Source organism: Glycine soja, chromosome 8 (genome assembly GCF_004193775.1).
Source record: "Glycine soja cultivar W05 chromosome 8, ASM419377v2, whole genome shotgun sequence".
In the NCBI taxonomy this organism is placed as follows: domain Eukaryota; kingdom Viridiplantae; phylum Streptophyta; class Magnoliopsida; order Fabales; family Fabaceae; genus Glycine; species Glycine soja.
Window position 1 is genome coordinate 46,335,378 of NC_041009.1, and position 52,450 is coordinate 46,387,827.

The 52,450-nt window shown below is 30.2% G+C and overlaps 5 protein-coding genes across 6 annotated transcripts; 3 read left to right on the plus strand and 2 right to left on the minus strand.

Annotated features, from left to right (window-relative positions):
* The first annotated feature begins 11,402 nt into the window (after positions 1-11,402).
* Positions 11,403-17,321, plus strand: LOC114423689 (enoyl-[acyl-carrier-protein] reductase [NADH] 2, chloroplastic-like). Its single transcript, XM_028390534.1, has 13 exons — positions 11,403-11,610; positions 12,876-13,191; positions 13,682-13,791; positions 13,915-13,970; positions 14,056-14,140; positions 14,232-14,279; positions 15,460-15,534; positions 15,605-15,716; positions 15,799-15,850; positions 15,940-15,991; positions 16,127-16,184; positions 16,740-16,838; positions 16,931-17,321. The coding sequence occupies exons 2-13, from the start codon at positions 12,912-12,914 to the stop codon at positions 17,083-17,085; spliced, it is 1,182 nt and encodes a 393-aa protein (XP_028246335.1). The 5' UTR covers positions 11,403-11,610; positions 12,876-12,911; the 3' UTR covers positions 17,086-17,321.
* An 836-nt stretch (positions 17,322-18,157) lies between these two features.
* Positions 18,158-21,556, plus strand: LOC114423690 (signal recognition particle 9 kDa protein-like). 2 transcript variants are annotated; one of them, XM_028390535.1, is made up of 5 exons: positions 18,158-18,310; positions 19,054-19,231; positions 19,410-19,478; positions 20,973-21,066; positions 21,296-21,556. In XM_028390535.1, the coding sequence occupies exons 2-5, from the start codon at positions 19,160-19,162 to the stop codon at positions 21,370-21,372; spliced, it is 312 nt and encodes a 103-aa protein (XP_028246336.1). In that variant the 5' UTR covers positions 18,158-18,310; positions 19,054-19,159; the 3' UTR covers positions 21,373-21,556. The 2 variants fall into 2 exon arrangements, with proteins under 2 accessions (XP_028246336.1, XP_028246338.1); XM_028390537.1 differs by lacking the exon at positions 18,158-18,310 and adding an exon at positions 18,332-18,565.
* Positions 21,557-28,789: 7,233 nt separating this feature from the next.
* LOC114424243 lies at positions 28,790-29,629 on the minus strand. The gene has a single exon (XM_028391088.1). The coding sequence runs from the start codon at positions 29,627-29,629 to the stop codon at positions 28,790-28,792; it is 840 nt and encodes a 279-aa protein (XP_028246889.1).
* Positions 29,630-32,769: 3,140 nt separating this feature from the next.
* Positions 32,770-37,760, minus strand: LOC114423691 (probable mitochondrial-processing peptidase subunit beta, mitochondrial). The gene is made up of 9 exons (XM_028390538.1): positions 36,939-37,760; positions 36,424-36,588; positions 36,185-36,322; positions 35,947-36,098; positions 35,745-35,853; positions 35,270-35,368; positions 34,048-34,113; positions 33,294-33,401; positions 32,770-33,172 (listed from the first exon to the last, which is right to left on the minus strand). The coding sequence occupies exons 1-9, from the start codon at positions 37,599-37,601 to the stop codon at positions 33,086-33,088; spliced, it is 1,587 nt and encodes a 528-aa protein (XP_028246339.1). The 5' UTR covers positions 37,602-37,760; the 3' UTR covers positions 32,770-33,085.
* Positions 37,761-48,200: 10,440 nt separating this feature from the next.
* LOC114423692 (transcription factor bHLH62-like) lies at positions 48,201-51,383 on the plus strand. Its single transcript, XM_028390539.1, has 8 exons — positions 48,201-49,474; positions 49,565-49,798; positions 49,913-49,978; positions 50,080-50,148; positions 50,246-50,317; positions 50,434-50,655; positions 50,777-50,879; positions 50,981-51,383. The coding sequence occupies exons 1-8, from the start codon at positions 48,503-48,505 to the stop codon at positions 51,001-51,003; spliced, it is 1,761 nt and encodes a 586-aa protein (XP_028246340.1). The 5' UTR covers positions 48,201-48,502; the 3' UTR covers positions 51,004-51,383.
* The last annotated feature ends 1,067 nt before the right edge of the window (positions 51,384-52,450 follow it).

The following is a 52,450-nucleotide window of genomic DNA, read 5'->3' on the forward strand; positions in this document are numbered from 1 at the left end:
AAATGATCATGTGTCTTATAGATTAAAATAATTAAAAAAATGTGTAATTTGGTCTCTTAGAAACTGCAATTGTACTATTTGGTCATCAAGATCAGTGTTTCTTTATGCAAATTGACTCTGGATTATTATTTTACAAGGAAATTCTTCTTTCGAAGTTATCAACTAACTCATCTCTTTGAAAAGTTAGTTTATATAAACAAACAATTTTAGGGATTAAAACGACACAAATTATATTTTTACTCAATAAAAAGGAAGAAATATTGCAAATTAGTTATAGGTTGGAATCTTTAATTTAATTACAAGGTGTTTTATTTTTTACTTAAAGATTACAGAGTGAAAGAGTTTAATCAGTTGTTGTAATCTATAATTCATTCTTATTATATGTTTAATTAATTATATGTTTAAAAGAAGTAGTTTTTTTTCCAAAAGACTTAGCATTTTCGTTCTTACAATTGACAGAGACAATGTCAATAACGCATTTTACTTTTAATACTCTCTATGTTATCATAATTAATTAAGCATTACTATTAGCCTAATTAAGAGGAAGTGGACCCAAATTATTTAAGGAGACTCACATAAAATAGTACTTATTAATGAATAAAAATTAATTTTAAGTTCCATCTAAATAATTTTTTTATACTTTTATAAATTTAAATATAAATTATATTTAAACTGAAAATAGTTATACAATAAAACTATTTAATTGACCATTATTCTTAAGTTATTTTGGAAAAAGCTAATTTAATAATGTCATCAAGTTTGACTTCATATAAAAATTTAATGTCATATTAGTTTTATAACTGGCGATCTGTCAAAATAACAAATGAAGTGTAATTAATAGTTTGGACTTTTTTGTATCTAAATATTTGAGTTGCGATATTACATTTTCATGGTATGTTAAAAAAAATTTAAACTTGCGTAAAAAAAAATTAAAACTAGAATTATGGAAAAATTTAATTTGAATAAATACAAAATTATTGATCTATTTGATACTATGGATTAAGATACTCTTATACGTAAGTTAAGTTTTTAATTCTTTTATTAACTTTTGATTTTATAATAAATATTTAAATTTTATTATATACTACTAATTGACTGATAATCACTCCCTCCGCTGAAAATAATTATCCTAATAAGTTATTTTACATAGATAAAGAAAAAATAATAAATAGATAAAATAAAATGATAATTTTATAAAATTAACCTTATATTATTATTAATTTATTTATAGATTATCCACCATTAATAGGACAATTATATACCAAGATAATTAATATTACATTAAAAAACTAAAATGACAACTATTTTAGAATAATTCTTTTTTCTTACAAAAAATTATAAGGAAAAAAATTAATTAACAAAGAATGAATTTCTATGCAATTTACATAAATTCCATCCGAGAGACGGATTCAATTATATAAGAATGGGGCAATTGCCGCCACAAAGTTTTAAAAATTACTAATATAATATATATGTAGTTATAAATTGCTCCATAATATAAAATAAATTATAAAAAATTGCTTTAAGATAAGTTTGCTCCCACAAATTTATTTATAGAAATTTTGTCACCACATAATTTTTTTTGGATCATCACTTATTTCATATCATTAAATTATTTTATTGACTATTTTAATGTTCATTTATATAATTATGATTATATGGTAATATAAAAAGAAATGTTGATTTTAGAATGGAACGCGTATTGTTCAATTAATGTACTGTGGCAGAAGTTTCAATTTCAAATAAAACTGAAAAACACCAATAACATTTATTACATAATTTTTAGTCAACCAATTGATAACGATCGAATAACTAAGCGATTGATTTGTAGTACAAATATTTCATTTTCTTTCTCTATTTACCTCACATTTTAGTTAGTAAGTATATTGTTAAATGGCTCTATAAAATTAAAAAATATAACCCATTATTGGTTCTGAAAAAAAAACCCACTATTGGATAAAGAAATAGAGCTTATATCATTATAAATGGAAAGCTTTTCTTGCTTAAAGGAATATAATATCTTTTTAAAGGAATGTGATTTCTTTACTACATTGTGCAAATATATATATATATATATATATATATATATATATATATATATATATATATATATATATATATATATATATATATTATCCTCAATGGTTGGAAAAATAGCTTTACTCTTACAGTGACTATAAGCTAATGGTGTCGGTAACATATATAACGTCTTGTCGAAACATTGGAAATGTTATTCAACTACTATATTGTCGTTAATGAAAGTTCATTCAGCAAGCATGGCTGTCAAAGAAAAATGTATACCCTGCATATGAATAAACTGAAATGTTCACCAACAAAGGTGGAATAGAAACATTAGGTATAACTTAGTTTTAACAATTAATGAAAGTTCATTCAGCACGCGTGCTTGTCGAATAAAATCTAAAACCCTGCTTATGAAGATACAGAAATGTTCACCTGCAAAACTTGAATAGAACATTGAATTCAAACCATTTTTTTTTTCTGTTATAGAACAAGAGTATTTTTTTGCTGGAGACAACTTTATTTGATTATGATAGAAATGCTGAGTAATAGAATTTTCCCAAAAATTAAACTGTAACTACATAATATAAACTAAATTTTCCATAAATTTATATTAAAACATATAAAAAAAACATCCCGTGTTAAAAACAAACAAGAAGACATTTGAGTTAAACCATGTTTTCACTGGAAAAATAACTAATTTTCCTTTGAACAAATAAAACAGAACAAAATATAAAAACTGGTAACACTGTATATTAGAAAAATAAAATTTAAAGGTATATCATTGAGTGAGATTGCTGACAAGAAGGAAGTGGGTACTGGCCAGCATGACAGGTAAGTGATAGTTCATCCATCTGCATACAAAAACTCATATTTTTTAAAAAATAAAAAATAGTAATAATACTTGGAACATTAGATAAATTAGTATATGATTAATGAGATGGGAAGTGTGTAGTGTAGCGAGACTGAGGGAATAGGTGGGTCCCCATGGCCCATCCTGCACGCAATCACGGACTTCACGGCCCTTACAGCTGGCACGCCGCGTTGGTAAAACTTGTTTTGTACTCGTCTTCGCCACGGGGCGCGATCTGCTGCACCCGGTACTACGCTAATATACTGTACCCTCTTTCTTACAGTCGTACGCCTCTCGCTCCGAAGGGTTTTGTTCCGCTACGCTCGGCTACCGTGCTCGAATGCTGCACCCGCATTTACACGTGGTGGAGTTATCGATGTTGTACACGTAGGTTGCAGGATGAGGACACGTGGCGAATTCGTGTCATTCTCCGACAAGAATTCTGGGAAACGGAGACGTATGGGTTCCATCAATAATTTTAATGTGTGAGCAGTAATGTGAGAACCGGGTCGACCGGCCCATGCATTAAGTGCAGCGAACCGGGTCGAACTGAACCGAATCGGTTCGGCTTTGTGTGCTATTACCTTGCATGGCCCGGGACTGTGAATGCAAATTTTGGATGAGAATATGATTTACTCTTATTTTTGTTCATGTTTTTAAAAATCATTTTATTACCTTTAAGGTTTTAACTTTAAGTAGCCATTTTGTTCAGGAGATCTTCAATTTTATATGTGTTACATTACAAATGTGTGAACATTTACCCGGATGCAAAATATGTACGAATATTTAACCGAGAAAAACCTTGCATGTTTAATTGTTTCTATTAAAATTTATACCTCTGAAATATTTGCAAAATAGCAAGTATTTGTGTATTGCACAAGTTTTTTTTTAAAAAAAGAAATAAAAATTAAAATGTGAACTAGAAATATTTAATAATTCTTTTTAACATTATAAGCAACTAATTCAATAAGGTTTTTAAAATATGAATTAAATAACTTTGTTTAAATTGAAATAATTGATTAATTAAAGAATACATCCTAAAGTATAAATAAATTTTTTTAAATATGCATTTTTTATTATATGCATAATTTGTTGAGTATTTAATTAATTATTTTGTATATCAATTAATGGAATTATTAGTTTAATCAGATAGCATTTTATTGTCCGTTGAAAAAAAGAATACTCTCATTTAATGTGATTATAAAATTTGTTTCACATTCAATATTTTTTTTTCATAAGTGAATAAAAAATGAATATTTGTCATAAAGAGGATAAGCATTCTCACTATATCATTCCCTAGTAAAGGTTTAATACGAAATGAATATTTTTATAGTATCAACTATATAATTTTATTTTTCAATATTTTCAATTCATGATAAATTGTGCCATAATGAATATTTGCATGATTAAATTGACCTCGATAAATTATAAAATTTATAAATATCCTTCATATTTTAATTAAGAATTATATTAAGATATTGATGAATGCAAATTAACTTGAATGTATATTTAATTAATTCACCTAATCAACTTATTTTTAAATATTTATTTTTTATTGTTTAGTAAATAAAATTATTAAAAATATAATCTCAACTAAACACACTTACGTGTATAAAGATGAGTTGACACCTGATGCAATTGTTTGAAAGATGTGCGCGTGGCCTCATTTGCACATGCCCCTGGATTATTGGATCTTTGCCTTTCATCCCCTTTGCTTGAGCCTGACGGTGATAATTCATATATTTTTATTGCATAAAATTGAAATTTTACACACACATATATTCATAACGATTTAATAAATAGGCTTATTACTTAGTAATCTCTTGCGTGTCATAAAAAAATAGTAATATATTGCGTCAAACGGATAATTAATTTAGTACAAATAAAACAAATGACATGCTTTTTAAGAAGTTGTTTTTTAAACATTATTAGATACATATATGTTTTGTATATTTATATTTATTTTATTACCTATAATTTAGTATTAAATATATTAAAAAATGTTCAATTAACAATATAAGGATATTTAGGAAATTATGGTCTTATATGTTATATCTGTTGATACTCTTTTTTTTACAGAAACATATGTGTTGATATGGTTGAAAAATACTACATGTGTGTGGATTTTGATGATGGCAATAATAATAATAATAAAACAAAATTTCATGATTAGAGTTCTCAATTGTATATAGCCTATATGATCATTCCATCCAAACTCTTTTGTTGTGCCCGTAAGAATACGACTCGACAATAATTATGAAATGCACTTGTATCATTGCCAAGAGAATGAACTTCATCAAAGGATAACACCTCAAAATTTGTTTTCGTTGGAGTCATATGCAACACCAATAATGTCATATATTCTTTTTTTTTATCATGCAATGTCATGTATTTATGGTAACATGTGCTGTTGAGTTCAAAAGTTGAAAGAAAATAAAGAGAAGAAAAAAAAATGTATTGACATGGAACAAGGGTTGAAGTACATTTAAGGGCACTTTACTTGAATGGGTGATGGTTAATATATGAAGTTCTTCTAGTGGTGTACCAAACTCGAAAGACCAGTCGATCGATTTGAGTTATTTTGATATCCTAAGAACTGAAGAAGAAAATATGCTTATTAGGACCTTCAAGAGTGGGGCACAAATAATATTGAAAGCTATGTCTCACACGTCCACTGCCCTTAAAACGAAGTTGGATAAGTTTTGACAAAAAGAATTCAATGGATTCATGAAATTTGAGTTGAAGCCCCCTTGCCCTTTGTTTTGGAACGCAAAAGGATCCAGAAATAAAGTCAATTCTACTGTTTAAATGATGTCAGTATTTCCACCCACCAAAATTACTTTACCCTTGTTTATTTTGTGTTAATATTATTCTATTCAGAAAAGAAAAAAAATACCTTTATGTTTGTTTCTATCATATCAAATCTATGAAAGACGTTCTAACAAATCGTGCCCTTTTACTTTGTCGGCAAGGTCGGGTGGTGTTAAACAGTCTATTATCTATAAGTGTCCAAAACATCATGATTTGTTCTTAAAAATTAGACTAGTTTACTTAAAACATGCAGAAACGCACTTGCTAACCTTGCACAAAAATAAATTTGATTTGAAATGTTTATAACCCTGAAATCAACTCCTTTATTGAGCGTAAAATCAAACACGAAAAATGAGACTTTCATAAGTCACACGGTGGATTTGTTAAACATACAAAAAAATAAGAATTATAAATGTATTTTTAATCCGTTAAATTTGAATAATTTTTTTAATTCTTTAAATTTAAAGTTATTTTTTATTTTCTGAAATTCGTAAAATATTGTTTTTAATTTTTTTGCACATTGTGAGTCAAATAAAGAATAAAAAATTTATAATTTATGACAATTTTTAATTAGAATTTAATTTTCTATTTATATTTGAAGGTTTAATTTTCTTATGATTTAAAACTGTCATAATAATCAAGTCAATAAAAAAAATTAAAGCAATGAATGATTTTTTACACTACAAAATAGAGCTAAATTTAGAAACGGAAGAACTGGTTGCTAAAATGACTATATAAGTCGCTGATCATTGTTGTCACAGATTTAGTGACCCCATGTCATCGGTAGCAAAAAATCCGTCACAAATAGAACATTAGTCGGTCGCTAAATAAAAAATTTAGCGATTGATAATAGCAGCTGCAGAAATATTCAATCTGGCAGTGAATCCCCCAGTCACTATTTTTATCGTCTGTCGCTAAGTTAAAAATATAATTAGCGTTGCTAATCCAGTGGCAATTTTGGAAGGCTAATTCAGTGGCAATTTTAGAAAATTAATTCGGTGGCTATTTAGGTTTTGTGTCTGCCACCAAATTATCGGTCACTATTTTTAGCATTTGAAGTTTGATCACTAAATTCAGCAACTAATATAAAATAAAAAAAATTATATATTAAAAAAAATTGATGATAAAAGATTATCACAAAATATAAATCTATTATTCCAAGTTTGACTCACACAGAAAGACTAAAAGGAATATTTTGTGAATTTTAAAAACTAAAAAAGAACCTTTAAATTTAGAGAATTAAAAACATATTTAAGGCAAAAATTAATTTAAACTTAAACTTCTATACATTATTAATTTTACATCCTTTTAAAAAAAAGAAACTTACTGATCTGTTAACAAATTCACAAGGTAATAATAAATTATTTACCTTAAAAAATAACTGATTTGTTAGTGATTCAGTTGAGGTAATAAGCATGGTTTCCATCTACTCTTCAAGAACATACTTAATTTCTAACCTTCTTGTAACTATTTAATTTTTTTATCAGCTTGTAATTATTACATGTGTTATCAGCATTCTATAATTGTGCATCGTTTATCCTTAAATGTTTTATCATAATGTTCATACTTAAATTGTTTTAACAAATCAGATTCATTTACTATCTTTCCAAATTAATGCAATAGGGTTTTATGCATGCATGGATTCACATAACTCAAAGCATTTCAATTCATCTATTGGCTTATCCTCAAAAAACTAGTTAATACATGTTACCATATACACCAGTCAACAGGTAACAAATGATACTGTGATTAGCTTGAGTTTACATTAAAGTTAGTTCACCATCACCTTATAATCCATTAAGCTTTACGTTTTACTCCGGGGATGCTGTTCAGATTAGTTTAGTAAGTTAAAAATATTTTTTAATTTTTATTTTCAAAAATTGAAAGCATTGCTTTTTATGCATGATTTCAGCAATTAAAGATGACTACTGCATCTGTGCTTTCTGGCTAGCATATATTGTCTTTAATGAAGAATACTGAGATGGGCAGATGGCAATCACCATCATGATGCAGAGTTGAATACGTCTTCAGGAAAATAAAAGATCGTCTGAATTTCCTTCCATATATGATATAAGTTGTTTGGGTTTCTTCTAATTTGGCTTTGCCATTTATGTGTCTATTTTAAGAAACTATAGCCCTGCAGACGTGACTAATACTTGATGTAATCTGAGTATGGAGCAGAACACTGAGAAATGAGAATAATTAAAGAATATATGCTTTGGTTCTATGAATTAATTATCCAGTACATCAGGCTTCAGATTGTGAATACTCTTTCATTGATTTGGATTTTGAATTGAGTAGAAAGAGGAAACACAATATGCTAAGTCTAGTTCCACTCATGTCAAAAATCTACTTGGCTCACAACTATGATAGGTCCCTAATATAATAACATAAGGACAATAATCGCTAATGAGTAGATGCTCAATTTGTTGGTGGTTGTTTCTCAATCTATATCTACTCTCATGCTAAATTATCTCATTTCTCATTCTTAAACAAGAGTATTTTTAAAATTTATTCTCAATTTTATTAAATTACATTATTTCTTTTACATTGAATTTTAATTTTCATTTGTAATATTTTATTTTTTAAATGTTATTTCTTAATTTTAATTTAATTAAAAAAAATTAATTTTAAAATATTATATCAAATTAAAGAAACCTTTGTTTTAAAGATCAATTGAATTTTAATTTTTTTGTGATCTTAATTAATCCTTTTTTTAAAATTTAAATTTTGACATAACATAGTTTTGCTATGCAATACAAAGATGTTATACTAGTATGGGGTAAAATGTTTGTTTTATGTAAAGGGGGTAAAAGAAGCAAAGAATATCCAATTATTCATATACCTAACCATCAATTTGGATCCTTGTGAATGTCCTTTCTATCTATCTACTTTCATCCATAAAAAATGCTTAGGCAGCCTTATATGAATAATGATTAAATGTTTTAAAAAAGCCTTATATAAATGACCTTATGTCGCTAAATTGGAGTACATCTCATTCTCCTTGTCCATCCAAGCATAATACATTAGTGTGTACTTTAATTTAATTTATTTTTATTAATTTTATTAAATGATTTTAAAAAATAAATAATTATTTTTTAAAAATTCGGAACAGCTAACCTTACTATGTCAGGTGAGCGGTTTAGGCCCATAGCCCGTGCTTAGCCGAGCCTCATCCAGTAATGTTGACCCAATAGAATTAGGGCTGTTACTTCTTGCACTTTTTATTTCTCACCCTTTTCCACCTTAATAGTTAAAATAAAATTAAACTCCCAAAATACCCTTGATATTTCACACATCCCCCCTTTCTGCACACCCATCCACCAACCATGTTGAAGTCGAAGGTGCAGGTAGCAACAGCCTTAAATGATGGGTTCCTCTGGTGCCCAACGACAAATTGGGGTTGAAATTATGTTTTTATATAAACAAACTTATATGTTTATAATCTAAAAACAACTTATTTTTCTAAAAAGAAACGTAATTTAAGTTTTATGAGAAGTTATTTTATTTTATTTGCAAATTCTCAGTTTAAACAAAATGTCTATTCTCAGAAGTTAACTTAAAGCTAGGGATTGTTTTATAACACACCCAAAAGTAGTTCTTTATCAATTAATAATCCTTAAATAAAAAGCAGCTTAGCAGCACAGGCTAAAATTACTTAACAAGGCATTGATTACAGCTAGAACATCTTGAGAACTACATTGATAGTTTGATACACATGCATAACAGAAGTGTATATGTATTTTTCTCTTATGTGAGTGTATACATGTGCATGTGTGCTTGCGGGTACGTGAGGGAGAGGCTACCCCACAGTCAAATCAACCTCCACTTTCAGCATATGAGATTTCAATGCTGTAGAATGCTTCTTGAAATGTTTAATTTCTTTAGGAAGCACATGCCCTATCTTCCATAGCAAGTTTCGTTTAATTTCTGCGGAGAGACAAGTTACACAAACCTCAGAATGCAGATAAGTTACATAATACAGCAATAACACAAGAACTATGCTTGATGGTAATAAATAGCATTTCTAAGAGATACTTACATATAGACCATAAGGTAACGTTTATTTCGGACTTAAGCAAGATAGTGGATATGGGATCCGCAGTGATCTGCATTTTTTGCTGTTTGGATATCCAAACCTTCTTCCTGTTTACATAGAATAACTCATGCTCAAATGGGATAGGAGACTGCAACTAACAGTGATGTTTTCGGGAAAATAGTAACACATGCGACTTTATCATCTTTTATTTTACTTTGTAATATGGTTTCATCACCATATAAAAGTATGCATTAAAAAAAACTCATGCCCGTATGAGATAGCATACTCCAATGAATAAAGTAACATATTTTTAAAATTCAACCATTGAATTAATAGAAAATATTTTGTATACATCAATTATATTTATAAAATTTTATATTCACATTCCATTTTATATTGCATAGATCGTAGAAGTATTTGGTTCCATATACTACGTTACTACTTACTACATGCCATTTGCAGGCCAATGATGTCCATTGGACCTCTCCTCTCTGGTCTGATACGTTTCATGGTTCATGCTAATCATGTACTCTTGTTCAATAGTTACAAATAGTTTTCCTTTTTAAAAAATTGCAAATAGTTTTTTTTTTTTAAAAAAAGAAAAGTATAACATTTAACACTGATAACAGATTAAGAAATGAATTTAATTGCAGTGTAAAGTTTTTTTTTTTTTCATTCTTAATTGATCAATCCAAAATTCATGAATAGTGTATATATAATTTGTAGCGTAAAATATATTTTTAGTTTATGTAATTTTGTTGAATCTTGTTTTTAAACTTTAGACTTTTATATTGTGTAATTTATTAAATTTTATAAAAAAATATGTTTTTTGTTTGTTTAAATTAAAAAAATGTAAAAATTGGGAAGTAAACCCAAAGACTAAAAGTGCTGTTTCTTTTTATATAAAATTCAGTTACTTTAATTTTGGAGACTATATTACAAAATGTAATAGTTTGGAGACTAAAAACAAAATTCAGTGAATAAACATATTTTATCCTAATTTTAAGATAATTAGGATAAGACTCAATATTTTTAATGATGTGGTATTTTATGATTGATTGACGGTGTAAAAAAATATTTACATTTGGTGTGTATTAATTAAATCCTTTCAGCAATTCATTTTCCATTAAAAGAATTACTTAATGTAGTGCTTATTAAGGTTTTATTAATTAAAGAATCAACAGTAAAATGGTTTTATAGGAGCACGCTCTTGCACCATTATAGTGTAATTTTTTTTAAAAAATTACCATAGGATAAATTTAAAAAAATACAAAAAAAAATAAATCGAAATATAATTTTACTTTAAAGAAAACGTGCTTCAAAATATGATTTTGCATTACAAAATTTTTTTACACTAAAAGTTGAAATCATATATGAACAGCATGTTTTTTTTTTTAAACAACTAACAAAAAAACGTGTTGAAATGGTATTTTATATATGATTTTAACTTTCAGTAATAAAAAAATTGAAATTGTATGTTAAAATATAATTTTAATTCTTATAAAAAAATTAATCAAATAAAAAATAAAATCTTTGATATATGAATTCTTTATTATCATATATGAAAGTATGATTTATTCATTTTCATAATTTAAAAAAAATATTTATTATGGTAATTTATTTTTAAAAATACCCATTTCCGTAATTAAACCCATAGGAGCCTGTTGTTGCAATGTTGCATTGCATTCGATTTCGAGAGTTCCAAAGTGCTCAACTCAACTACTCTAACCTACTTCACATAAAACCACAACAACATTGTTTTCATCGACCCAGTTGTTCCTAGGCTTCCACTTCCACTGCCCCCATTATCTACCCACAAGCTAACACACAAGGCCCAGTCTTGCCTCTTGCATTTGCACTTACAACTCTCTCTCGTTTCTCTCTCCAGGTAACACCCCCACTTTCTCTGGCCACCTTCTTGTTCTTGTTTGTTTGGTCTCTACAAGGCGAGGTAGATGCAATGCAATCATTCAATTTGGTCAAGTAATGTTACTGTGTTTGTATTTGATCAATTTTTTGAGAAGCAAGGCTTTGATCAATCATTCAATTTGTATGAAGAATGTTACTGTGTTTTTGTATTTGATCATGGGGTGTGTGTATGCATGCTTTTGGCACTTTGTTATGGACTTGCCATTGGTTTTCTGCATTTGGTATTCGATCAAGTAACGGCTTTTGTCATAATAGACAGTGACAAATGGAAATTTTAAACATGTGGGTGGGTCAATGGTGGAGATTTGTGGGACGGATCTAGTAATTGGACTGAGGTGGTGTTTTCATGTTTTCTTGTTATTGATGAAAAAAAACGGTTTTGGAGTCTGAGAGTAATGTTGTAAAGGGGTTTAATGTTGAGGGGTTATAGATTCAATATATTTTTTGATGAGTTATATAGATTCAATATAAAGCTTACCTTTATTTATTTCTTTCCTGGTCTTGGTCTCTTTTTGAACCAATTGATCAACGAGGAAATTGGATTTGTTTTAATCACTTGACCATGCTTGACCATTGGTAGAACCATTGGCTTTCTTGTGTTTGATGCTTTTAATTGGTTAGGAATTTTTTTACTTGTTTTCTTATATAAAATATTCTAAGTAACCAAATATATGTATAATTCACAGTTTTAAACATTTAATGAGGAAAATTTAGATTGTATCTTAATTATACCTTAATCTTAATTATAGTAACTAAGAAAGCTAATGATTACAGCAAATCATCGAAACAAATTACTTCTGATATGGTTAGTGGTTCCAAGAAAGGCATGATTAAGATACAACAAGAATTTTCCTCATTAACTGGTGAATCAATTAAAGACAAAGTTAAATGCATTATTAAGCTAAGTGATAACTTCCTAGATTTATTTTGTGATAATTTTATTATGATATGCTTAGTGAAAAGTTGGACCAAAGTCTGTAATCAAATATTGTATGAGATAGGCAGGTAAAATTTCAATTGATGACCATTTGTACTGTATTAACTTCTGAATTTTTTTATCTACCTGTACTCTTTTCTGAATTGTTTTATCAAGTTGTATTTGGAATCCGGAGTTTATTTGTTAACATAAGTTTGTTAAGTACAAGGTTTAGACAAATGGAAAAGACACTAATCATTTCTCAATATACTAGTATATGCTGTTCCTAATGTTAGTTTTGTGTGTAGATCTAGGTTCTCTGCATCATTTTTCATTTGGACAAGATGGCAACAACAGTTTCCAACTTGCCAACTGCTATGTCAAGACCCAAGATTCCTTCATCACAAAGGATTGCAAATGTAGGTCCTGCACTTCTTGGAGCCAGATCTAAGGTTGGTTCATGTTATAAACTGGCAAGTGTTTGTCATGTTGCGTCAGCACAACCTTTCCAGCAGGGGTTGACAATGACATCAGGTGCTGTAAAATATGACAAAATCATAACAAAGGCAATGTCCGAGTCTAGTTCAAACAAGGAAGTTGCAGGATTGCCAATTGATTTGAAAGGTTTCACTTCTATTCTGCTTTTACTTACATATTTGTTTGTAGGATGTCCAAACATCATATACTGTGTTTTTATTTAATCTTTATTGTAATCTATCTTCTTTTTTTTACTTTACGATTTGAAGAATATATGCCCTTAATGAACCTTCCCATGGTTTTCTGAAGTAATGTCAAAAGTGTTGTGTTGTGATAACATAGCCTCTTTTCCCTATTCAAGAGTTTACCCATTCCAAAATCAACTTTGCTGAAAGTTGGTTTACTAGACTAGATAAAGTATAAGAAGCTTTGCTTGTTAGACTGTATCCATAAACTGTTGAAAGGAGTCCTTTGCATCTGCAGCATCTGTATGATAATATAACAACTCAATGATAATGTCTTAAGTATTTACCTTTTTCTCATAAATTTGTTATTGCCAAGTGTAACTTTTTTCTTACTACCTTTTTTATATCTTTGATTCGTTGTGGCATTCCACTGAATGTTATGTGATGTGCAGGTAAAAGGGCTTTCATTGCTGGTGTGGCTGATGACAATGGATATGGCTGGGCAATAGCAAAATCTCTTGCAGCAGCAGGAGCTGAAATTCTTGTCGGCACATGGGTACCTGTAAGTAAATATCACTGATTCTGGTGTAGTGTGTTTGCACATTGTTTACTTTTACCCTGAAATCATGTTATCTCTGTGTAATATACAAGTGGTCAGGTTCTAACTTCGAACATTTTCATGCAGGCTTTAAATATATTTGAGTCCAGTCTACGACGTGGAAAATTTGACGAGTCACGCAAGTATAACTTTTGGTGCTATTGATTTTATTTGTTAGTAAATGTGAAACTCTTTTATTTTGCTAACAAGGAACTCATCATTTTTCAGATTACAAGATGGTTCATTGATGGAGATTGCTAAAGTGTATCCTTTGGATGCAGTATATGACAGTCCTGAAGATGTCCCGGAAGATGTAAGAGAGAAGTACATAATAATTATCAAAATATACAAAGTACATTTACAAAACTTATCATCTTTTATTTTTTTGGTGGAAAATTGTATAGGTGAAAGCTAACAAGCGCTATGCTGGAGCCACAAATTGGACTGTACAGGTATAGATTAATTATTCTGTCATCTGTATTTCTCAACTGTTACAATACCCTTTCAATCCCTTTGTTGTGAAACAAGTGGCAATTTCGTCCCTAAAGAGCTTTTAATAAATTTATCTTAAACATTGAATATATCGTCAGTGTAGTCTACTTGTATGTATGAATTTGATTTCAGCTAATAGCTCAGCTTGTTTGGCGCCATAAATATTGAAATGAATTTTTTCTTGTGTTAAGATGGACTTAGGTAGGAGAGCAGCTTACTGGATATCAGCTTCTTTTCTCATATTTTCTTGAGTTAATGATTGTTAGCTAAATAAGCTATTAAACTAAGTTGATTTAAGTTATTACAAATGTACATCGCTAGTTACCAGAAACCATTATTATAAATGCATATTTCAAAAATCCATATAAGCAGGACTTATAACATGTAATTAATGTTCAATTCGAAGAATATTTCATTTTTTAATACAGTTTGGAATGCATATTAGCTTTACATCAGATGATTCTAAAGAACAATCCTTTGGCTGGTAATGGACATCATTGGGGCCAATTCAATGTTGAAAGACATATATCTAAACCGCTTCACATTTGGGACATATATTTTGAGACAGAAATCATAATTAAGCTTTTTTATTCAAGAAAATTTTAGAACGTCTTCTTTGGTGAAGACTGGAGACAGAGAAAATAGTCCAAGGTCTTACAATCTATTCATATATCTGAAAATCATGTACACCAGAAGCTTGTAAACCAACAAAGAGATACAATCTACTCGTGTATGGCCTGGTCAATGTCTATGCTAAAGTTTATCTGGGCTGTTGACTTGAAGCTTTTCTAATTTATTCAATAAGATGCATGAATAATTTAATCATAAATTCCTTTCACGATGTAATTATTCATGTATCTTATTGAATATATAAATCATATGATTATTTCAAATGATTAGTTAATTAATTGATGACTATTTTCTGACCAAGCCTGATGATTATTTCATATGATTAGTTAATTAATTGATTTTGTTTTATATTTTATTTATTAATTTTTCATAATGGAGATGAATTCTAGACAATTCATGTTTGAAACACAGGATGCATTGTTTAGTTGCATTTACTTTGTGATCTGTGTCTCAGTTTGTGTTTTAAAGACTAGCTGTACTCAGTCTACTGTGATTTGTTTTACCTTATAGGAAGTTGCTGAATCTGTCAAGAAGGATTTTGGCACTATCGACATACTTGTGCACTCGCTTGCTAATGGACCAGAGGTATTACAATAATGAAGTTTCTTGTTGCCTCATGTCTTTTAGCTTTAACTAACGTTCAACTTTGTTTTAGGTCAGCAAACTATTGTCCGAGACATCTCGGAAAGGATATCTTGCTGCCCTGTCTGCATCAAGTTACTCTTATATTTCTTTACTCAAACACTTTCTTCCAATCATGAACCCAGGCATGTTCATTACCTAAGAGGGTTGGCATTTTATTGCTTCATCCTTCAGTGTATTGTTCTCACCTTTCTCTTTTGGTTGTAGATGGATCTGCAATTTCTCTTACATACATTGCTTCAGAAAGGATCATTCCTGGGTGTGTTGGATATGCTTTAAAATCTCATATACATGTTTATTTTTATTACATTCTTTTATTGACAAGGTTTTGAAATGCCTTATATGCAGATATGGTGGTGGTATGAGTTCTGCAAAAGCTGCTTTAGAAAGTGATACAAGAGTGAGTTTTCTTTCTCTTTTTTTCAAACTACTATATTACACGAATAGATATGTTTATTTTTGTCACCTTCATTTTCCTTTCTCCCCTTCCCCTTTGAATATTTGAAATTATATCCCAAGTTTTCTGCCTTTTCAGGTGCTTGCTTTTGAAGCTGGTAGAAAGAAAAGAATCAGAGTCAATACTATATCTGCAGGTATTGATGGCTTCTTATGACTTCATTAGCTAATGATTTTGTCTGCTTTCCTTTTCTCCATGTAACAGCATATAAATCGGTGATCTGGCGCAAGTGATGCCAATTGCATGGAAAAGAAGAAAGTGTCGTAAAATCTTTTTTAAGCCCTGCTTTTGTCATATTATCAACATTGTTGATATGTAATTCCCTCCAAAATAGAATGACCGTAAGGGAGACTGCTTTACTACATTATATTCAAGTACATAATTCACACAATTTACTAAAAGTAGACCCAATTATGGGCTGATACAACATGAGTCTGATCCCACAAGGTGATGTTGGCTACATAGATCAGGCTTGGTTAAAAACCAAATTCATTGAAATATTATTCACCATGAGATTTCTTTTAATAATTTTCTCTAATGTCCGTTTTGATCTCCTTTTACCCTTTTTCACTATGTCACTACTAGTGTTCTAAATGCAAGTTAACTCTTTCCTTCAAGGTAGATTTTTGCATGTCAGTGAATTCAGTACAAATTGATAAACACGTTGACTTGAATTCTTTTCAATGGCTAGGTCCATTGGGAAGCCGTGCAGCAAAAGCAATTGGCTTCATTGACATGATGATTGACTATTCGTTTACCAATGCACCACTGCAGAAAGAACTACATGCTGGTAAATGTTTTTCTTGAGATTCTTCCTTTCTGAAATGACCTTTCTCCACCTTTTTGTTTGCAACTACTTACACTTTGGAGTTGTTACAACAGAGGAGGTTGGCAACACTGCTGCTTTCTTGTCATCACCCTTGGCATCAGCTATCACAGGTGCTGTTATATATGTTGACAATGGTCTAAACGCCATGGGGGTTGGAGTTGACAGTCCAATATTTAAAGAACTTGACATTCCAAAAGAGCATCATTGAAGTGCATAGTATATCTCTACACCAACTAAAGATTTATACGGCCTAGTATGATGAAAAAAAGCTGAGGAAGTTAGTTTTTGCAATTTCATAAATTAGTAAACGGTTGTTTGAACTTTGCTACCATTGATTTTCATTAATTACTATCCACTTTTCATTATCCTCTACAAAGTGTATCTTAACCATTTGAAGAGTTATTTATACCTTGAGGTTAAATTATTTTAGTTCTTAAAAAAAAATTAAATAGTTTTGTTGAATTTTCTAATGTCTCTACACTTCGAATGTTTTTAACAAGGTCCTTTTACTTTCACAACATTTGTTGAACTATAGACCCATTTGATAACTCATAAAAATTATAGTGTGCTTTTGGACTAAAGACCTCTTGAATAAATTTATGTTGTTTAAGTTTTCTATTATGTTCTTATAACAGAGGTTAACAGCTACTAATACCAGCAAGTTAGGATTTGTTAAAAAAACTTCACTTGGAGTTGGTAGAGTAGTTGGATTAAAACTTTAGCTTTAAAACAGTTGTTGATCGAATTTAACTTTGTAAACTTTACTTAAATATTTTAGAGCATTAAATCAAAACTTTGATTTCTCGATCTAATTCAATGATATACAACATTATTGGAAAATTATTAATTTTTAAAATAATGATTTTTTTTTATAATTATTATCTTTTATATCTTACTAAAATAAGAGATAATGTAATATTAGTTTAAAAATGATTTACCTTAAATTAATAATTTAATAATTATTTAATATGTTAAATTTAATATTATTAAACAGAACTTATGAAAATATACTGCTTAGTTTACAAAGATAACTTTAAAGATTTAGACTTTTATTCTATCAAATAATTTTAAAATACATGAATAGGTGTATTAAAAAAATTGAAAAATTACAAGTTAAATGAAATTATATATTTTTTTAAAATATTTTACTATTTTACACACGCATAATTAGATGTATGTTTTTAAATAATTAGATGAGTCAATTAAAAATTTTAATAATCAAAGGATTCAATTTAACTTATAAATATAATTAAGGAATATAATTAAGCCTCTAAAATATCAACAGAAAGAAACTAGTTTTCCATTTTAACAGATCTAAGCCAAGTTTACACTGTTTGAAAAAAGACCCTTTGGATTGAATTGAAGAACACGCAAATTGCTCCTACGGAAGGGTTTTTACTTAGCGCGCTCTTTTGTTTCTCTTGGAGATATAGGTATGCACTGAATCGATTCTCCTTGTTCTGCCCTGGATCAACATTAACTGAAACAGAAAACGTGTTTTTTCCTGTCATGGATCATTTGACTTCGATTGATTTTTAAATGGGTATTGCTATGTCGTTGTTGAATGAATGGGGTTGTTGCTAGAAGCAGTCTTCCATGTGGGTTTTGATTGTCCTGTACTGAAAGACTTCATAACATACTGTGTGTGTGAGGGACTCGGTGCTGCTTTAATTACTGCTCTTGTGAAGGTGAACTTGCATTTTTTCTTTGCATGATAGATCTTGAGAAAGATTTAAATTTGAGGTTAACATATTGACCTTTGCAAATTTTCGATTGGCAAGAATGAGATATCCATTCACTACAAATATAATTTGCTTATTATCGGCAATTTTTTCTGACATTTTTTTGTTTACGATTTATTATGTGTCTGTATTTTGCAGAAAAACATAAATTGGTTCATTTGGTTGATAATATTCGTGTAAAATATCAGATGCGAGACTATGCATATGAATTTGTTGCTTCGTCAGTTTTGTCAATATAATGAAATCAACTGCTTGTTATATTTTTCATCATATGTATCCTATTATTATCCATATTGTTTTGTTTTTTTTTGCTAATTAGTGTCCTAGCGGTCTTGTGCTTGGTATTAAAGTAAGAGGCAGTGGGTTCTAATTCCACATTATGCATTTAGAGACACTGGTGTTTATAATTTTGTTTACTTACTATTGACACGCAGGTGAACTGTGAACTTGGTTGGTCAGAGCTTGCCAACAGGCAGAAAGTTGCTGAAGTCCCTCAATTGTGCTTCCCTGCCTCCTTTCCCAAAGTCTCTGTCTGGTGCAATGGTTTATATAACTGAGTGGGACAAGTTTGTGGAGCAATCCATTGAGCTGTTCCGTGCAGATCCTGATTCTGTAATTCCATACTTCATGTTTTTTTCTTTTGCTATCTTTTCATGTTCATTTTTATGCAATACCAAATTGATTTTTTATAATTCAGTTTCATGATTGTCCAAGTTATCCATCTTGGCCCTGTTCTATTAACAACCTCTTCTTCTGAAAAATGAATTTTGTTCAATTGTATTTGGAGCAGACAAGGTATGTCATGAAGTACAGGCACTGTGATGGCAAGTTGGTACTCAAGGTCACTGATAACCGACAGGTATTGGTTCATTTTTCTAAAACAAAAAAGTTTAAAAATTATATTTATGGTTTTATAGATTTGTTTTGGAACTGCTTGTGCTTGTTTGAGAGTGAAAATATGGATTGACGTGACATCATAATTTGATTCTTCAATACAAATGCTGTTCTCCAGAGGAATATTGTGGTTTCTGTCTCCAAACATAGTGTGACTATTTCAAAATTTGAATTCCCTATACAATGTTATTGATTCATGGTGGACACTATGAGGATATTTCTGTAATCTACAGTTCATGGTTGCCAAATATTTGCCACAACTTGATGGATTATATGGTCCAATATATTTTTTTTGCCTTCATGAGTTGTGTTCCGTGCTGAATAGCTTCCATGGGTGGATTACTTTGGATTGTCTCCCCAAGATGCAGCATTGTCAGAGCAGTGCTTCAAAGGCACACCACTGGCGTAAATTAAACTGGGTCAGGTCGCATCACCTGTTTTGGAAAAAAAAGGCCCTACTTTTCCATGTTTCATGCCCCAATTGCTGCATGACCCTTTCCTAACACTTGATCAACTCTCTCTGTCTCTAGTTGCCCCTCACTTCCCTAACCTACTGGACACTCTCTTCCCTGCTGTGCATGCTTTGCTCTCCTAACCTCTGATGCTTCTCTTTTCTTCTCCAGTTCTGTGTTTTTACTACACAGGAACAGTTATTCCATCTATTTAGATATTGAAAATCAAACTATTGTGACTATAGGCTCTGCAGCAAATCTGTTATTTGTATGCTTTAGTTTTATGTGTTTTCAAAATTTATATTACTTATGAGTTTTATAAGACCATGTGAATCTTCAATTTAAATTTGATTAAATGCTTGTTGTGTTTTAGAGATTATTTTTCTTATGTGTGAGAGATGTTTTTCTTATCTGTGTGTTTTGCATTTTAAATGGAACTTGTGATTCATGTTATGATGTCATGATCCTACACCCGCACTTTGCATTTAAGTTGTAACTTATGATTTATGTTATGATCAATTGATCATACATCCGCTCTCCTTCCAACGTTTAGACTCAATTTTGACAACCTTGCTACAATTTATTTTGTTGATGTGATTTGAAATTGAGGTTCGTAATATAGGGATTTTTAAGTTTGCAAGTTATATATTGTATCCATTGTTACTTTAAGATATTACTATCCCTATATCCCACTTTACTACTTGTTTTGTTTGGATAAGAATCTATGGACTACCCTTCCTATAGGGCTATAAACACCTCATTCTGTTAAGACCTATACTGCTTTGCTTCTTGTTAGAGTTATAAAATAAAGAATAAATTAGTTTTCTTGTTCTTTTCAGTGAGCATCTATATCATGAACAATGCCTCTGATTGTTTTTCCACGTAATTTGGAATGAAAATTTAGTTTAAGGATGATCAATGGCCTAAATGACCACTAAGTTACCTCTTATACATTATTAGTCTCGTAATCTCATTTTCTAATAGTGAATTGTTGTACTTCTGAACAGTGTCTAAAGTATAAGACAGACCAAGCACAAGAGGCTAAGAAGATGGAGAAACTGAATAATATGTTCTTTGCTTTGATGGCTCGTGGTCCTGATGGTATGCCTTTACCCTAAAAGCTGTTACTTAGTGATGCTTTGGCTAAAAGAATTTTCCCTAACATTCATGTTAGCTAAACTGTCAAAGGCACATATTCTTTTGAGAAATGTTTTTAAGGTTGTTATGCACTCTACAATATTGGTCTATGGTTTAATTGATTGTGTTTTGGTTTTTTCCTATTTGGTGATGAAATTTATTTTCATAATCTCGACTACTTGTAATTCTGCAGTTGATCTATCAGAAGTCACGGGAAAAGAGCAAATGGATGCTCAGCCAACCAAGAAAGGAAGAGGAAGGAAGCAATAACTTACTTGGCCTTTTGCTAGACAAGATGGTTTTATGAATCACTGGACTAAGAATTTGAATAGTTATATTTTTTTCCCTACCTAATGATTACTTCAGATTCTTATGATGTGAGAGGTTTATATTTTGAAGTTTTGAAGTCTCAATTTCTGATCTTTACCTATTAACATTTTTCTCAGTTTTCAAATAGCTTTGATTACTTAAAGTACATTTTATTAACTTATATATATTGAAGCCTGAGTTTTGCTAGGTATACTTAAATATTTATTCATTTGAATTTTTAGTATTTTTGTTAATATAAAATAAAAGCCATAATCATGCTAGTGTTTTCTAAACTGAAAAGAGAATGAATTATATCATTATGTTTTCATTTTATGTACAAAATTGCATTCAATATTTATATAAATACAAAATTCTCAAAATTGGTTTATGTGATATACTGTAATAATTAATAATGTTTGTTTATTCGACAATTTATTAAAATATGTTCATTTATTAAAGTATATCACTACTATAGATGTTTTTATTTTATGTAGACAAAGATAAATTGTATTTTAACTTATTTCATTTATTTATTTTTATCAAATTTTAGTTTTATGTATGATATACAATAGAAGTTAATTCAAATTATTTTAATTAACTTTATCCAAGAATTTTAATAAAAATATGCTTAAAAATAGAGTATTTTTTTTATTAAAAAAAGGAAAGTGTAAATAAAATGTTGAGTTACAACAACCTCATCGCAAACTCTTAAATTAAGATTTATGCATGAGGTGTTGGTGTGAACGACGTGCCACAATAAGGAGCTCAAAAATCAAATGCACACTCAAGCATGGGCATTGGCTATAGTGCTATACTATAATAATTGTCAAGGAAAAAAAAAAGTATGCAACTGTTTCGAATGGGTGAGGACGAGCATATACACAGTAAATAGATTTCCAAACGTGTTTATAATGTTATCTATATCTACGTATAAAGAAACTTGCAAGTTTTGATGTACACATTTCTTATCCTATTTTATTCCTATATATAACTATCTTTTTAAATGTTCTTTTATTCTTATAATTACTCTCTTTAATCCACCCACATTCCCATTTACATCCAGCAAATGAAGTACCAACTATTTTTTTTTTAAAATTCTATTATCTTTTTCAATATTTTTATTTTTCAAAAATTAGAGGTATAGAGTGCCTCCTTTTCCCATAATGAACAATGATAGAAATTATTCAAATTTAAAATTTAAAAACGACATGACATGATTATTTGTATATAATTTAAATGTGATAACTTTTGATTTTTTATTTTTGTAAAATAATTTTCAATCCAAACTCAACTATATGTTGATAACTTTTATTTTAAAATTTTGGTAAATTTATTTTCATATAATATCAAAGTTAATAATTATAAGATCCAAATTGAAGATGTGGTTTAATCGATCTTATAAGGTTCAATTTAAAATTTCTTATGCATCAATTATTTTTTCACAAAAAATACACTTAATTAAAGCTAGTTCTAGAATAATGTAGTAGAATAAGAAACATAACTCTCTCATTTTTACAAAAGAAACATAACTCATTAATATTTTTTTTATTTTGTTCACAAAGATAATTTTTTAAAAAAAATAGTATTAATTCAGGACATATTTAATACTCTCAATTAAATTAGCCAATTTTTTAAATCTTAAATTAGTTAGTTTAACCTTATAATAAGAATATGAAGGAGTGGCTAATTAATTACATTTTTTGTCAAAATAATTTTATAATGATATGATAACTAATATTTTTATATATACGGTCTTTTAAATCATTGTCCAATATATAAGAATTAAAAACTGCAAAAAAAATTAGAAAATATAATATTTAATGGTATTAATGCAGTTTAATCATAATTTTTAATATTTTTATGCATTAATGTATTAACCATTGCCCAACAAAACTGTTTATCAGTATGAAAAATATAAATTATGAACAAAAAAACATTTTTTATTTAAACAAAACAAACATTCGTTTTTATTATGCAATTTATTTAGATATTTTGAAGTAAAGTACCATTTTGATCTTGAAAGTGATAGTTATGTCTTATTAGTCCCCAAAATTAAGAAAAATTAAATAAATTCGTGAAATTTTGAGTTGTTTTATCTAAATACTTGAACTTAATAACTTACTATTTTTTTTTCTCTCAAAAAATTAATTACTATTTTTGATTTCTAACTATATGTTAATATTATCAATTAAGTTACATATTTTTTTTTAAATTTTGGGACAATGTCATCGACGGTAGAGGTGTTCCCAAGTTTAAGTTGACGCATGACCTAATCCGATCCAATTATATTAGGTTGTTTACAAAATATTTTAGGTCAAATCCAACCCGACCTAATATGGACCCGATTATATTTGGGTTGAGTAACAAGTTGTGAATTGTCAACCTGTGATCCAAATCCGACCCGATTATATAATAATAAAAAATAATAAAAATATTATTACTATTAATTAGAATATAATAAAAGTTAAATTGTAATTTTGGTTTTTCTAGTTTTCCAAATTCATGATTTTGATTTTCTTGATTTTTAATTGTAACATATCGTCCTTTAATTTTATAAGTCAGTAATTGTGATCCTCTTGATAGATTATTAAAAAATAATTCCGATTAATAAAGTTATTAAATTAATTAAAAATTATTAATTATGCCACAAGATTGGATTGGGTGATGGATTTCCCCAAATCCAACCCCATTCAACCTAAGTACACCCTTAATTGACGGGTTAACTTTTAAAAAATTATTCATAATTTTAAGAACTAATTGAACGGTCTTCTACACTGTCATGGATTACAATAGTGATTTACCCTATATTTTGAAACAACATAATGTTAATAATAATTGTAACTTTTAAACTATCATTATGCCAAAATCGTTTTAGTTTCGCTCTTTCGTATTCAAGGCTAGTAGTCAAAATATCAAACGGAAGAAAGGGTTATGAAATTTGTGTATCCAAGGCACTGGTCCGGGGCCAGCAAAGGTCATAGTTGGCTTTGTCTTTGCCTTTCAAAAAAAGCTGTGCGGGACACAGCAAAATTTGCCACAACCTGTCCAAGTTCAAGTCTCTCCTCAACAGCACAAAAAATCCCATTTATCATAATTTTTGCACAGATTGTTGTTTACTCTTTTATTTACCTTTTTGTATCTCGCAACATTGTTAGCTATTGTGTATATAAGAGTACGTATATAATAAAGTCTAAACTAACTATTCTAAATATTTAAAACGAGATATTTGGCTTCAATTAATGGATTTGAATTTTGAAGACCTTGTTTACAAGTGACAGAAGATAGTGTACAAGTTAAAATGGAAGTGACAAATCAATATTGGTTGAATAGGCCACAAGGGTTGTATTTATGTCTTCTGACTCTTCTTCAGTATTCATCCATCTTGAGCATATGGGAAAACAAATATGACAGGATATTTGAAGATAAAGTATTGTCTAATCATCAATCAATTCGCATGGCTACCGTAACATTATAATCCATCGAATGAAATTTCGCTGCTGACTGATTTTTTCCACCCTTCTTGTACTATATTGTTTGCTTGTGGATGTGCTCTAGTATCCATACAACTAGTGCTCTTACTATCCAATAATGTTGCACTTCTTTTTCCACGTAAACGTGTGATTTTGTATTGTTGGCGTTTGGATATGGGAGGTTCCAAAGTCAAAGGTTCTAGAGTCATGATAAAACTCTAAAATGCATGTGAATTTAAGATGATAAAAAAGAAATTATTCTTATTTATGAAATGTTTCTAGTTAAATATTAGAGGCTCAATTATTTCACTATAGTTGGTATACTATTCTCATCTAGTTAAAGTCATCCTTGGTGAGGAGATCTCGGTCGGACAGTCCATAGTTCACTAAATACTTAACCTTTAGGCACAAGTGTTTAAGTGTATATGTATGGGTCAATCTTGATGGGATAATGTAGTTGGTCGAACAATTCACAACCCCACAAGTACTAAGTCTCTAAGGCGTAAGTGCTTAAATATCATTGTTATAGTCATCTATTTTAGGACATATATATCAATCAGATGATCCACAATCCTAGAAGCATTAAGCCTATAAGGCATAAGTGTTTAAGTGTCATCTAAGATAGAAGTATGAGACTGCCTTGGTAAGACAATGTCAATCAAACATTCATAGTCCACTAAGCACTGAGCCTCTAAGTGTGAGTGTTTGAGCGTATATGTATGAATTAGCTTGGTGGAACAATATCGATTGAATAGTCCACAACCCCACAAGTACTAAGCATTTAAAGTGTAAGTACTTAACCTTATTTCAAGCTTTTAAATTTAAAGTAACTAGTATTTTAGTATTGTATTGCATAAAAAATATTTATTTATATAATTAAAATTTATAATTAATAAACATTTCTCGATATAAAACTTGTTATAATTAAAATTAGTAATAAATATTTTTTTGACATATAAATCATATTTTAGATTTATCATAAATAATTTATGTTGTGATATATTATTATTTTTAATTATTGATATTTTTTAAATAATATTTAAAATCAAGTTTGAACTAAATGTTGAAAATGATCTATTGAAAAATATAAGTTAAATTAAAGTGTTCCGTTAATATTAAATATATAAGATAATATATCAAGTGCATGTTAAAAGCAAATTTGAATTTTGAATATATATATATAATTGGTTTTTAATATTCAATTACAAATTGTTAAATTATTCAATTGATATTAAATTTAAAAGTATAAGAAAATATACTAAATGCATGTTAGTAGAGTGAAAAGAATTGGATCAAACATAACCTTAGTTAAGGGAATATTATTTCTTAAAAGAAATCGCATTAGAACTTCTAGTTGGTAAAATAACAAGTAATAATCTAGGAAAAGAGTTTAAGAGAGCACACGACATTTATTCTAATTTACCTCAATTCACATTGGGTCATGTCCAATTCATAACACAGTTTGGATTTTTCACTATTCAAATGGTATGAAACAAGTACACAAATCTCGCGCCTAAGTAGTTGAACAAGTCTCTCAAGATTTCTCACACACATTGAGTGTTTAATTGACGAATAAACAAAATTTTTAATGTTATCTTAAGATACTTTAACGAATGAGTAAAAACAAAAAAGATACTTTAATGAAAAATATTGTAACCATGTTTGAAAATTTCTCTCGACTATATATACAAGAGAAACAAGAATAAATACACAAAAGGTTAGAGAAATAAATGAAGACATTGAAAGTCTTATGCAAATAAATTTCTCTCTGTTTGAGGATTGAATGTTGTAGCCTAGAATTTTTTAGAAAAATATGTTTCTAACTTCGTCTTACACTCTTACTATAAATGAGTGCACTACTCTAGGCATATTTTGCTTCATATAGTTGGTCTCGTTTTGATTTTACAAAGTATCCTAATACCCTTGATTGTTTTGAGAAAGCTTCTAAAATTTTGTCATTCTCATGAAAGAAATTGAAAGGGTTACTTCTAACGAGTCATCTTTTAAATATCTCATATATTTATCCTCATACTTCATATTAGAGTGTCTCTCTCAAACACTTTATATTAGCTAATTATATACAAATAATTGTCTGACCGGATAGTATTAGTAGTCCAACAATTTTTTTATAATTATTTAAAGGTTATAGAATCACCAAAACTTATCCTAAAAAAGATATAAAAACTTTAATTATTTAGAGATTATACTTAACAATTGCTTTAATTAGAAAATAGGTAAACTAAAATAAAATTGGTCAAAATTGACCAAAATAACTAGAGACAATCGGTTTGAATCCACTGTCTTTAATTTCCCCCTTTTCTTTTTAAATTTCTGTTTAAAATGACTTTAAGATAGATAAAAGTCTTTAAATATAAGCTGTATGAATAAAAAAATAGTATTTAATTATGAATTTTTAATTATTATTACTTTATTACTTACTATGTAATTATTAAATCATAACCTTGTATTTTATTAGTTTAATGATTAGTATAATTTTTAAAACATTATTTTTAAATTTGCCAAATATCAAAAGAAATTAAAAGTGTAAAGCTTAAGGACTTAAAAAAACCTATTGGAGAAAAACAACGTGCGTTCCAGAACACTCAAATCCAAAGATGGGTCTAGAAAGTAGAAAATGCATGTCGAGTGTCGACACCATGTTAACATCGTTTCTGCTAAACAAACATTCTGAACTAAAAATTGACGACATCCACTGTTAAGGATTTTCATTTCGTTGCGTGCTTTTCACCATTTTAAAATTTTATTCAAATATAATTGATATTAGTTTTGTTTTTGTTAAACTATTGGCAATATGTGCATACCAAGAATTGATGTGGATATTGAATTGATGTATTTGACAATAATTTTCTTAAATTATATTAAAAGGAAATATAAATAAAATGAAAAAAAAATAAAAAGTGAAAATAATCATATAGGAAGTGTGATTTATTTTTGGAGTGAGAAATATTAGAACATATTCTCTTTTATTGATTACACACTTTTAAAATGAGAATTTTGTGGATTTTACGTTATATTTAATTATTCTTTCTTTTAATTTTATAATTTTCAACATATTCCTTTTAACTTATTATTTATTATTTGTTAAAATTTATTAAAATTATAAATATATTTATTAAAAGGGAATGAGATTATACATCATCCAGAATAATTATCTCAAGAAAATCAACTCTTTCATGAAAAGATGACTTATCCTTTTACAAAATTGTCATTTCAAAAATAGTATTTTTAAAAGTGTTCACATCTTGAACCCGGGCCCCAAAGTCGAAGGCTCTAAAGTAGTTAGAATGCTAGAGTGTGACCTTTATTTATAAAATGTGACTAGGTTTAAGGTTTTCTATGATTAGTTCAATATTCTCTCGATTAGTTGGTTTCGGTGAAATGATTTCAAGTAAATATTATATAATTTTTAAAACATTGAGTCTTATGACATAAATAATTAAGTTAAGTCATTCTTTGAAAGTATTGATCTTGCCAAGATAATTATCTTGGACAATGTACAAACATCATAAACTTTTATAATTTTTAATTAATGTTAATCAATAAAAGAAATTGTGTTGAAGAAATTTTAAAAATGAATAAAACTACATATATTATTATAAATATACAAAATTTAAATTACATACATATATTAAATAAAAAAGACAAGACTCATCTTCCAAGTTCTACAAGTTCCGACAGATTCTGCCCACACGTGATACTTACTCCCTCCTCCAATTCAGTGAAGAGAAGTGAATAACACAACACAATGTGCGTTCGCCGCGTTTCTATCCATACAAAACCATTTTCGTTAAATTATTCTTTAAATGTCATTACAAAAAAAAAACTATAGCCACAGTACAATTTTACAAAATCGAAACAAAATTACAATTATTTTTTTCTGAATAAGATCATCTCGTACGAACAACAACGCCACCGCCACGTCCCGCTTCCGAAACGACGTCGTCGAACCCCACCACCCTGCAACTAACACCACCGTTAAATCCCATGGAAGTATCCCTCGCGGTTCGGCGACACGGCCCGAACCACTTGTTCTGCATGAACCGGTTCTTCCTCCACGGCGGAACCGGAAGCCCTCTGCTCCTGAAACACCTCCTCGCGGCGTCGCACGCCGTCGAAACGGTGCGTTTCAGCTCCTCCGCGCCCCCGACGAACACGCCGGGAACGGCGGCCAGCGCCTCCGAGAACCGCCGCGTCGGGCGCGCGATCTCGAACTGCGCGCGGAAGTCGAGGTCCACGAAATACCTGCATGTGGCGGATCCGGTCTGGACCACGTCGATGAACTCGTGGCTTCCGCCGGAGGAGTCCCGCGCGGTCTCGCACACCGCGGCGTCGTGCCTTCTCTCCCGGAGGAACGCCGCCACGCTCCGCCGGAAGAGCGACGCGTTTCGCTCCCGAAGAAACGCGAGGCTCTCCAACGCCTCCGAAACGTGCGCGATAAGTAAGTTTCTGTAAGGGTCCGCATTGTTGGAGTGTAAGAAAGAGAGACTCGGCGAGTTGCTCGGCGAGTCGGGGGAGTCGTCCACTGAGTCGACTGGGTCCCAGTCCGAGTCATGAATTACTGAGTCAGAGTCGTCGTTGGTGGTGTCTTGTTCGAGGAAACCGTGGATGAGACAAGAGAGGGAAAGGGAGTCAGAGTCACCTTGGGCGGCGGAGGTGATTTGCCGGTGATCAGTACCGACGAGTCGAGCTCGGGCCTGGTGGTCGAACGGGTCAGTGACTCGCTTCATTCTTGTAAAAGCCAGCATTTTTTTAGAGAATGATGGGTTTGTGTTGTGAGAGAATGGTGGTGCTTTTGAAGAGTAGGGAATGGGAATTAAAGAATTTGGAGAAGAATATTCGTGGAAAATAATTTTCCACTTTGGGACTGTGGTTTTTAATTTTAATCCTAATTTGTTATTAAAAAAGATGCTTGGGAAAGTTGGCATATCCTGGGGAGTGGGAAGGGAAGATTGAAACATTTTGCTTTAGGTGTAAATCAAAGTAAAGTGAAAAAAGAATCAGAGAAAATAAAATTAAGAATACGTCAGAGGAAAAAGAAACAATTTTTAAAATAATAAATATGTTTATCTACTTACATATCATTCCTTATGTGTTTTTGGTAACAATTATTTTAAAAGATATAGAGGTCAATTAACTTAAGTTTTTGGCTTAGTTTTTCTTCTTCTTTTTTTTTTTTACTTTTTGGCAAATTTATCTCCAATAAATTAATTTGGTGTATTTTTTTTAAAAGAAAAGCTTGCAAATTTTAATCTTAAAAATTGGGATACATTCGCTAAAGAAAATTATGAGCAGAAAGATTTTTTTTGTGTGTGTTGATCCAGAAAGATAAAACCGCGTTTACAATTATTTGCACAAGTATTGGCTCTTTCCAATTAACAAATACTTGTACTAAAATAACGCTTAATAAGTACTGAATAAATAATTATTTCGTTAAAAAAAATATGATAAAGTATATTAAAATTTAGCTTAAAAACATATTAATATTTTACTATTGAGTAAGTGGATCAATTCGGGGGTTCTAACTTAACATACTTGTGGTCAATAGAAATAATATAAAAAATGTTATGAAGTAGTTTTATATGGTGATTCAATCAGAAATGATTTTATGAAATTATAATTTATAATTGTTTAAGATGGTTGGTGCAAGGCCATTAAGCTCTATTTTGTAATTACTTAATGAACAACCTTGGATTTTTCAACAGCAAACATTCATATCCAATTATCCATGAAAGATGATAACTGTGAGCTAAGAGATGTATTAAAGGAATGGGGTCGTTTTGGGCGATAGGGGTTGCCGTTTTGAATCATAAAACAAGACAAGGGTCATTTTTTGGGGAAAAGAATAAGGAAAATAGTCAGATTTGTACTTTCAAGCCATTATTTTATTGGAGAGGAATATACTATTCGCCAATTATACAAAATATTTGTGTCCAGAGTTTAGTATTAAGAAAAAGAGATGCTTTCTTTGTTCTAGAACTATAGGTTTTTTTCTGCATTTTAAAGTTTTCATCATTTTATAATCTTAAGGTTTGGTCAATTTTTTTTTAATAATTTTTCATTAAATTATTGTATGGATAATTAATTTAATAGTATTTACAGTACCAAATTCATTTTAAAAGTACTTCAACTAATTAAATGAAATAACACCTTTATTGCTTTCTTATCTATAAACAAAATGAAATAAGATCTCATTAAATATAGATGTTTCATTCAATATACACATCAATTAAATAATTTTGTAGTCTACGTGTAACTAGCTTAAACGATATTAATAATTTTCAAATGAAGAAAGTACAGATAAAAAGTATTTGTATTTACTGTATTAAATCATGACTTATCGTCAAGGGGATTAAAAAAATCATTACTTATCGATACATTATTGATATAGAGTAATTTCTATATTGGAATCTAATTATGTGTCATTAAATTATTAATATAACTATTTTTTTAATGTGTTTTAAGATGCCATTAAATAATAGAATAAAAATTGACTCTAACAAAACGTTAAACTTAAAATCATCAAATAATTACAATGGCTAGAGATCCATAAAAAAACAAACATCACAACGAGACATGTGGAAATAGGTATGTGGTTCCTTGTTCCCGCTCTCAAAAACTCATCCCCGTGTCTAACGGGTGTAATTTTTTTCCCCATTCCCATCCTTGTTGCAAAAGAAACATAAAAATTAATTTTAAGAAATAATTTTTTAACGCCAAAAATATATATTATTTATTCAAGTAACTACATTAGATGTAAAAGCCTTAACTCTTTAGAAAAAAAAAATAAAGGTAACATATGCACTATAAAATAAAGGTAATTAAGTTATTATACATGTCGGATACGAATAGAAGTACAAAGTGGGTATGTACATACCCATTTCCATATCCGTTAAAAAAATTTGAGTATTATCTGTTCTCAATCAAAGTGAGTATTTTTCCTCAAAATCAGAATGAATCTGAAACACTATCCACATATACAAATTTGTTTGTCATGTCTACTTAAAAAACATCAACAAAAATTATATTCCTATTATGATTTACAAAACATTATTTGTAATTAAAAATTTAAGGTAAGCACATATGTGAATCCTCATGAAACCATTATTTTAGAGAATAATTTTGTTGAAGAGCAACGAGTGTAGGAGTTATCCTTTTTTTATTATTATTATTATTTTGAAGTGATGTAGGAGTTACTCTTGATGTTTAGACTTCCGCGTAGAATTTACAAAAATAAATATTAATATATGATCGCGTGACAAATTAACTTTCTTAAGTAAAACAAAACAAAAAATCTCTAGACTTGTTGTGTCATTAAAATAATTTACTCGTCAAATGCCATCATTTTAAAGGCCATCCAATTGTGTAGCCCAAATTTTGGTCCTACAAGTCAATTTGTAGGCAAGGCAGATTCAGCAGATTGGGATCTCTCTTAATACTATATACTGTACGTGTAAGGTTTTGTGGCTTAATATGCAGAATGCACAACTCATTTTTAAGTGTTCCCAAGTCAAATTATAGAGATCCAAGTTTATATACAAGACTTTGTTGTTGTAACAAGGACCGGAGGGAGTATTTGAATGAACGAAAATAAGATAAGATAAATTTATCTCCCCTTATTTAGCTGAATGAAAAAGAAAATGAAAAGAAAGAAAGCAGATGAAAAACATTATTATACTAATTAAAAATATTTCTTTTATTTCATTATTTTTAAAAAATATATATATCCAATTTTCCAACAAATAAAGCTTAAACATGTTAGCCCTCTGGTTAGTTTTCTAATATAATCTTATTGGTCAAACTAATGTAAGATAATATAGCAAATCAATCATATTACCCAAGCTTGATCTGTTTCAGTGTTGGGCACAAATTCATCCAACTGCACTATTGATTGAATCGATGAGTTCAAAGGGTCCAAAAACCAAATATGAGGTTCAAGAGAAACAAGGGCAATTTTTAAGTAAACACCATTTTCAACAGGAATGAGTAATTGCGAAGGATGCCAATTACATCACTGACAACAGCATACTTATTACTGCAAAAATGTTACAAAATAGAGGTCCATGACAAATAAATGAAAAATGGCTGCCAAAGCAGCCATCCAGAGGCATAAATCTTGTAAATTTGAATAAAACATTTGCCAGACCTCCAATGAAGTTTAAATGAGGCAAAAAAACTATAATGAACTAATAGCGGTTCCAGTAGGTTCTGCGTCGGAACCAGTTGTAATCAGGCAAACGCTGAATAGGACCCGTGGCAGCAATAACAACATCCTGCAAGAGAAACATGTGACAAGATCATAAATTCTAAAGAGACATGACACCACTAGAAAGCTCCAAGGAATAAACTAGGTGTCTCTACTACTAAATAGTAAGGATATGTTTCAATAACTACCTTGTCATAGATAAATCGGTTCGCAACACGTTTAATTGTACTGGCATCAACAGCATCAATTCTAGCAAACAATTCAGCAAATGGGATTCTTCGACCATATGTGAGTAGCTGAAAACAAAATAAAAGAATGAAACATCAAATGGTAGTGGAGCACATATTGAGAGAAAGAGGCTTAGTACAAATTGCAAAGGAAAATAGTTAATAACGACATTAATACAGAATGTTACAATCAATAGGCCATTTATTAACTTTAACTAAGTAATCATGCTATACAAGTGCCTGCCATCTCAAAGAGTTTTATCTATCACTACCAAGTATTTCACTATCATCTATCACAATTGTCAAACAAACATCTTCATGGGAATAATATTCCTAGGAATGTGAATCCCGGGAATACAATTTTATACCTTGAAACAAACACCTCCTAAGTTATAATAAACATTCACCCATGCCCCTCTTACAGACTGTTTGGTGAGAGAAATTGGAGGGAGGAGAGAGGAGAGAGGAGGAATTAAGTTGGGTTGTTTGGTAAGAGGGAAAGATGGTGGAAATAATTTTAAAAATAATGGAACCCACTATACTATTTCTCACCTATTTCCACCCATCTCTCTACCTCTCTCTTTATCTCTTCAACCAAACATCTCTAATTACCACTTTATTTCTCACCTATTTCCGTTAACCTTTATTTTTTTCATCCATCTCTCATCTCTACCGAACAAGGCATTCATGAAGTTATGTGTAAGATCTTTTGTACCTGACGACCAATATCTTCAGCCACTGGGCTTGTTCCATCTATGTGTAGTAGCAGTGAAGATTTCAACTGTAAAAAACAAATTTACAAGTGAATACAGCACTACGAACAGGAAACAAAAATTAATTGAAAGAATGAAAGTAATTAAACATTCAACTAATTTATGATAAAGATACTAGTAATATAACTAAAAAACAGCATAAATATTTAAAGAGTATAAATGCACATCAAACAATCCAACAACCTTTGGGCATACCAAAGGCTATATACAAAATGAGCCAAAATGATTGTGAAGGAGGCAATGTGAGCAAGAAACTCACAAACATCGGATTTCACAATTGTTAACGTATTTTTTAGGGAGCAAAAGTTAACCATCGGAATTTTGCTTAAAAGAAAATATCAGCACTATCATGCAATTGCAAATTGAACTTAGCAAAGATATAAAAGATGTGTGGTAAGCATTCTTCCCTACATTAGAAAACAATTTTCAAGCTTATAAACAGCAAAACATGACATCAGAAATAGAAAGGCAATGAAAGAGTAAAATGCTGTTGCACGTTCCACTAATAACCTATGAATCAGGTATGACTTTATTTTTTGCTAAAATTGAATAAACTTTTAATCCAGTATATCATTAAGTATGAAGCGAATATCAAATTGATTTGCCATCTCACATATATAATCATCAACAATGACTCATTACTTGCAATTGTATTACCACTGCCAGATCATGTCAGTTTTTCAACTCATGCATATATAATTTTGTATAAACAAGGTTTCAATGAAGACCACACAAAATGTCATCATAAAGAAAAAGCTAGTGACAGAACAAAATACCCTAACCAGTTTAATCTGAAATTTTCATCATTCAAAATCTGAACCAGTATGCAGATGTTATGTCCAATCATCACATATATAATTAAAATCCAATCCTTTACACATAAAATTGAATGTTTTAAAAAGGAAACTACCTCAAGTATTAGACTGAGCCTGTAACAAATTTATGTTGGATATAAGTTCTTCATTATAAAAGTGCATTTAAATGAATTGAGTAGATGCAATATGCTAAACTCATCAAGTGGCTAGACAACATAACTCCAACCATATCTTGGACAATAAATACATCCATTCATAAGCGAAGCTTTGTGGTACACAGTACAAGCCAAATTCATTTGTCAGATTCAATTAGCAAACCAGGGAATCAGTAATTGTAGTAGAAACCCACCTGATTACGAGCACGTGTAACATCATCTTCTGAAACACGATAAGCCAACTTGGTTGTCTCATACATTATTGCATAGGACAAATCATCCAAGCAATCAGGCTGAAAACACAACAAATTAAGGAGAGAAAAAGGTTTATAATGAAGATATGGATAAAAAGATAAAGAACATAACCTAAAATATACTACTTTTTCAAACATCAAACTATTAGATCATCCATCACATATTGCTGAGACACTGAAAACCATTTACGTATTTATATTTGCATCACTAATGACATTTCCTTGAGAGAAAAGGAGTAAAGAAAGGAAGTAAAAAAGTATTATATTTACAAAAACTGAGGGGATAAATGTTCCTCTGCATCAACAAAAACTTGGTGATTTATCCTTGACTTTTCAGGCAAATCTTTAAAGAAAGTATCGCATGGGCTACTTTGTTTTAAAAAATACCTCTAAGAAAAAACACACTATGTGTTACCTTGGCAACGGCATAAACACCAAAAAGACCTGTGTCCTTGTAATTGGTGTTGAAAGCCATAATGCTCTCGGCAACTTCATTAATGCCAATTCGCTGTGCTAACTCAGAACTGTTTATAGTCAAAACACATTAAGTTAGTATCAGGAGGAGCATTTTTCTTTTTCATTTTTCAGGAAGGGGAAGGGGGGTTCAAGTCACATACCCCATGTGTTTTCCACCTCCTGCTGCCTTATTCCAAGAACCCAACATAGCTTGCATGACCATGAGAGGAATTGAATCCGGATCCTTCCAAGATGCCCCTTCAAAAGCCACAGCAAATTGAGCTAGGGGAATATCATCATCAAGCATTCTAACCTGTTTTCAGAGCAACACAGACAGAAATAAGTTATTAAATTTACCAACAAGACAGGTTCAAATGCATTCCAAACAAATATTCTTACCTCAGAACCAGTAAAAATAGCCGGCTCTCTAGCAACTAATTGAGATGTGGTAGTGGGATCTGTTGACAACTTAGTAAACAACTTTTTCACTTGCTCAACAATGTCTTCATGCTTGACAGCTCCAGATGCAGCTATCACCTTTGAAAGCAAACCAGCACAGAATATAAGTTATGTCTTCAGTGTAATACACACTAACAAGAATATACATACATGCATGATCTCATTAATTTTCTACATACCATCCTAGGAGCTGTGTAATGTGTCTGAATGTAACTCTGCAGATGAGCTTTGGTGATCGTCTTAATGTTCTGAGCAGGTCCAAGAATGGTTCTTCCAAGAGGAGTGTACTGGAATGCAGTAGCGTGTAGGTGGTCAAAAATCACTTCCTCAGTTTGACCCTCAACCTACAAGCAGTTTCACACAACAAACCTTTTAACAAAATCGACATAATCAACAATAACAACAAAATCCTCGTCACACGAAATTTCCCCAAAATCAGCATCAAAAGAAGAAAAAATGTTTAATTTACACACACCACACCATCACTATAAAATAGTCTAAGCCCAACAGCATTCGATCATTTCATCTCATTGTGTCACTCTATTTACAAATATAATGTAGCTATAAGCTAAAGTCTAGGAACTTAAGTTAATATTCATGTATGATAAGTTTGTTGAGAAATAATCTGGATGATTTCTAATTAATTGATTAGACTAACAACAATGCATAACAATTAAAAAGAGGGTTGTAGAACCTCCTCCATCTCCCGGAGAATGACATCGCGCTCGCGGTTGATGCGAGTTTCCTCGAATCGGGAGTTCTGGAGGATGTCGGCGAGGATGTCGAGGGCCTGGGGGACGTCCTTGTCGGTGACCTTGGCGTAGTAGGTGGTTTGCTCCCTTGAGGTGTAGGCGTTGAGGTGTCCTCCCATGTTCTCAATCTCTTCCTCGAGCTCACGCGCGTTGCGCCTCTCGGTGCCCTTAAAGATCATGTGCTCGAGGAAGTGTGCGGTGCCGTTGGTCTCCTCGGTCTCGAACCGCGAACCGGCGTCGATCCAGACGCCGACGGTGGCGGTGCGGGCGCTGAGGGTGGACTCGGTGGCGATGCGGAGGCCGTTGGGAAGCGTGGTCACGCGCGTCTCGGGGGAGGACAGGATGCGCGTGTGGTCAGAGAGGGTGGGCCGGGGGGACCCATGCTTCAGGAAGCGGGGGTCGGGGTTCTCGAGCTGCCGGAGCTTGGACTTCACGGCCTCGGCGGCGCGGTCGTAGATCATGGCGGTGGGGGGAAGAGGGGCGGGAGGGGAGGAGGCGGAGGGAGCCACAGCGGCGGCGGAGGCAGAGAGGGATCGGAGGGAGGAGAGGGCGGAGGCCCGCCGATCGGAGCGGCGGGCCACGGAGAGGAGGCGGTTGAGGGACATGGCTTGGCTCCGCGCTCGCAGTTGGGTCTAGGGTTTCACGGTGGAAGAGAAATTGCGAATATATGAAGTGATGAGAGGAGAGAGAGAAGAAAATTGGGTGTGGGACGAGTATTCTATTCTAAGTTCTCGAGAGACTGGGGACAATTCACATTTGTGAGTAGTGACCAGGGACAAGACTCGAGAGAGAGTTGGGGAGATTTTTTTTTTCATTTTTAAGAAGAAAATTCTTTTTTTTAGAGTGCAAATATTTTTAACACATAAAAACATCATATAAATTGAATAACTATAATCCATATACATCATAAGTTATGAAATTTATTTTTTTATAAGTAATTATCTAACAAAATTTTGATTACACGAGTAAGAATAATTTATTTAATAAAAAAATTCATGTTTAATTTTTATCATGTGTAAAATTCTCTTAAATAAATGATAGTCATGCACAGTGAAAATGATATTAATTTCAGTGAGTTAAAAGGATACATATGGACTCTATCTCATAACACAAAACAATTAATAACAAAATTAGATTTCATTATGAATTTGGACTTTCATTAATGTCTAAGTTGACACATTTTAGAGAACCATGATTCTGTTGAATGTCTCAACCCAAACACTAACAAAAACATGTTCTTGTTAGTTATGTCAAAATAAAATAAAAAATAAAATTATAATTATGTTGTGTTCCGACATAATAAAATTATAATTTTATTGTACAAAAATATAAAAGACTCTCACTAACCTGTAAAATGAATGCAGACAAATCTAAAAATGGTAAATGTCGTTCAAAGGATAGAGCTTTGAATTCTAATGGAAAAAGGAACTGGGGAGAAAAGGTGAAGTGATGGTGGGTGTCAACGTTAGAGGGAAAATTGTGAGGGGAGGAAGGGGGTGTTGGAAAGGGAAGATGGTATGTTTGTAATTTCACCAAAGCTAGGCGTGAGATTGCAAATTTGGAGGTTGGAATAGCAATCCCCTTAGTTCACTTTCCACTTAAGTTTCTTTTTTTTTTATTATTATAAATTTTAGTGATTTTAGGAGTTTGTGATGGTGGGGCTTTATTCACTGTGCTAAAAGATTAGGCTTTATGTAAGTTATAAGAGTATGTAATTTCATGCCTTTTTCTGTACATATGGACTCGTGGGAAAACAAGAAGAAGAGAAAAAAATGTTGATAAAATACAAAAAGTTGTTAAAAATGGAAATACGGAAAAGAGCAAGATAAAAACATTGAATTATTTATATAGGTTTTATTTGTTTTTTATATGCTTTTTTATCACCCATTTTTTAATTCTTTGTTTGTTTTCTTTATCGTTAGTATTTTAGTCTATACAGAAATACAGGATAAATACTTATTTTAATAACTAAAATTTATAATAAGTAAATAATTTTGAACATATAAATTATATTAGAGTAAATAAGTTTCTTTTAAAATATAAATTACACATAGAAAATTCTACTGATTAATGATTTACTTTTTTGTTTTAAAATAGTTTATTTTAAGAGATTTTTATTTTACTTTTTATTTAATCAAGTAATTTTTAGAGTAATTTAGTGAAATTAATCAACCTATAATTTAAAGATAAAAAAATTATCTAACCTTAATCCCAAATTACAATTGAAAATTGAAATACACGTAAGAGTTAAATTATAATTTTTCTTTTTAATCGTCTTCTTAATTTGTTCTCTTATTCCATTTTAATATGCTTGTAAATATTTTAATTTTTTTTTCATAATTTTGTTATCCTAGTTCTTGATTATTTTATTAGTAGTCCCTGTATGAAATAAAATTAATATTATATGATATAGTTACTTAAGTCTCACAATTAGGGATAATATTTTTTTAACTTTTCCACAATTAAAGCTAGAAATATTAGTTAAATGTATTTATTATTTAAATAAAAACAATAATATTCCGACAAAACTCTTAAATACTTTTTTTACCTTTATTTTTTTACAAAATTATTCTCATAGGAGGTATATTGAGAAGGTGAGAATTTGAGTGTTGCTCATCTTTCTTCAGTGTATTAAATTAGGATTTAAAAGATTTTTTAAAAAAAATCTCATGATATTTAATTAAGATTTTTAAATGATATAAATAAGTATTTTAGTATTCAATTAAAAAAAATTAGATTTTCTATGGAGAATAAAAAAAATCCAGTGATATTCAATTGAGATTTTTTATAACTTATAAAAAGTATTTTGATATTAAAAAGTATATAAATTTGAGTGGATTATTTTTAAGAATGATTTTAATAGATTTTATCATATTTTTAAATATAAAATATGTATCAAACAATCTTATACAAATCCTTTAAAGTTTGCTATAAAAAATTTCTTATTTTTCAATTAGTTATCGAACTTTCTTTGGATTATTGATTATGGTTGAGAACAATTTCATTAGGATCTCTTTTAGAAGTGTTAGAGTGCTAAAAGCTATTCTAATTATACTCCTAATAAAACATCATAAAAGACTAGAGAAAAAACTGTAAAGAAGATAAAATAACAATGAGTTTTCATTGATTATGATTCATAGCAACAATAGTCTTTAAATACAAAATAAGACCTAGAAAGAATGGACTACAAAGGAATGTCCACATAACTGGGCCATTTTAGGGAAAATAACAAATAACGCGGTAAAGGAAAATAACAACAGAGGCCCAATTAGAGTTGCTTGGGTCAGCCCACTATCAAGGGGGAGCACTTGGATGAGTAGAACTTTTTTTTTTAATGACCATCCATATGGCGCCAGTTGCTTTTATTTTTGGACTTGTGTTATATACACTTCCTCTTTATTCTAACTTACATCCCTTTGGAAAAAAAAAGTCCCTAATATATAGTCCTTTATATTGTTGTTTCCGAAATATTTTACCTCCAACTTAAGGATGCCTTACATTCCAGCACTATCACAGAAAGTAATTCCTACATTCCTACATTGTTTTTTGGTTAAATTACTCATTTGGTCTATAATTTTACGATTTTTACCTTTTCAGTCCTTATAGTTTGAAATTGGTTTTTTTAGTCCATATAGTTTACATTTTAATTCTCTTTTAGTTCATGTAGTTTGAAAGTAGTTTTTTTAGTCCTTACCATTTGCATTTTAATTCCCTTTTAATTCCTATAGTTTACATTTTAATTCTCTTTTAGTTTCTGTAGTTTGAAAGTGGTTTTTTTAGTCCTTACCATTTGCATTTTAATTCCCTTTTAGTTCCTATAGTTTGAAAATAGTTTTTTTAGTCCCTATACTTTATATTTTAATTCCATTTTAGTCTTTACCATCAAAATATAAGTAATATTATTAATTACAATTAACTACAAAAACATTAACAAGTAATTCATAACTAATTTATCGCAAGATAATTTGTAATAAAAAAAATAGTTGTTAATTTATAACTAATTTGTAGCTAATTATTTATATATATATTTTTTATAATAAGGACTAAAAAGTAATTAAAATACAAATGATAGAGAATAAAAAGATCACTTTCAAATTATAGGAATTAAAATATAAACTATAAGGACTAAAAATAACACTTTTAAATTATAGGGATTAAAAAAAAAATTAACCTTTTTTTTTTCTCTTAGAGATTGGGGACCATTCTATCACACACAAATGCATGCATATACACACATAAGGAAATAAAGAATAAAAATAATTTAAATTAAAAACAATTCAAGTTGGTTAATATTTTGTAGAGTTCGTTCAAGTCATCACCATTAAAGTTCTAATGGGCATAAAAGATCCTAGAAAGAAAGCTAGGTTATACAAGTTATTAATTGTTCCTCCACCCACCCTTTCTACTGGTCTTTCAGTTATTGTTCCTGTCCTGTACCTTATCAGTTCTAATTAAGCCGAAAACTACAATCTCAAAATTCCCATGCGTCGAAACAAAATCACTCCGAACAAGTCTAACAATTAGAGTTTCTAGTTGGAGGGTTGTACGTAACTTAAGTATCTTCACTTATTATTCTGCTTACGTGAACTTTAATTTCTACCAAACAATGATAACTGCAATAATTAATTTTTTTTCCCTCTCGATCATAAATTTAAAACTATGCTGCTGACGGAAGAGCATAGATTTTCTTTGCTTCATTGTGAAGTACAACTCAAATTGACTTTGCTACTTCGTCCGTTTCCTTCTTTTTCTTTTTCATTTGATTTATTTATTGGTTCATTTCATTAATAAACTATGCTACTTTACAATTATAATCTAACTTCGATCTATACGGTATACCCGTCGGCTCCGACAAAGTAGAAAGCAGTGTAGACAACTTGTTCGACACATATGTCATCATTGCTTATAGTTTAAACCTTTGAAATTTAATAAGTTTATGATTTACGATGTCTCTTGTATTAAATAATGATAACTTTAAAATTTTCAGATTATTATTATTATTATTATAGGATGTATGGCAAATACGGCAAAGAAGATGTGAATGGTGTTGTATTATATTTGATTCACGAAACTGCATGTCATAAATATGGTACTGCAAATGTACCCTCACTCATAAACAAATTCAAAGGAGCTACATTTTCATTTGTTGACACTTTATTCATACAAATTTCTTTTAAACACGAATAGTTCTCACATATTCACATTCTTTACGGGGTTTGGGCCTGTACGTAGTTCTTACATATGCACGTGCTTAATTTCTACCAAACAAGGATTTAGATAGTAGTGTAAAATTTTGTTACATTAAGTGTGAGAATCCATTACTACTATGTGTAAAAAAATGTTGGGTCAACGATAATTATATACTGTGAGTAAGATTAATTTCTGACTCATGAGTTGAAAGAAAGACACTCTAATCTCTTTCCCAAGAAAAAAAAATCAATTTTAAGATTATCAAAATTAATTCTGGGAGAATTAATTGTGCTTGACAACTTATTAGGACAGTTTTTAAAGCGGACAAAAATAATTTTTATGTATAAAATTAATTTTAAGAGATGTAATTGTTTTTAAATTTTTATTGGTAAAATTAATTTTAGGTACACAACGTATAATTTTTTGTTAAAAAAAACAAGACGTATAAATTACATCGTAATTATTACATTCTAAAGCAGTTTTTATTTTCTGTTCTTCACGTTGTTTTTTGGATCCAAAGCTGTTAAAAAGTCATTGACACAATATACACATAATCAATCACAATATTGCAAGACTTGCTACGCTGTGAGTGTTTGACCTCTCACTTTCACGTGGAGCATTTTCTGGTTTATTTTACAATTTACAGAAAGCATCTTAAATGGAATATGCGTACTTTTAATAATAAAATAAAAAAGAATTTGACTAAACGGTAGGCACACAGATTTTTAAGCAGAAGCAGGACGTAGTTTACAAAGATAATGCACAAGAACGTAGAATCAAAGTTGCATCGAACGCGAGCCGCATAAACTAAATTTGACTATTGCAAAATACAAAGCATTCCCGACGATTATATATTATATCTGAGAGAGAGAAAAAAAACTATGTTCAACTATAATTCAATCACAATTTACATGCATTACAAATTTATTGATTTTAATTATTATTATTTTAAAAATCGTATACACAATTATTTGTGATAATTTTATATTATCATGGCATAATTATTATATTTTATCAAACAATTACAAAATATATATATATACACTTTTTTTTAGTATAAGTAGGTTAAGTAAGTACACCCATGATGTATTTTAAGATAATATTTAGTTATAACTTGTTGACATACTAACACCAAAACATACGTATGGATATTAGCCAAACTAGGTATTTGTGTGTGCCACACATTTACATAAATCATTTTTGTTATTTATTTATGTCAATCAAATAAAAATTACATTGTCTCGACCAATTCTCTCAAAAGAAGTTGATTCATTTTTAAGCATTTATAAGACTCAAAAGGATAGATCCCTAGAAACATTGCACTCTTGATATGTCATGTCCAAGACGTGCATCAAGGCACCCATACAACTTACGGTGTTGACAAAGTCATACATATACAAACACGTGCTCTTTAAGGGTCAATGTAAGCACTAAAACTAAATTTCACTGAAATTACAATGATCAAAAACACATTTTACTCTTTAAAGTGAATGAACTTCTTAAGGAAATTTTTTCTCCTCTCTCACAGTGAATATCATCAACAACTAGCTTTGGCCATCCCTATTATTAGTTCTACGACTTTAAGAGCATAATAAAGATTAAGTAAAGTTCTAAAGTCGATGATATGAAATATGATCATTTCATGTATTAAAGTCCAAAATTTGATAATAAAATGTTTAAGATTAGTTATCAATTACATTGAAATATTTTTTTTATGAGAAAACATATTTATAATTGAAAGTCATGAGACTAATCATTAAAGTGAAAGAAATCATCGAAATGAACTTTATTTTTTTACCCAACATATATTTAAAAAATCCAACTATCTATCAAACATGATCCACCTTGTTGGTAATAACCTTAGAAGTTATCATATAAAAAAATATCCTTATGAGATTAAGATGAGATTAATTTGTTAATCACATTAGGGATTAACTATTTCTGTTAAAAAAATGAGTAGGATGTAATTTATGAACTAACAAAGTTATTTTCTTTTTATCTTAGAGAATCATATTTCCTTAAAATTATATTTCTTGGGAATTACATTTCCTATAAATTAAAAAATATGTTTCGTATTTCTAAAATATTTTTGGGAATGAGAGGAATGAAAAAAAATATCCTTCATGAAAACATTGAATTTTTAGACATTACATGGATTTTTTAGTGAAAAACTTAATTAAAAAAAGATTTCCATAAATATTAGATTCATAGAAATGATTATTAAAACATTCATACCAAACATAAAAATCAACATTTTTAATTAGGGGTATTCACTGATTAGATTTAACTAAATCTATTATCCAATCCAGTCAAATTTTTATGAATTGGATTTGTGTAAATTTTTTAACATACCCAATTCAATTCAACCCAATCATAGATGAATTGGGTTAATTAAGTCTGAATATTTTTTTCTGTAAAAGTTTATTTATTTTTTAAATAATAATTTATTTTTGCCTAAATTTTTGTTATTATATAATGATTAAATACATTAAAAAGGAGATCAAATTATGATAATATATATTTAATTAATAGAATTAATGATTTTAATGTTAATATGATATTTTTATTTTAAATAAAAATAAAATATTATATTAGCACATAAGCAAAATTAAGATAAGAAGAAAAATAACTTAAAAAAGAGAAAAATTTATGGATCATTTAATTCACTAAAGTATGTGAGTTAAAAATTAATGATTTTATATTTAATAATTATCATATATATATATATATAATAATAATAATAAATTTAATTATATGATATGAGTTGGCTCTAATTAAAAAAAAAATCATTATCCAATTTGTATATGATAAAGTATTAATTGGATTGATCGTTTGGGTCACAACTTAACCTGCACCCGTTAACACTCTACTAATCCAAAATTGATTTCCGGGATACTTTAAAGAATTTCTTATCAAACATCCTTAGCTAATTATCTCTAAGCTTATACGGTTATCAGTGTAATGATTTTATCATAAGTAATAGTCATAAAAAATGTCCATCTTAATCCCCTCTGTTAATTTAATATTTTAAGGATCCATTCTTAATTCCGAATTAATGTTTCCAAATAAAGAATTTTGTTTTTATCATATTGTTCTATTGAATACTGTTCGTCATATCCATGTGTCTCAAGTTATCATTACTCGTGTTTTCCCCCCAACTTGCAGCTTCCAGGTTGAGTCCTTCAGGCATACATTATCGAGGCAAGATTTTAATTTTTTTTTTCCATATTTTTTTCGTTGGGTTAGGTAATTATAATGCTTTTCCGTTTTCATTTTTCTTTAATTGCTTTTATATTTTCAGTTGACTAAAAGAAAAGAAATAAGGAATCAAATTGTTGGTAGCACACCATTGGAATCATGAATTGAACCAATTTGTAAGGACAAAAGGAACAGCAAGTAGGAAAGACCCAACTTGAAAGAGAGACAAAAGGAACGTATCATAGGAATCACATGCAGGATCAATCATGATTCAGGTAATTGTTAATCCAAGTTGATGTTAATAAGGAGGACTTTAGGCTCTTTATTAGTTAGTTATTCCCTTAGGTGAATAAATTAGTTCATTTATTGATTAGTTGAGTTGAATACAAGTTCATTAATTTAATTTTATTTGAAAACTCAATCAAAAATAAATAAGAAAAGAATTTGTGCGCGTTAGTAGCGGTTGTTTGTGGGGTTATTTTTCATTGTCCGAAAGGTTATGTACCTAATAAACAAAGTACATTAAGAAATACAATGCACTAATTTCGAGGTCAAATAACCTAATATATGAAGGAGGGTGTTACCTACTGAAAGAAGCCATGTTATTATGAACAGGGCTTATTTACAAGCAACAAACATCTAGTTTGGAAATTAAAGAATCTTAAAGGACACTCTCTTTTAAGAAAAATATATATAGTTCATTCTACCGAGATGCTAAACGAACTTTAATTTAATTACAATGACAAGCTCAAGCATTCATAAACAGTTGCGGATCATCTCGATTTTGGAGAAAAATCAAACTGATTTTCATATTTAATTAACGTTGTTTCTAGACAACGGCTTGAAGCCTAGATAAAAAAAAAGGTTCTTAAGTATATTCATGAAGAAGAAATCTATTTTATTATGAAGCATTGAATTGAATACTATATATTACCATACTATAAAAATTTGGTAAAATAATACCTTAAGAAATTATTTTTTTATTGAAATACGTAAAATTATATTATATATAATTCTTTTGTTTTTTTTATAATTTTTATAATAAATATATATATTTTAATTTTTTAATCAATATACACTGGTTAATCATATCCTAAAAGTTTAAACAAAAGATAATATGTACATATAGTATACATCTCAAAATGCTAACTCAAAAGACTAAGAAATTAACTCCTCCAAAATAAAAAACTTTAAAAATAAAAATGAAAATATAATTATTAATTAAAAATAAAAATTTAAATAATTACAGAATTTATTGCAACGTTTATAAAAATGAAACCTTCAAATATTACAAACTAGTTAAATATCATGTGCAGGTATTAATTTTAGAATTTATATATATATATATATATATATATATATTATATTTTTTAATGTATTTAAATATTATATTTTGATTAATAAAATATATTATTATTATTTTCATAATCATTATAAAAATATTTATGATAATTTAATAAAATTATAATGATAAAAAAGTTACCATAATTATAAAAATATTAATATTAATTAAATTTAAATTAGAATTATAATATATTATTGTTATTATTTAATTTGAATTAGAAAATATAATTATTTATTTATCATTGGTTACTATAATTATAATAATTATCTTAATTAGAACAAAAATATATATTAGTATTATTAATTAATTTTAATTATAATATAATTATATTATTAATTAAATTATTTTAATATTAATGATTTTGTAATTATAATTTAGCAAGAATGAATATGGTGATGTCACGTGACATTTTTTCATGTGGAAAAACCTTTTTTATATAAAATTAATTAATTTTAATTATAATTTATTTTTATATTATTAATTAGAATATTTTAATAATTAATGATTATATAATTATAATTTAGTGAGAATAAATATGATGATGTCATGTGATATATGCTTACCTGGTATTGTTCACGTGACAAAACTTTATTTTATATAATAAATAAATAAATAAGTAGAGTAGATTCATTAGTGGGGTAGAAAAAATTAAACTTACAATAAAGCACTGATAAGTAGAAAAAGATATGCCTTAAATTATTTTGGTTTTGCTGTTCTTTAGGTAAGTTATTTCTGTTTTTTAGGGTTTTGTGGAAGCCTTTGTAGCAAGTGATAATGAGGTTTGACGCACACGGAGAAGTTGCGATGACATTTCTCTGCAAGAAAGAAGAATGTCTCATCGTATAATTGTAGTGTTTTGTGAAGATTAAAAGTCATCATTATTTATAAAATTAAACCGTCAAAACTTGTAACTTAATACCATTGTCTCTAATTGAACGAAAAATATATGATTGTAATAGACAATCTGATTGAACTTTTTAAAAATTGAGAGTTCTATTTGAACATTCCTAAATAATTAAGGAAGCACATGCATAATTAAGAAAAAAAAGGAAATAAAACACTCGTATATTATAGAAGTTAAAAAGTTATTTAAGCCGTTTATTTGTTTGATTTCCTTCTCTTGATTCCACACGTTGAGAAGTTTATATTCATACTTACATGAGGGGAAATTAGATGGAGGAGTAACTTTTGGTGGCATTTGCATGGTGTTGTTGGAAGAGAGAATGCACATTTCAAGAAAAGGGATAGGAGACATTTTGGTGTTGTGACGTCCAAGGCCCGCCAAACACACTCGACCCCGTCTTTTACGGAGAGGTAATATTCTCCAACTCGAGTTCAACACACAAGACAAACAACACAAGTGAAGGGAGAGACAGAGAAAAAAAACTAAACAGTACTTACCACATTACTGACTACCACTCCGATGCTACAAACGATGTTGCAAAACTATTATAAACAACTCAAAGAAAAACAAAAGGTCAAACATACACAACTTGGACTCAACTTGTGTTGGATCTCTATTTAGGCCCCCCTCTGCATCCCCATCTACCCCCCCTTCCTTCCTTCATCTCTTTTCTTTTCCCATTTGCTTAGCTTTTTCATTTACCAGATAATAATAAATTTCCCTTTTCACACCCTCCCCTTCTCAAATTGATCACTCCATTCCACCCTCTAATGTAATCCATTCTTAACCAATTTTTATTTTAGGCCTTCATAACTTACATAACATCATTCTTCATTATCCAACTTTTGGCTTCACCAATCTGTTCCTCCATGGAAAACCAATTCTTTCTCAATGCTGGTGTGCCCCCTCAGCTGCATTTTGAGCCTTCTCCACACCACCATCATCACCATCTTTGTCCACCACCCTCTTGGCAATCATCACTGTCTTCTGCCATGGATGTTCAAGTCACTGTTTTGAATTGTTCAACTGAGCAGAACCCGGATTGCTTCTACAACAACACCCCCACATGGGACAAGTCAACGGATCATCATGGTCTTCAGTTTGATTCAGCTCTGAGCTCAATGGTGTCCTCTCCTGCAGCCTCCAATTCCAACATGTCAAGTGAGAATTTTGTCATCAGGGAATTGATTGGAAAATTGGGAAACATTGGTGCTGGCTCTGATGAGATTGAGATCTCACCTCATTCTCAGCCTTTGGTTGGTGCATCTTCCTACATCAATTGCAATAACAACAGCACCAACACATCATGTTATAGTACCCCTTTGAGTTCTTCTCCAAAGGTGAACATGAACAAGATCCCCACAATGGTGAAGCACTTGGTGAAAGAGGGCATGCCCCTAAGTTTGGGGACATCAACGTCCTTGAATTCCACCGTGGCGGAATTCTCAGCTGATCCTGGCTTTGCTGAGAGGGCTGCAAAGCTTTCTTGCTTTGGAAGTAGGAGTTTCAATGGCAGGACCACCCAATTGTGCCTCAACATTGCTGAATTGGCTCAGAGATCTTCTCCATTGGTGGAAAATGGGAAGAAGCAGCTCCCTAGAGTCTCAAGTAGTCCATCACTCAAAGTGCTTGGATCTCAAATGGGTACTCAGGAGAACAAGAATTCTCCATTGCAAGACCTAATGGAAGTGGCCAATTCTCAAGAGGAGTCCGCAATCTCTGAACAAACACCAAATGGAGACACTGGGGAGAAACCTTCCCCTTATGTGAATTCTAGGAAAAGAAAAGGTCCATCCAAAGGAAAAGCCAAAGAAACTTCAACCTCTACCAACCCCCCTATGGTAAGGACTTTTTTATGTCAAAATTGTTTTGTTTTAACGCTTCTGTTTCAAATTGGCATTTCCTGAATCCCAAAGGGTCTTTCACTTCAGGCTGCTGAAGCTAGCGATGACTCGAATGCAAAGCGCAGCAAGCCTAACGAAGGTGAGGGGAATGAAAATGGCCAAGTGAAGGCAGAGGAAGAGTCCAAAGGAGGTAATAATAGTAATGCAAATGATGAGAAACAGAACAAGAGTAACTCAAAACCTCCTGAGCCTCCAAAGGATTACATTCATGTTAGAGCAAGAAGAGGTCAAGCCACTGATAGTCATAGTCTTGCAGAAAGAGTAAGAAAAGAATCACTGTCATTTTCTCATTTTCTTTCTCTGAATGACACTGGCTAAAAAACATGTGTAGCCTTTTTTCCATTTTGACATTGTGTAAACCAATTTTTGAAATAGGTTCGGAGGGAGAAAATCAGTGAAAGAATGAAGCTTCTCCAAGATCTTGTCCCAGGTTGCAACAAGGTGCATGTGCTGATAAGCTAAATCAGAATTCAAACAAATTAAGTCTTTTTTTTTAATGTGTTCCTTTACTAATTTGGTTATGAATTGTTTGTTCCTTTTAGGTCACGGGTAAAGCACTAATGCTTGATGAAATTATAAACTATGTTCAGTCATTGCAGCGCCAAGTTGAGGTAAAGCCAGTCTTAGCCAATAAGCATATCAAATGATGGTCATAATAATGTTTTAGATTTCTTGCTCATTAAGAATGCCTTTTTTTTGCTGTTGCAGTTTCTGTCTATGAAGTTGGCTTCTGTTAACACCAGGCTGGATTTTAGTATTGAGAGTCTAATCTCAAAAGATGTAAGTTTCAGGGCTCTAGACAATGGTTTTGCTTTTTTCAACTAAAAATAATAATAAAAATTATTGCTTTTCTTTTTTTCCTGAGTTGGGATTTGTTGGCTTTTTGGTGATTTCAGATATTTCAATCAAATAATTCTTTGGCACAGCCAATATTCCCAATAGATTCCTCGGCGCCACCCTTTTATGGGCAACAAACTCAGCCAAACCCAGCAATCCACAATAACATTCCTAATGGAACTATGACCCACAACTCAGTGGACCCATTAGATACTGGTATGTGCCAAAACCTTGGCATGCATTTACCACACCTAAATGGTTTTAATGAAGGTGGCTTTCAGGTAATCAATTCCTCCTAGTTGTTTGTTTCTCTTATAAAAACAACAGTAAAAGAAAAAAAAGTATCTTATTTTTAAAGTTTCGTGTACTTTTCTCTAATTCTTCTTATCCAATGATTTTCAGTATCCAATAACATTCTCTGAAGATGACCTCCACACCATTGTTCAGATGGGATTTGGCCAAACTGCAAATAGGAAAACACCAATACAATCTCAGAGTTTCAATGGTAAATAAAGCAAAGAGAAAAAAAAATGCTAGTGACACATCATTTTCATTAGGCCCCAAAAATTGATCTTTATGTTAATTTTAATTTTTTGTCTAATATAGGCTCAAATCAAGAACCCCTATGAAAATCAAGCTCTGATTCACCATTCATTACGCCTGAATTGAAGCTCGGAGGAATAGGAAGACTACTGCTGTACACAACAAAAAGAAGAGATTTAATTTGAACCACCCCTTGAATTATTAAGCCATTATTATCACTAGGTCTAATAGAACCCTCTTTTGTCCTTATGTATGTTAGCCATTTTCTTTTCTTACCCTTTTCATGATTTTAATTTTTAATCATCAGGGGCAGTTCTTTTCATTATTTTTTTTACAACCTATTCACTGTAAAATCTTTAGGACCGATTCTGTATTCTCTTTGGTGCAAATTCTTATTATTACGGCACCAATTGTAAGATATAGTGCTTATTAAAGGAGTTTTTCTACTACCCAGCCATTATGATTATCCCTCCTCACTTTGTCTATTATTGTACGCTTTATATAATTCATACATCACATCAACCCACAAAGATTTTTCGTGGGACTTTATTAAAATCACATTAAAGATCATGTCAATTAACCTTCTCCTAAATCGCGTAATCTGGTCGATGTGATTCTCACTTGTGTTGCTAACCAGCTGTATTAGTGGGACCATTTTTTTTTTATCTTAAAATTCTAATTCTAATTTTAAGTGATTAGGACATTTGGTTAATTTGAGCTGTGGTCAACTACAACTTGTGGCATTTTTCTTTTTCTTTTTCCCTGTAACTTTCTTTGGTTCACCAAAAGCAGAAGCTTCTGTGCCTGTTTTTTACTGAATGGATTAGAAAAATCCAAGGGAAAAACATTAGAAATTGTAGAGGTTAGAAGTTAGAAGTTATAACCGCCCCTTTAAGAGAAAACATTTTTTGTTTTTACTAATATATGTGAACATTAAAGGAATCCCAGGTTGGCAGTGGTGAACTTCTGACTAGGCCCAATGAATCATTGAGCTTTATAATTTCACAACTTTTATTATTAATTTTGTGAATAAGAAAAGGGGTTTGTAGTGGAGTTCAGGTTTGAAAAAGATACTCTGGAGATATTATACTAATCTTTTTCTGAGAGGTTGTTAGCAAAAATCCAGTTTGTAAGGATAAACAAAAGATTTATTGGTTCTGTTCATACTATTTTAATATACTAGGTCTATAATTGGTTTGCAGATTAGTGTGATTTAATTATTGAAAAGATGCTTTGAATGTGGTGCTGTATACAGCAGAGTTGCATATATTTTATTATTTATTGTATTATTGTATGAAATACCTAGCTTTTTTTTAAAGCCAAAAAATAAACAAGTCGAAATAGAAAGTGTTAATCTGACAACTTTGTCTCCAAAAACTACAAAGGACTAATCATATAGCGACGTGTCAAAGCACGTATTGATAGACATTTTTATTAAGATTTAATGTGAACAATTATTAAAAGACAACACAATTAATGAATTAAATTAATTGATTTTGTATAAATTAATTTACATAGTAGCATTTTGAATAA

Bases quoted from the DNA above. Each gene is read 5' to 3' on its own strand.
- LOC114423689 (XM_028390534.1), top strand. From the start codon at position 12,912: ATGGCAACAACAGTTTCCAACTTGCCAACTGCTATGTCAAGACCCAAG. The intron at 13,192-13,681 runs GTTTCACTTCTA...TGTGATGTGCAG, and splicing joins ATTGCCAATTGATTTGAAAG to GTAAAAGGGCTTTCATTGCT. The intron at 14,141-14,231 runs GTAAGAGAGAAG...AAAATTGTATAG, and splicing joins CTGAAGATGTCCCGGAAGAT to GTGAAAGCTAACAAGCGCTA.
- LOC114423690 (XM_028390535.1), top strand. From the start codon at position 19,160: ATGGTTTATATAACTGAGTGGGACAAGTTTGTGGAGCAATCCATTGAG. The intron at 19,479-20,972 runs GTATTGGTTCAT...ACTTCTGAACAG, and splicing joins AGGTCACTGATAACCGACAG to TGTCTAAAGTATAAGACAGA. The intron at 21,067-21,295 runs GTATGCCTTTAC...GTAATTCTGCAG, and splicing joins GATGGCTCGTGGTCCTGATG to TTGATCTATCAGAAGTCACG.
- LOC114424243 (XM_028391088.1), bottom strand. From the start codon at position 29,629: ATGAAGCGAGTCACTGACCCGTTCGACCACCAGGCCCGAGCTCGACTC.
- LOC114423691 (XM_028390538.1), bottom strand. From the start codon at position 37,601: ATGTCCCTCAACCGCCTCCTCTCCGTGGCCCGCCGCTCCGATCGGCGG. The intron at 36,589-36,938 runs GTTCTACAACCC...AACTGCTTGTAG, and splicing joins TTCTCCGGGAGATGGAGGAG to GTTGAGGGTCAAACTGAGGA. The intron at 34,114-35,269 runs GTGGGTTTCTAC...TGTTTTTTACAG, and splicing joins TTACACGTGCTCGTAATCAG to TTGAAATCTTCACTGCTACT.
- LOC114423692 (XM_028390539.1), top strand. From the start codon at position 48,503: ATGGAAAACCAATTCTTTCTCAATGCTGGTGTGCCCCCTCAGCTGCAT. The intron at 49,799-49,912 runs GTAAGAAAAGAA...TTTTTGAAATAG, and splicing joins GTCATAGTCTTGCAGAAAGA to GTTCGGAGGGAGAAAATCAG. The intron at 50,149-50,245 runs GTAAAGCCAGTC...TTGCTGTTGCAG, and splicing joins CATTGCAGCGCCAAGTTGAG to TTTCTGTCTATGAAGTTGGC.